Genomic DNA, 72,089 nt, shown 5'->3' with positions numbered 1-72,089 from the left:
AATAAAATTGGTAAAAAATTGGTCAAAGCTAACCTAACACTGAGATATCATGGTCCTATGCCAAACCGTTTCGACTTATGGAAATATTTGAACTACAGACTGACCGACGGACCATCCAACCGACCCACCCGCCTACCAACATTTTCAAACCTATATGCCTAATGGCTTCTTCACGGGGGCATGAATATATTTTGAATAACAAATAAATGTTTATTGGAACGTGGTCATGTGATTTTGATCATTATTATGAACTATGCGTCACGGTAGAAATTACTATACGGCAAAGGGTAGTTATCGATGCGTATGTAAATATATTTCAAATTTATTCTGGTAGAAAAAATCATCTGACGTACAAAATACATCCAAAGTATGAAATTATCAGTCCCGATTCGGGAACCAGTCTAAAATAATATATATATTAAAGTCGTTTTGTTTTCATTTATATAACATTATGTCTACCTGAAATGAAATGGCCGCATAAGCAACGATTTGTCTTAACAAAAAACTTGCTCTATTCAAAATTATCGACATGTAACTCTTTATATGCATACGATACATGTTGAGCAATTATTATTGTTTATCTAAAATCATATAACACAACTAAATTTCAACTAAAGAAAAAAAAGATAGCGAGTAAAAAGGTTAATATAAAATAATAATAATAATATATAATAAATAAATATCTTAAGTAATTTTAGCTAAAAATTTGATCATAAAAGAAAAATGGTCATGACGAGGGCAACATTCATAATTTTAAACTTTTCAAACCATCCTCGTATGGATGGATGGGTCAATGACTGTCTAGTGTCAACATTATTAATCATCATCGATGTACTTAAAAGGTTATCTGATTTAAACATTGGTGACTAATTGATATATTTGTAGCCATGATGTCTGACTGTATTTTGCAAAACTTATTTAGTCCCCTCGTATTTGTCCCAAATGTCTTCAGATAAATTCGAAGCCAAAATACTATAATGCTATATGGCACCAACCATATAACCCCGAGTGGTATCAAGTTGTTTAATTTTGATCCATGCATACAATGAGAATGTCTCTTTTGTACCCATACATGAAAGTGTTCCTTACGCGGCTCGTGTAATACTTATCTCCATCAAATTGTGAGAAAATGAATAAGCACTAGCGAATCTAGGGGTCGGGGAGCGCACACCGGTTTCAACATAAGCAATTTTTTTAAATAAGCCAATTTTTCTTGGGGAAGAAGACCCAATTTTGCCATATTTAGGTGAAGGGGTCGCGCGCACAAAGGTACGTCCCTTAAGTGCGCCCCCTCTTACGTCAAACATGGATCCCCCTGATATCAGTACTAGTATAGCTTACTCACCCCTCACCCCCCCCCCCCCCCCACCCGCCAACGCCTAATACAGAGAGTTATTGTGTACGAAAGACGAAAGTTCATTGACCGATAGCAAACTTTTCTTTCCGCATTGTATCACGTTTCAAAGTTGGTCTCTTTAATCTTATACGCTCATTATGTGAAATAGTTTCATTTAAGCTGTTATGCTGTGCTATGAGAATAATTATATTATGGTTGTAGACAATAACTGAAATTTATACTGTTTATACCAGAATGAGGTAGAATATGGTTTTGGAACTTGCATTACTTGCATAAAAACAAGTGAGAAGTAATTTTTCTTATGAAATGTTTGGTTATACATAACTAACACTACCCGTCAGAAGATATTCAAAAATGAATAAATAATAAAGCGCAATACGATACAAACAGGCGTCTAAATGACCGAATTCAAGCTACTTTGTCATTGTGTGATACGACTACTGTTTAAAATGAATTGTCAGAAGACAAAGTCAGATCAGTAGGTGAGGGTTCAGAAAATAATAACAACCGACATTTTTTTTTCAAATGGGATATAATTATCATGCTCACTCGGTCTATTCTACACGGGTGAACAAGTTTGTAACCGCATTTTGTGGCCGAATTATGAAATTATTAATACGCGTAACCCTACTCGTGTCAGTAAGCCAGCGACCCACTTTAATCATTGTCAAACAGTAAAGCTAAAATAGTTGTAATATAGAAAGGTCGAATTGTACTCTTGATAAAAAATGACATAGTTTTCTTGATCCTAGATGTGTTTGTATAATCAAGCTACCTGTCCAATGATGTTTTAAAGCTGCACTCTCACAGATTGAACGTTTGACAACTTATTTATTTTTTATCTTGGAACGAGTCAAATTTTGCGAAAATCCATTGAATCCAGTTAAATTATACTGCTGACAAAAATAGATCGCAGATTTTTATATTTAAGTTAAAAAATTGATGTTTTGTGCATTTTTCTTAAACCGTTAGTACATTAATTTTCGAAAGGAAATATGAAAATCTACGATCTGATTTTTAGTCAGCAACCTTAAATCATTCGTTTGTAGATATTTACGCAAAAATATGCCCATTCCAAGACAAAAAAAATAAAAAAAAGTTGTAAAAATGGTAGATCTGTGAGAGTGCAGCTTTTAAGACTCATTTTATATAAAAAAAATATATCAATCATATTTCGGTAAATAATCTAATCTTAAGCCCTACTCTAACTGACCCGGACAGTACCTGATTGCAATTTGGCCGATTCAAAATCCGATTCGTGTTTGATCCGTTTTGTGTCCGGGACAACCCTGGACAGTTATTTCCTGTAAAAAAAAACATTTAAAACTAGTGACTTGAATAGTTTAGCTTTGCCTTCATGGTTATACAATGGCCATGAAAGAGATTCATCTGTATAAACCAGTTCATCTTCATTTCTCCCAGAGCGCTGGCGCCATGACAAAAACGGTGCCAAAATGTTTCTGAAACTGTTCATTGTTTTATGACGTAAAAAGAACGTGCTAGTCAATATAATAAGTCTGTGATGTTCAAAACAATTAAACATTGTGGTTTGTTATCCCATTTAGCAAAGTATTGTCATATTTGAGAAAGTTCACAGAAAAATATTTTTCATGCATTGTATGCATTAGTTTATAAGATCTGATGTAACCAGATTATGAGTACTTACAGTACATAATAATAGTGAATGCAAGCATAGTTATTTTGTTAATGAAGTATCATTTTTAAAGGAAGACCTTTATCAAACGAAACAGCTAAATATAATTCGAACATTTTGATGAGTTATACGAAACTCGCACATGTCTTAATTTGTCATGCTTATATTTTACATGATTACGTTTCATTTTTTTTGTCTCCATTCAATAATCATGCATTTGATTATTGATTTTCCCGTGGTAAGTGTTACTGGAGTACATGCCTTTTTATGTAATTTAAAACTCAAATGCATTGTATTTGAATTCTTTAATCTGTATGAATTGATGTAAAAAATCAGGTTAATATGCACCAGTCACTTGTAACCACGGACTCCCCAGGTTCGGTGAATAGCGGTGACTTTGACTTTCGGTCCAGCCAAGCCCGGGTAATATTACCGCCCTGCGGGCACCGCACCCCAGGACCCTAGGTAATGTCCATTTCCCGTTGTGTTTGACGTGAGGACAAAACCACCGCATTCACTCGTCACTGCGGGGCTATCCGAAAGGTATAACACGGCCAACTTCACCGGCTATCCCCGGTCTACCCCCGGACCGGGGGGTGGGGGGCGTGGTTACAATTGACTGGTGTAATATACTACAACAGTCCTATATATAATGGAATACAGTAATCAGTGAGCGTTTATTGTCTGCCTTTAGTTGTTAATATATATATTACAGAGTTCATTACACTATTTTTATTCATTCCTTATAGAGGATACGTATTTTATATACGAATATGATACGAGACTCAAAATTCTCGTGAAGCATAACAAATATGTACACCACGTTTCAAAATAGGGTGATTAGTCTACCTTATGTACTCTTCAATACTTTTGTTCAATGTTATCCATACTCCATTTATAGTATCATACTTACATTTATTTTACAGAATGCATAATCCATGCTCTATTTATAGTATCATGCTTACATTTATTTTACAGAATGCATTATCCATGCTCTATTTATAGTATCATACTTACATTTATTTTACAGAATGCATTATCCATGCTCTATTTATAGTATCATGCTTACATTTATTTTACAGAATGCATTATCCATGCTCTATTTATAGTATCATGCTTACATTTATTTTACAGAATGCATTATCCATGCTCTATTTATAGTATCATGCTTACATTTATTTTACAGAATGCATTATCCATGCTCTATTTATAGTATCATACTTACATTTATTTTACAGAATGCATTATCCATGCTCTATTTATAGTATCATGCTTACATTTATTTTACAGAATGCATTATCCATGCTCTATTCATAGTATCATACTTACATTTATTTTACAGAATGCATAATCCATGCTCTATTTATAGTATCATGCTTACATTTATTTTACAGAATGCATTATCCATGCTCTATGTATAGTATCATACTTACATATAGTTTACAGAGTTCAAAACCCATGCTCTATTTATAGTATCATACTTACTTATATTTTACAGAGTTCATTAGCCAAACTTCATTTATAGTCTCATACTAACATATGTACTTATTTACATGGTCGGTGAATTCTGAGATAATTAAATATCTATTTAAACACAACTGACATACACCCCAAAATCGTTATGTTGTGGACAATATTTCGGAATAAAGAACATTATGTTGCCCTGGCGTCGGCTTATGAGCCTACATACTCCATTTACAGTTTTGAAGTCAGAAGAGGTTTGACCTCTGGACTGATTCTCAAACCAACAAGTGTGAACAACAATGCAAACTGATACAGACTTCTAAACTGGCTTACAATGGTCTGTGAAGGAATCACGTGCATATCTAAAAATAGGCACATAGAAGACTGTACACCCTAGTCCATATAACCTTACTAGCATGAACCCATGGTTACGATGTATTTCGCGTACGTTCTCATGTGCCATAAAAACGTCGGTCGTTAGATTGAAAACGTTGGCGTTTTATATATTTAGACTTTGACCACCTCCTTCAAGTGTATGACAAGATTAATATAAATATGAAAACAAAGACAAATATTAATTTCTAGCATATGTTTCTAAATATGAGAGCGAAAAAAGGAAGATACTTGATGAACGAGGTAACTATACATTTTTGAACGAGGTAACTATACATTTTTGAACGAGGTAACTATACATTTTTGAACGAGGTTACTATACATTTTTGAACGAGGTAACTATACATTTTTGAACGAGGTAACTATACAATTTTGAACGAGGTAACTATACATTTTAGAACGAGGTAACTATACACTTTTGAACGAGGTTACTATACATTTTTGAACGAGGTTACTATACACTTTTGAACGAGGTAACTATACATTTTTGAACGAGGTAACTATACATTTTTGAACGAGGTAACTATACATTTTTGAACGAGGTAACTATACATTTTTGAACGAGGTTACTATACATTTTTGAACGAGGTAACTATACATTTTTGAACGAGGTAACTATACATTTTTGAACGAGGTAACTATACATTTTTGAACGAGGTTACTATACATTTTTGAACGAGGTAACTATACATTTTTGAACGAGGTTACTATACATTTTTGAACGAGGTTACTATACATTTTTGAACGAGGTAACTATACATTTTTGAACGAGGTTACTATACATTTTTGAACGAGGTTACTATACATTTTTGAACGAGGTTACTATACATTTTTGAACGAGGTAACTATACATTTTTGAACGAGGTAACTATACATTTTTGAACGAGGTAACTATACATTTTTGAACGAGGTTACTATACATTTTTGAACGAGATTACTATACATTTTTGAACGAGGTAACTATACATTTTTGAACGAGGTAACTATACATTTTTGAACGAGGTTACTATACATTTTTGAACGAGGTAACTATACATTTTTGAACGAGGTAACTATACATTTTTGAACGAGGTAACTATACATTTTTGAACGAGGTAACTATACATTTTTGAACGAGGTAACTATACATTTTTGAACGAGGTTACTATACATTTTTGAACGAGGTTACTATACATTTTTGAACGAGGTAACTATACATTTTTGAACGAGGTAACTATACATTTTTGAACGAGGTTACTATACATTTTTGAACGAGGTAATTATACATTTTTGAACGAGGTAACTAAACATTTTTGAACGAGGTAACTATACATTTTTGAACGTGGTAACTATATGGTCAATGTATTTTGTGAAAAAGGAAAAGGGTTATAGACTTTTTCAAAAAGAGATTAAGCTATATGGTCATTAAAATAGAACGAAGGGTAGATCGCTCCCGGAAGAGAGCGGACCAAGTAAACAAGAATCTGAAAGGTTTGATCTTTCAAAAGCTTTGGCTTTGAATGATACAGTTGTAGTCGGTACGTGGTCAGAGTCAGAACGGCTAAAAAGTTATACATGGAAAGAAATTGAGGCTGTCAGACGGGTAATGGCAAGTCAAGTGGACATAATAAGGGATAAAACTGTAAAAGTTTATTCAGATAATAAGAACGTACAGTCTATTTTGCAAAATGGTAGCAAAAAAGAGGATTTACATTTAATCGCATCTGATATTTTTTTCATTTTTGTGAGAAAAATTATGTTTCGATAAAACCAGAATGGATTCCAAGGAATGATAATTGTCAAGCAGATTTTTTAAGCAGATGTGGAGACTGTGACGATTGTTTTTTTTTTATATCAAAAACGAAGTAGATAGATTTGCTTCTTCCTACATTAAACAATGTAAGCGAATCAATTTAAGATGGTGGGTTCCTGGAACAGAAGGTATTGATGCTTTCAGTCAAACTTGGAAAGGATATAACAACTGGCTTGTGCCTCCACCAAGGTTGGTCGTAAAATGTATTTCAAAGATTGAAAAAGAGAATGCGGAATGTACGCTTGTGGTGCCGCTTTGGGTGTCGGCACCATTTTGGCCTTGTCTTATACAAAAAGAAGGTATATTTAAAGGTTATATACGAGAATACGAAGTTTTACCAAAACATGGAGTGATAAGCATCGGAAAGGGTAATAACGGAAGTTTCAGTAAGAAACCGGTACCTTTTCATATGATAGCTCTAAAGACAAAGTTTGTAGAAGATAGATGTTCATACATTGATTATTTTGAAAGGTCCTGGTCTAAGAGCAACAATTCAGCAACAGATAAAAGAGGTTGGCATAGACATTAACAAATCGGATGATTTCGCTGGAAAGATGGCACGCTATGTTTTACAATCGAGGGCGCCGTCTACAACGGAGAAGTATAGAGGTTGTTTCAAAAGTTTTGTGATTCAATGCATCTGTCATGCCGACCAGCGAATGCTATGTCAATGACAATGTACATTTCAATGTACAGTGTCATTTCTTCGGCAATTTATGCCATTAAATAGATTCATTATATACACGGATTGGCAGATCCTACGGATAGCGGTTTTGTGAAACATTCATGTGATGCCGCAAAGAACTACGTTCTAAACCTAAGAATAAGAAAGATGTTGTAGATTCCACAATGCTCATAGATTTTTGTACTTCAATGGAGAAAAACATGTCACTTACAAATGTAAGAGATTTAGCTATGATATTACTGTGCATGCAGGATTTTTGCGTTATAACGAAATGAGCAACCTCCGTTGTTCGGACGTGAATTTTCAAACTGATCATTTAGTGCTCAAGAAAAGATTAAGTAAAACTGACATTTATAGGGAGGGAAGGGAGGTTTTGATTGCTAAAGGTAGCACAATCGCTTGTCCATATATCATGTTACAACGTTATATGAATTTGGCACGACTTATTGAAACTCAGACGAATTTTTATTCAAACCCGTCTTAAAATCAAAGGGTTCATTTCGATTAATAACTAAAAACCAAAAGATCAGTTACACTAGGGCCAGGGAATGTATTGTATCAAAATTATCAATGGCAGCACCAAATCTCAAGCTGAGTACGCATACTTTACGAGCTAGCGGTGCTACATCCGCAGCAAACGCGGATGGTATATCTGATAGATGTATAAAGAGGCACGGTAGATGGAAAACTGACCAGGCAAAGGACGGTTATATAAAGGATTCGTTAGACAAGAAATTATTGATAACAAAATCATTAAAGTTACTAAATGGTAATAATGCGTAATGGGGAATCACGAAAATATAAAATACTCGTCTAAATTTGCTAATAGATATATATAGCTCCCTGGCTTTTGGCTCCAGCTCAACCCAGAAAAAGATTATAAACATGCTTATTCTGGTAAACAGGCGGTCATTTTTATTCCCGACAAAATAAAAGCACTCGATAATACTAGTTTTATCTTAAATGTGAGCTTCTTGTCAATGAGTAAAAATCAGCTGAAAATTGGTGAAAGTGTTCTACTTTCGTTTGTAAACATGCATTTGTTTGATGGGAGAATCGGTTTTATAACTCCATAAACAATATGTTTACAAAATAAACGAAATACGTGTGAAAATTAAACATATTTATATGGCACTGCATTCCCCGATTTCACAAATAGGCCCTCATAGTTATGATATTAGATAAAATAACGAGTCATACTAACGTTTTATGATGTTATCCTTTCGTTTGCTCTAGCTCGGAAGTGCCATTGGCTATTTTTTATACACAGCACCTAAAAGAGCTGGAGCCACTGTTTCGCAGGCGTGTCTTGGTAGAATAATAAATCACTTTCGATAATAGTGAAACTAACTAGTGTTTACCCTCCTACTGACAAAGTCTATTTGGGAATGCTACTTGAGAGTATTATCAATATAAATCCCATGTTGCTTGTTAGCATTTACAAATTCTAATAAAGTTTCAACTGTTTAAAGACTGTTCTAATAAAAATGCATTTTGATTTAACTGGATCTAATGACATACTATTTTCGTTGCACCATTGTTCTATGCAGTTTAGATTTATTTATAACAAACACTTGTCCGCCTCATGCAAAGTCGAATAATCTGCAAACAGAATTATATTCATTTTATCATTGCATAAAGAAATGTCATTGATATAGATTATTAATAATAAATTAATAATGGACCCAGTATGGAACCTTGAGGTACACCAGAAATAACAGATGGTAATTCATTTTTTTTTATTCTCGACTTTAACTATCTGTTTTCTGAAAGTTCAGTATGACAAAAGACAAATGCACAGTTTCAAATTGTGCAAACGGATTTTGTGATCCACTAAATCAAATGCTTTCCTGAGAAGTAAATGGCGTGCAAGTATGGGAGATAAACCACTCGAATTTTTAGTCTTGTTTTGGGAAGGTGCAACATTGTTTAATCATTATATCAAAGTCGTTTCTTTTTATTGTATGTTACGTGTTTTTATTATAACCTTAATAATATATTTATATATTTTCATTTGTTAATTACTGATATTTCAATCACTATGCATTTTATGAACCGCAATGATGGGCCATTTTTACCTAATTCATTCAGTTTATGCCATGTGTTTTATAAAAAATAAACGTCTGTTCTGTTCTGATCCATGTTATTTATACCAAAACTATATGGCATAAAACGCAATGTTATGATCTAACAAAATAGTTCCTCGCCAAGTAACTCCCTGACCCACCTCATATGTTGTTAAACATCTCTCTGCACGGAAGCAAATATTTCGTCTTTCTCACTTTTACTATGAAGACGTTTTTGTTTTTTTCTAAATTTCTTCTCGAATATATTATTTCTTTTCCAATAAAATTTCAAGGAAACATAATTATTTATAAGAGTTTTTGAATAAGTTCAGATTTTTATTGGTTTTTTTCCATGCAAAGTTTAATAATAAAATGCCATGAATCATTATCAATGCGCTTACTATGTTCTATCTAAGTCTAAGGGATCCTGAGAGAAAATAAATCATTTTTAAACCCTTCGCAATAAATCTGACTTAATACCATGATTCCAGCCACTTTAGATAATATTTGAAGGATACTCAATTTTTATCGCCAAAAAACCTACATTTTCCAGTATATAAACCATACACTATTTATGTTAAATCCTAACTGAATGCAACAAAGGCAAAACTATTTTATTAAGACCCCACGTTGATTTTTTTTAAATATTTCAAAACCAGTTGGACAAAACAATCCAACTGATAAAACCTTATTTGATTCAAATACCTTCCGTCATTATTGGTAACTTCAAAAATCATACATATATATACAAAATATCAGCAAAAAACAAATTAGTTCTTGCGTTTATAAGGGACAAAATAAACAACCTGACAATGGACTCTGATTCCGTAAGATCTGTGTCGAAAGGCTGCAAATGGAGCTACTGAGTGGAACTGCAACTCTAGGGGTGAATGCGAAAAAGTTCTAAGTGACATTAAACAAAGAAAATAAAACCATTCCGCTTTCACCCCTCGAAATTCAATCCACTATGTCACGACCACGTACATGACACACGATACTGTCATTTGACATGCATCGAACATCATGTATTCACTGTCTGTTCACACTCAGTTCAATCCGGTTCATATTAAATATAGACAGAAAAAATTAGCCTTTTTGAATCAAGAGATGTTTGTCGTAGCAGAGCACCCTTATTTTTTGGTTATCTTTATAGTTATTGACACAGTGAGGTATAGTTAATACCAGTATCCACAGATTTACTCACTTTTAAAGAAGAGATTACTGTTGTCTTTGAGCTGACTTCTGAAATCCCTCTAATCCCTTATCATATTTAACTTTTAAAGCGATGAGAGGCATCATCCCTTTGAAATGTCTGAAACATGGGTTGATCATGAAGACTAGAAATGTACCGTCAACCATCAATCAATTGAGTGCTCTTAAAGGGACTCGCTCACATATTTTTCTTGGGCGATTTTCGTTTTCATATGTGTTGAAGAAATGATTTTAATAAATTATTTAAAAACAAACAAACATGCACGCACACACGCACGCGCGCCTTACTGGCGCGGTTCTTCAACAAAACATGTTTCGCCGTGTGCCGTTCATATTTTTAAATTTTCCATCGTTACATTACCTGTCCACACGAGCAAATGAATGTTTGATGTCTTGTTCTGTGTGAAACAGTCTCTTAAATGGCATGCAATTTCTATCATGTTGACATTAAGTGATAACATGCATTTGGCATGATTTTTGATACTTTTGAATTCCGAGTTTTGAACGTCTGTCCTTATACTTAATGAGTTAATCTTTAAAAAGAAACTATCCCAAGTGCTACATTATTTAATTTCACTTACGACATTCTCGCTTTCATTCTTCAAAATGCCCACTGAAGGTTAGGAAACGACAACGACAGATCATCAATATGACCAAAGTCCGTAGACACTTTGACGCCATGGACTTTGAGCTCGATTGACAATATTGGTGGAACCTTCAGATCGTCTTCTTAACTGAATGGCATTTACTGGTATCGCTAGGTAGAAACAAAGTGTTTTCATAGTTTGTAGACTGTTATTCTGAAATTCTGAAAAGGCACGGACTATTCAAAGCAACGATGAATTTTGCTCATTGTATTTTTGCAATATTATTGAACGCTGCTAGTGTAACTATGGTAACGTTCTTTTTGTCTTTTGAGGTTTGTAGCAATAGAAGATTGAATAATTTAGAAAATTACTTCTTAACTGAATGGCATTTACTGGTATCGCTAGGTAGAAACAAAGTGTTTTCATAGTTTGTAGACTGTTATTCTGAAATTCTGTAAAGGCACGGACTATTCAAAGCAACGATGAATTTTGCTCATTGTATTTTTGCAATATTATTGAACGCTGCTAGTGTAACTATGGTAACGTTTTTTTTTGTCTTTTAAGGTTTGTAGCAATAGAAGATTGAATAATTTAGAAAATTACTTCTTGTCTTAAAACTTAAACAAACAAAAAACTATTAGTGAATCGATAACAGTATCATCCGTTTGTGTTCGTTTTTTTATCCGATTTTACGTGGATTAAATAAAATAATGTAAAAACATATATTTAAACGGGGAAACATTAATGGTGTCCTGTAATATAAATTTCAAAATATGTGCAGACGGAAACAGGGCCCACTTTCTCGAACAAGTTGTAAGTCCCTTATAATAGGATAAATCAAATATCACTATTTAATTTGGTATAATTTGTGTAAATTCTTATATTAAAGAGTTCTAAGACTTTTAGAGAAAATTGTTTTGATTTTCATGATAAACTATTTTTTTATTTTGTAAAATAAACTTCAAAAAGTATTTCACCTGAATGAAATAAGAGATTTACGCTCGTTACATTTAAACTATTTCGAGAAAGTGGACACAGATGACCAAACGGTCGGGTCAAACATGATGCATATATTATAATGCTTTGTTTTTATACCTGGTGTCCCCATGCAGTTTTGATATTGCTTATTACCAGTATATTAATTAAATTACCAAAACTACATTATACATGAAAGTATTGATGTTTGTATTATTGTTAGAATTTTGAGGTGAAGTGATCTATATAGCAATTTTCAAGGCCCCAAAAAAACTTGTTTGGTTTATCATTTTCTGAAAAAAATATATTTTTCTTTTTATTCACTGGGGTAGTGATACCAAAAAAATACGGGGTCGACAGGTATCCATAAATTCCCTTATTTGCTGGCCGGATATCATCAATATAATATCTAAAAACAAAAAAGTTCTTTCTTTCCAAAAACATCTCAATTTTTTAGGGTAGGTAGGCATTATTTTTTTCTATTATGATTTTTTTTATTGCGAATCGGGATTCTGTACCAAACCGACCTTTACCAGGGTATATCACTATTTAAAAAATAAATAAAAAAATGGTCAAATCATAACATGCTCACTCACAAAAGGCACATTTTTAGGAAATTACGGGAAAACAATATTAACACTTCCGCCAAAAAAGGGAAGGGTCGGGAGGCAAAAAATGAATCGGTTGGGTCAGCGGAGCGAAGAATTTTTTTACGCCTTCATATAGCGTGAGAATGATCCTGATATTATTTGAACACGATTCTTCCAATTAACATCCCATTGTCGTGTTATTTAAGCAACCTATTTTAAAAAAGTTGTTCTGTAAGTCGGCTATGTTTGTGACTGGGTCTCTCCCGAAATATTCCTGTAAGTTATCTCGGATCCAGGCAAACAATATATGGCTAAATAAAGCAATTGCATAAAGTCGTACACGTAACAAATATACCTCTTCTGCAGAAAGACATTTTTTGGGTGCAGCTGTGTTTTTGGACATCTGCATGCGCTTAAAAAAATCTTGAATACTGTTATCATAACAACAAAAATAGTTTCACAATTTTCCCATCTGCTTTTGAAGCATTTTTCGTGCAAACATACATTTTTAGAAGGCCCGCCCCTGTATTTTATACATCACAACACTCCTGTAAATATATTTGACGATCGTGCTAATGGGACAATCTGTTCATTTCCTTTACTGTTGTACTGAGATGTCCAAATTGCAATCATTTTTGGAAATATTTTAAGGAATTTTGATGACATTGAACAAATAGAATAGGGGGAGAAGTCGTTTAATAATGCAATTGTTGCAGACGAAAGACCGCGCACAATCATCACGACAATACAGCTTCAGTGAATTAAAACTTAATTAAGCCTATTCTGTTTTACGCATTGCAGGTAGCTTTGCATCATCAATGTCATGATAGAACGTGTGAAACTGACGCTCTTTGTGCAGTACCGTCACAGGGTCTCATGTGTTCATGCAAACAGGTATGTCACGTGACCTGTTGTGATTTTGTTGCATGTGTTGTCCGTCTGTGTTGTTTTCAGTTGTGTGTCTCTCGTCCAGTGTATGCAAGGCCTTAGCTCTGTGCCTTTAAACACGGTTGTTGGAAATATGTTGGCTACTGGTCGTGTACCTGTATATTCCGTTGTACAATTAATGCATTTACGAAAAATATATCCACAATTTTTAAAGGAATGTGTCATTATTTTAATACAAATGATATTCAAATTTATAAGTTTGGCTAACGCCTGTCAAACCTAATCTGACTACATATCGTTGATCATCTTTGTCCTAAGATTTTTGGAATAACTATTCACCTGAAAGTGGAGTTTGATAGCAGATTTGTTGACTGAAATTATGTCGCCATATTTTCTCCTTTAATTCAAAATTAAATTGTGGATCTATTTAAGAACTAATTTCTCTTTTTATTGCCATTGCTTTCATGTTCTGTTTTTATTGTTCTCCGGTTGCCAGGGTTATGTGTTTCTGGACGAGACGGAGGATGTTTGCGTAGACATGGACGAATGCGCGCGCCACATGCATGACCCTTGCAGCCATAGAGGAAGATGTGTCAACACTGTCGGTGGCTACAGGTTGTTTCTTTATTAATAATTGAATAAAGAAATGCAAGCCAAATTTATAGTTAGATAAAGCTTAGTGGCGCCAGGACTAGTACCCTAATGGCAAACAATTGCGGATCATACGTGCATGCCACAAAGGATTGTGTCTACGCGTGCGGGGGCTACAGGTTGTTCCTTGTTAATAATGCGGAAGAAACTACCTAGCAAAGATCTACATGGACAAGGACTAAAAGCTGCAATGCGCGTGTCACGTGTATAATCATTGCAGTTACATTTATATTTGGTTTGTGATTGGATGTGGCTGAAGGAGGGGACCAGAAAGTCATAGAACTTATAAGGACAATACTGATAGCCGAAAATCTACCATGAGATTGTCTTATAGCACATTGATTAATTACAACAAATCAAAATACAATCTACATCAATGGAAAGGAAATCATATGTATACAAATTGTGGTTGCAGCCTTTGGACGTGTAATGAAATAATAAATTATATGCGAAAGAAATTTATATTTATATGCATGGGTGGTTTTTATGTGTTGTTTTGTACGTTGTGGTCTCTCATAAAGGAGTAGCCTCCTGTCATTAAACAGGGTATCCGTTTGTTTTGTTTGTTTTATGACTTGTGGGCTTGTCCCTGTAGATTCCATCATATTGTTAGAATTAATGTAACTCTCCTTCCACTTGAAAGTGTAAAGTCATGGAATAGAAATTACTCCATTCCTTGCATTATTAACGCGTAGGAATCATTGGATAATTATCAACCAACGGTCTATGAGTCATAATGTAAAGTAATTTCAGTATGTTGCTGTGTTGGAGATAAACGGAGCTTTGAATGTCTTTCGTTAAACTTTGCGATTTTTTTGTATGTATACATAGTTAATGTAAATTTTAAACTTGCTCTTCTTAATTTATTTTAAGAGGGTTTTCTTGTTCATGAATATGATGACATGATCACCCTTTCCTGCATTACCAATCCAGGTGCGAATGCTTGCATGGCTGGGACTTGGAACATGAACACTGCAAAAAGAAAACATCGCAAGACGCGAAATGCATGCCGGGTTACACGGGGGATCATTGCCAGGAAAGTGAGTGTGGAGCACATGGTTATGCCGTAGGTGTTGACAACACAGATGAATTCAAGTAAGCGTTTCAGAAATGCATAACTTTTTCTAATACATGAAGGAAGATTTTACGTCTGTAGTTCAGGGTAAGAGTAATCATAATATTATATTAAAGGATTCATCTTAGAATGCCACGAGTTAAATACATAATGGACACGTCCTGTATGTGTGTGGTACTTGAGTATATAAAAACAAGAACAAGTGAATGCGTGTATACAATTAATAAATGTTGTTTCTGTCATACTCTGTCTGTGCGTTCACAGTTGTGAGTGCGACGAAGGCTGGACTAAAACAAATCCCAGCGATCCGAAGGGAAAGTGTGACGCTGATGTGAACGAATGCCTCAAACCAGATCTTTGTCACCATGGAGCAATCTGCACAAATACTATTGGTATAGCATATTAGAATTGTTATTTAGAAAATACGCTGCTCTGATAATATCGCCCCATACAAAGGACAAAGATTACTTTTTTTTATTTCACTATAGGATTTTTTAAAATACGCCCAAAATGCCCCTAAGTTACGCCCCCTCTAAAGTCAAATCCTCGAATCGCCCCTGAGTGTGGCACTTTGGTGGCTTAGACATGGGTATACTTTATTTATGTTGGTGGAAATGTTCAAAACATGTTTCACTTTCTGTTGTGTTGACTCATTGATTTGGAATTGGCGGTATAACATAACTTGATACATTTTCAGGGAGATATAGTATTGGAATTGGCGGTAAAGCATAATTTGATACCTTTTCAGGGAACTATTTTTGGAAATGGTAGTTAAGCATAAGACGGTACTTTGTCAGGAAATTATTTTTGGACTGGGTTGTAAAGCATAACATGGTTTGTTTTCAGGGAGCTATTTGTGTACCTGCGCTTACCCATGGATGGGCAAACTTTGTTCAGAATTCAACTGTTCCTTAAGCAATTGTGAAAATGGCGGCACATGTACGCAACATGGATGCATGTGTACCACACCATGGACCGGGTTTGTCTGCTCAATTAAGATGCTTTCATCAACGTCGACTCACTCTCCAATTACAGTAACGACAGCACTTACAGACTCATTTACACACTCTATTAACCATCCTGAAACACAACCGAATTATTCATACAATGCAAGTACGTATGTTATCGCTTTGAATACAGAAAAAAAAGAAATAACAGTATCAAGCGCTTTTCATTTTCATATATTTATTTAATTAAATGTGAAAACGGTCTTTGTTAAAAAATGTCCATGAAAATAAGTCATTTCATTGCCCCCGTTACCCTTTCATGTCGCCCTAGGTGATGGCAATCTGTACAAAGAGCTGTTCTATGGCTCTCTGACTGTCGCTGCCTTGTTGGTGGTGTTTCTCGCAATCACAATGTGCACGCTGAATAAATATAAAAGGTACTTTCTCTCGTATAGGTATGACGTCACCATTGCGTCATAAGTACTTCCGTTGTGTGGAAAATTCTCAATAAAAAAATAATGTTTTTTATGACTGGTAGACATGTTTTCACATGCTCAATACACTGTAAATCAAAAATATCATTATTCCTGAAACTTTTATACCTTGAGTATATATTATTAATTGATTTATCATTTAGAATTGAGATTAAAGCATAAACTGCTGCCCTATAGTTGAAAGGTCATTTTGAAAGAACTGTCATGGCGGACTGTGCAATTTTTAGAGTTTATTTTTCAAGTGGAGAGATTTATCTTAGGAATAACTTGACCCCCCTTCTTTATTGGCTTAAAAGGTTATTTAAAGCTTGTACTTTAAGAATATATATGTTTATCATAGTCTGCATTCGCTCGAAATGCCTTTAAATGTTGTCTAAAAATAATCATTTCACATTGAATTATAGAGGAAATGACAATGGTGGTGTGTAACCTATATGTTTATTGTTGCATTGTTTAATTGTAAGTTGTAAGGCAGCGCATGGAAATAATACCACTTATTTGTCGTTATATGCGTTTAAATATAGAAAAATATATAATCAAATCGTTTTTAAATTGTTTTCTTATGGCATATAGGAATTAATCAGCTTTGTAGTTCATATTTCGTATAGGACATAAGTGGATGTCTATATTTTTTCAGAAATTCCAGGAAGATAAGAAGTAAACAGCGTGGACACGAACGAAAAGAAGCGAGTGCGAATAAAGACATCAGCACTGTTGATGTAGAACCAGCTCGAGAAACATATGGCCACAATGAAGTATTTCATCAAACGAACGAAAGGGGTGGTGTTCAAATCAAAGAGAGTGATTTGTATTACTATTTTAAATCATGACACCCACTGTGATATTTCAAATATGTTGATATAAACTACATTTTTTATAGTGCTTGAAGCTGTATGTATTAAAAGAAAAGATGGAAACATATTGTCTTAAACAGTCTTTAAGGATACATTTTCCGACCACTTGGTTTAAGACTGGACAATTCTGAGCATTGCCATGGAAAACTGGAAGGACAAGCCGAGTAAAGACATGAATTTAAAGTGACACTCTTATTCAAAATCTATACAAACACATGTAAAACAAACATAAATTTTGAGTGATACACCCTCAACTACTTACTAAATAATCGCGGCATTTATGGAAAGTGTTAACTACTAACAATATTATAACTGTGTATTTAATAGCTGAAAACTCAAAAATATTAAATGATTGGTGAATGCTAAAATATTAACTGCAATCTACTATGGTCTCATAAGGTTGAAATACCGTGTTTTCTGCTCATTTTTTTTAAATAGACCTCGATTTCCTTCATAAATATCATTGTTTTCCACGTGTGTTTATCCTTTTTGGTATATTAAAACGGCAATTGTTTTAAATGTTATTTTGGAGTAAAAATGCATCAAAGACCTAGTTTAAAACCTAATAGACTCTGAACGAGAGACACACATCTAACAAACAACACATTCATCAATTGCATATAAGGGTGTGTGTGATAATGGGGGTGGGGGGATATCTAGTTTGTGACAACTCCACCTCACCCTTGATCATCAAAATGTCTAAGATCACAAGGAAACAAACGATGAAGTCAGAAACAAGAATCACCTAATAAACATTGATACAATGGGTTAAATGCGTAGGAATATATATATATATATTGGAGTGTATTCTGATTGTTTGCGATGTACGGTTTAGTGTATTTCATGTACACAGACGCCTCATTGCGGGATTGGTCCGCGTGGGGGACACAGAGAAGTCGGCTTGTCCTATAGTACGGCAAAAAAGGTGAGAAACGGGAAACATAAAAAATACAGGACGTGGATAAGTACGTAATTGGACGGCGTACTATTCTGAACTACGTAAAACTGCGGCTAGCAACTTGCCCAGCGCGTGGACGGGTCTACGGTGAAAAACGTTTAAGTACTGGCATCCCCGGGTAACTAACTACGTTCAACTACGGATCAATACCTATTATTACGGATAGTTACGTTTCAGTATGGATAATTACGTTTAAGTACGTTGGACAATGATTGAAAATTGTTCAACCAAGTGAATACTTTCTAATAAAATATGAAATCTGGGCATTCTTTGTTTTCCGTGTACAGTCTGAGGTATCCTTTCTCTCCATTCGAAAATGCATGTTTGTTTCTGGATCTTTTTGACAGAGTGGCAGTTTGTTCCAGTCAATAATAGCTTGATAATTAAAAGGAGAATTGGTAAAACTAATTTCCGGAGGCACATGAATGTTACAATCTGAGCCCCTATAGTAGTAAGCATATATGCATGTCAGACACCTGGGTGAGAATACTATACATTACTACATGTACGTTGATGTACGGCTCAGATACGAATCGATACAGAATATTACGTTCCTATTTGTATCTAGATGAAGCTATCCGCGCCGTGTGTGTGACTGGTACGTAAGGGCACTGCCAGGGAACCTTACAAAAAAATAGTTTGGTGTAACCTTTGTTTCAGTTCATATTTGGGTTAAATTTTTTCCGCATGCGCAGTTGATCCAAAATTTGTGAGGGAAACAAAAATGGCGGAGGAACAGGTGATTGCCTTTTGAACTGAATTATGCATGTTTTAATGTCCCGTCATAAATGACAACAATCTTTAAAACCAGATACACATTTTTTGTATAGATAAAAGTGCATGCACATACATCCAGGCTCATACATCATGAAGAAGTGGTATCATTTCAGCTCCAATATTTTGCCAATTCTGTTGTTTTGCTTTTTGGAAGTTGCAAATCTAATGAGTCAATAAAGGTTCAGCATTTCTTTTTGTTAAGCCGTACACCTGACACATGATGTGTTTAAATAACAGACCTGGCTAACAAAACTTGCCATTTTAACGTCTGATTTGAATAATGTCCGTAATCAATTCTTAAAAAAAATAAAATGAGAACGTAAACCTGGGCTGGGAGGAAAATTGTGCCCTTCGCGGGCCTTAAACTCATGACTGCTAGAACACTAGCACAGTACTTTAACCTGGTTCTTACCCACGTTGAACACTCCTCCCCCTTTAACTTGTTTTTGAGCCGATCCAGACACTCCTGCCTGTAGTCTAAAATAATAGACATGTTATACAGGATTTTTCCAATCCCTAACGTGTAAACGGGAATGTGCAAAAAACGGGGGTGTTTTAAAAATATTGAAATTGTTTTAAGTGAAGTATTTTATGGTTGAAATTGATCATAAAGAGTTATATTCATATTTTACCATGTAAGTGAAATGTTATTTTGCACTAAACAAGCATTTAATGCATTAAAACAAGTTGTTTACCTTTCCAATAAAACGAAAGTTGACTGACACAGAAAACAATTATGTGAAGGGGAACAACTTGATACAATCGTAATAACTCGGCCTCCTCCGACAAAGCTTCGAGATAGACATCGTTGCACAATCGTAACAACTCTGCCATGGCCGAAATGTTCCGAGCGATTTAAAACTGTGCCCTGAAGCCTTGCAGGTGCCCTTCATGTATATATCGTTATGTTTTGACAGAATGAAATGAAGAAAATCCGTCAAACTCATAATTATAAGTTGGATATTTATTTTTTTGTGTACGGAACTATGTAAAATAACATTATCTGGTAATATTTCTTGTTTTTATGATATTTTATAGATGCTATATGCTTTAACCCAGAATCATGATCGGAACAACTACCCACTTTTGATACTAAACAATTTGTACGTGAAGGATTTGCCATATCAAAAATCTAAAAAAATCCGTCAACGTACAATTATTTGGACTATCCTGCCTGTTACTTCTGACACTAAGTTAAACAAGGAAAAAAGTGCTCCCGGTGCAGGGCTTGAACACAGGACAGCTGGAAGACTAGTATGGTGCTCTAACCAAATGAGCTCGAGTCGATAAAAACAATATTGGTTCGGGTAACCCGACCCTTACTACGAAGTAGATGCCAACCATTTTATAGTTTATTAATTTTTTTTATATTAGTGCATGTTTAATACGTAGGTTACAAACTTAAAAGCTGTATGAGAAAAAGAAGATGACTTTCACACTATTCACCAATGAATGATGACAATACATACCCTTCCAGTTTTTCAACAAGATGTAACTCTAACCAAACCAATTTTTGGGGGGGCCTTACTTGAAAGCCAGTTATTACACACACACATACTTAGTACAATAACTCTTATAAGATGTGTAATTTCTGTTGTTGTTTTTTAAAGAAAGAGCAACGGAATTGTTAAAGACAATTACTTTTACCAAACATTATCATCTATGGCCATCAGCTTATACTTTGTTTTGGCAAATCAGTGTCGCTAATGTAATTTAAGAAGTCAATCCTATGGAAAATGAAAATTGATTTTGCAGAATTGAAAAGTTATCACATATATGATTTGAAGCAATTGGAACCAAAGACAATTGTCAGCAGGAACTCTGAAAAACTAGTAGCTTTTTATGCTAGAAAATAATCCAAATTACAAGCTTGATTGAGTACAGGAATTACAATATAACTTACTTTCACTTTATGTACGTATTTTTCAGAAATCCTTTGACCTAGGACTTGTTCAGAAAACTAGTGCACATCATTCTCTATAGACCTATGAAATAATTAATATTCTGTTGTTCTACCTTGTACCTCAGGAGTTGCTTCAGCTTGAAAATCTGTGTAAGCAGCTGTATGAGACAGCAGACACAAGTCTCCGGTCAGATGCTGAGAAAGCCCTGGTTGCCTTTGCCAACACTCCAGACTGCCTCAACAAATGTCAGCTCCTTCTTGAGCGTGGAAATGTGAGTTTTGTTTCTTGTTTTAAATTGTTTATTAGTTTTTGAAAGAACAATTTTGAAAACAAAATTGTAAAAGAATCTTTTGAAAACAACACTATTGTACAATGTATAAAGATGCATGATAATAAATTATATTAAAACCAGCAACAATAACTAATAGCTATTTAATTAAAAAAATATGTATTTCTTGATTAATGGTTCAGCAAATCATAATTGTACATTGAAAATAATTGTTATCTTTGAAAATGATTCATGTATTATTGACATTGATAATACTGTTTGCAAATGAACTTAGCATTACCTTGTGAATAAGTGAAACAAATCATTTGTTCCTTCCGGGTATATCATTTTGAATTGAAGAGAAAATCAATTTGTACTAGCTTTAAAGACTGTTCGGACAGTCTTTTAATTCTTTAAAGAGTTTGTAAGCAGTTCTTGCGAGTGTTATTTAAAGCTTCAATATAATTGGCCAATTTAATTGAAACAAATGCAAACCTTATGTGTGGATACTTTGTGGGGTAATGTTATCTTTATGATATGTTCAAAACTTTGCCAAATCCCTGACAGTAGTAGTTGCTTTGATATGTTTATTGACTGACCATGTTGCACTAGATTCAAAATTCACTTGGTGTTTTTTTGGCAGAGCAAAAGCTGCAATTATTCAACGTTTTAAAACCTTGAAATGCAAAGTTAAATGCAAACAGTATTATTTAAAGCTACAAGGCAATTGTTGTTAAATGTTGTAAGGTATTTTTCAGTCCCCATATGCGCAGTTGTTGGCAGCCACAACCCTTACAAAGTTGGTCAGCAGAATCACCATTACACTGCCCCTTGAACAGAGAATTGATATCAGTACGCTGGTTAAATAAATAACTCTTAAACTGATCTGTTTAAACGTAGGATGTCAAATTACCATATTTATATAGTGGGGTGAAACTATGAATGACTTTTGTTTAGATTTTGCCTTGATATGATCATCATTGTTAAAGAATTGGGCAAGTTTTTCATTTTCTAAAATCTAACCAGCATCAACTTGACAACATGTAGCACCTGTTAGTGATATAATGTTTCAAACTAATAAGGTGAATAAGTCTGTTATTTTGATGTTTGCGCCAGTGAATCAGTTTTAAACTTTTTAAGTTTTCACTTTCATATTAAACATTGTTTTCATGGCAGTCGTTCATGTAGTTGGACAAACATGGGCATTTCATCGTTTCAGGAAACTACATACTAAACTACCTGGGAACCAGGCCAAAGTTGGTGCATTATGTTTTGCAAGCATTAGTGCAGGTATGTGACTTCACAAGGTCAGAACATTTTTTACTTTTTAGTCAAATTAAATCGAGGAGCTTTAAAACTTTATTCATTTTGTATTATTAATGTTATATTGATTGTTAATCTGTTTATAGAATATTTTTATGCCTCTTAATAATTTAATTCTTAAGAAGTGATACAATTTCATAGTTATTCATATAGTTCTTGTTGGTATACGTTTTGATAGTATTTCCTGAACTTCCAGTTATTCTCCCGCATAACCAAGCTTGGCTGGTACGATGTGTTGAAGGATGAGTATGTGTTCCGCAACGTGGTCACAGATGTGGGCAAGTTCATACAGAGTGGCTCCACACAGCACATCATGATCGGGGTACAGCTGCTCTCACAGCTGGTATGTGAGATGAACAGAGTCAGCGAGGTAAGCAGATGCGTCTTTCCCTCCAAATATTACTTTAATTACTTAATATTGACAGAGACAGAATGTTAACTGCATACAACTGCTATCGCAGCTAGTGTGTAAGATAAACAGCGAGGTATTGTGGTTGTGATCAATCTTTCTAAGCGCATTTGCCATGTAAATACAATAAATGGAAAGTCATTGTTATCACTCACCAAGTTTATTTTATGCATTTAAGACATTTTTGAAAAAAAGTCTAAGACTCTTTTGTTTAAGATTCTTGTTTACTTGTTGAATTTTGAAAGAATTCACTCTCCAGTTTAAATTTTATTTCATTTTATCTAATAGGGAATAACTTTTAAGCTAAATTTTCCAAATCAGGAATAAAAGTATTTATTTCTTGCAGGCAGAGATAAGCCGTTCTCTGACAAAACACCGTAAGATAGCTTCATCTTTCCGGGACACACAGTTGTTTGAGATTTTCCAGCTAGCTTGCTCACTTCTCCGAACAGCAGCTGGCAATATCAAAACCCTTGACTTCACAGATGAGAATCAGGTACATAGCTTTCATGGTTATCTTTTTATGCCCCCGAAGGTGGGCATATTAAAATCGCACCGTCCGTCAGGCTCTGTAACTTTCCCTTGTATGGACAGATTTTAAAATAACTTGCCACATGTGTTCCACATACCAAGACGATGTGTGGCGTGCAAGACTCGTGTCCCTACCTCAAAGGTCAAGGTCACACTTAGTGTTTATTCACAATGGAGTGCTGCATATAAGGACATAGAGTATAGGTTGTCGTGTCCTGGCTGTAACTTTCTCTTGTATGGACAGATTTTAAAATAAAGCGATCACGTGACTTACGTGACTTACCATGGTCACGTGATTAAAGCACTCTATATAACCACCTGTAAAACCCATATCGTCAGTTTTATTTCGGCGTAAAAATACACAACGATAATTTCTTATGGACGCGTAAGTTGTTTAAAGTATAACGACGTATCGACTTTGAAATTTGAATGGAATATGGGATGTTTTCCGTGTTTTAATTTTGTGTTTTTACTCATTTTGTCACTTTCTTTGAACTTACCTTCATGCTCGTTTGTCGGTAAAATGTGTGAAAAATTTATCAATTAAAAGCTATCATTCATAAGACCAAACAAATCCATATGAAAACAATGAATTTGTATACAAGAACTCTCCTCGACTCGTTAAGCACAACAATAGGCCAATAGATCAATTATCGGGTGATTGACGATGACCTCGATGACTCACGTACCTATTAACGAATTAGTGTCAACATGTCCTGTGTTTTTCGACCAGTGTCCCGGTCAGGCAAAATAGCTGACTTACATTGGTAAAATTAAGATAATCGATTCCGAGATTGATTTTTTTTTCGTTTTTTTTATGACTCTCCGAGAAAAACATGCACCCTCCGTGACTCCGTGACAGAGATACGATTTCCGGGACAATCCCGGACGTCCGGGACGTTATCACATGTATGGCTATATTCAGTCACAAATATATTAATCTTATATATATGCATAAATCTTTGGTTGTGCAATAAACTTAATCATTTTAAAAATTCTCGGATTATGATGACATATCAAAATAATTAATGGAAGGCATCACATGAAATGCTGTGCCGTCAGACACATTGTTACAATTTTTGTATTGACTGCTCCAGTTTTTTGTATTCCTTACTTGCACATTCACTAATTTAACCGAACACAATATCCCATATTGCATCCATTTCAGCATGGCCTGTTGTTACATTCCCTCCGTCTGGCTCACAACTGCTTGACGTTTGACTTCATTGGCACATCAACGGATGAATCATCAGATGATCTCTGTACTGTGCAAATACCTACGAGCTGGCGAACAGGTCAGTGGTTTCTGCCACAAGGAAAATGGCCTGGAAAAACAGTGCATTTCATGTCATAGGGAGAGCTTTGCTCACGAAACTGTTAATATTTGGTGTTCACGAGATAAAATATCTCATTGAAACGAACAATGGTCTTTTATTTTATGCCTGGTCCCCAATTCAATTTAAATCAAGCTTTGTTCATGCAGATGTTTCAGTGTTTGTTTTGGGAAGCAAAACGTGCCAATATTTCTGGTGATATATAGAATGTTGATTCGTTACTTGAAAGCAGTGAGAATTCAATTATATCGATATGCCAAATTGTCAAAGTAACATTGACACCAGGTTTTGATATTTTGAAATTCCAAGCCTGCAACTTTGAAGTTTTTTTTAAAAAGTTTAGCAACATTTTGTACTTCCAAGGCATCAATTTTGGAAGTTCTAGCCCATTACTAGAAAGAAATATACTTCCAAACAAAAGCCCTGTGCCAGTGTATCTCTAAGTCTCTGACATTTGTCACAATGACCTCTGAGGGGCCAAACCTCTTCTATTAAAGGCCAATTATAACATATGGAATACAAGGATTTCAATGTACAAGAAAAGTAATCTTGCGGTATACATGTATTTCAGCATTCCTGGATTTTTCCACCCTTGAGCTTTTCTTCAACCTTTACTCCGGCTTGCCGTCCTCTTTGTCACCAATGGTAAGAATCAGAAAACTTACACTTAACAAAAAAACAAAGCTGTATTTGTCCACAGGGCATTTTTTGGCTACCAGTATGTTATAGGCTGAGAACATAGTAAGATGCACAAAAGGAACATATTAATTACGCATTATTGTGCTGACCTCATTTGACTTTATGATCAAAACAAATAAAACTGTATGATTTGTGTTCAGATAAAAAAATATAAGCCTTTGTAAATGGGGTTTTCAATTCATGCATACATGACTACCAATTCCCGAGTTTAAAAAAGTGTCAAAATACCCTTGAAACATTGTGCAAGTTTTTGTTAATTAGCGGTCATGTGATGAGCTTAAAATGTCCTAGCATGCAGTGCGATAATTTTTACTACAAAGGGAAGTAACCTCTGTGATGAGTATGTGTTTAACTACATCCCTTATTCCTTTTTTTAATGGCATGCTGTGCAATTACCTTGCAAATTATTCTCTTCTCAAGAGTCCCAAGGCCTCTTCCCCATATTAAGATTTAAAAAAAATAGCTGAAAAATAAATATAATGACATGCACCTAACTGGGATATAAACATTGACTGTACACTTGAATTTGCAGGCTTTATCCTGTCTAGTTCAAATAGCATCAGTTAGAAGATCATTATTCAACAACGCAGAGCGTGCCAAGTTCCTTAACCACATAGTGACAGGTGTCAAAGACATCCTGGAGAACCCGCAAGTTCAGGGCCTGTCAGACCCCAGCAACTACCATGAGTTCTGTCGCTTGCTGGCGCGATTGAAGTCCAACTACCAGCTTGGGGAGCTAGTAAAAGTGGATGAATATCCTCAAGTTATAAAACTCATCGCAGAATTTACAGTGACTAGTCTACAGGTATGTCTGTTTCAGGGCTTTTTCAAAGCTGTTACTCAGCTATAAATAGTATTAAGTAATAATGATTAATTGATCACAATATTTGTCACTTTTTTACCTTTACTTTGTTTGCTGTGATTTCTGACAATTTCCCAATATCTAATATCTACATACGTAAAACTCCCAATTTGTCATGTATGAGTCATCTTCCCAAAATAGGAAATAAACAAGCATGGGATAACTAGCACTTGAGACATATTCTTATTAATGTATTGAAGGAACAGAAGAATAAAATGAACTTGAAATAAATGATATTGTGTCCAAACTTGCCTATGCATATACATGTATATTATTATAGTTAACGTAATTCTCCATGTATGAAATCGGTTGGTTGAAAAAGATATGCTGTTGTAACAAAAATCAGAAACTGAGTTTTTCATAAGTCTGTTCTTGGTTTGGGCTTGCAGACTTGTGCTGATGTTGAACTCTGGCATATAACTTTCATGTTTTAGATGTGGCAGTTTGCGCCCAACAGTGTTCATTACCTGCTCAGCCTTTGGCAGCGGATGGTGGCGTCAGTGCCATACGTTAAGGCGTCAGAACCACACATGTTGGAGACTTACACACCAGAGGTCACCAATGCATACATCACATCCAGACTGGAGTCTGTACATGTAGTAGTCAGGTATTGTGCATATGTATTGACTTCTTCTGAATATTAGAAGAAATGGCTATTCATGAAATTGTTAATTTTTGGCCCGGCCCCAGTGAGTCCAGTAAACTGTGGGCTATTTTATCAAAAATCCAATGTACTTTTTTATACCTACATGTATGTAAGACATTTCACTGGTACAAAAACCAAACACATCGAAAGGAGTCTTCAATCTCAATGAAACGGCTCCCCTTGCATTTAATTATACATCCAATGAAATCACTCTGATTAAAATTCGGGATGCATATGAGCAAGAATTCACTGTCCAGCACATTCCTGTTACATCCCAAACAAACCGAATTTACTCCTTTCATTTGTTTTATTAAATGTTATTTATATTAATGGTTAAAAAGATCATTTATGTGGGAGACAGTCTCGAGTTTTTCATTTATTTCCTTGAATTTGATAAATATTTAAAATGAAGAACAAGTCCGATTTTTGTGGACAATTGCCAGGCACTTTTTCATGTAGGCCTTTTTCACCCAGCAACAAAGAACGCATGTATTCTAAAAACATCAAACAGGAGCAAGAAACTAATCTGAGATGGTCCATTCTACAATACAAAGGTGTCTAGAAATAATTATTTGGTCGTTTTAAATAAAAAATAAATAAATTTCAAGCAGAAATTAATGACGTAACATTTCGTGTCAATTTTGGTTACGTCTTTCCAGGACGAAGTTACCAAGCAGTTGTGCCTAAAAGGTTAATTTTATTGAAATAATATCAAAACATAGGTCTTGTTATAAACAGGAAACATATTTGTTGTGGTTTTTTTTAACAAAGGTATATCCTTATTTTTATTCCGAAATCGGCAGGCGCGTTTTCCATCAAAATGTAGCGTAACTGAACTTTCACTGTAAAGGCTTAGATTTAGCAGGTGCGCGCAAATGGGGGATTCCCAGTGTTGTTATTCTATTTATATATATGACATCCGCGTCATTAATCGAGGCACTTTGAGACTTACGCTATTTTTGGAAACAAATGGAGGACTGTCAAAACAAACATGTGTGAGTATTTTTCATCATGTTACGTCTCGAACGCATCAATTGAGTGTTAAAAAGGTTGATTTATGAGACGAACTATTACACCATTCCGATACAATTGGTGTTCTAGAGAAAAAGAGTGGGGATACTGGACTTACCGAAATATGATTATTTACCGAAAGACAGATAAAATTACGGAAATACGCATGAATGTTACCGAAAGACGTCACCGAAAGACGCCTTTTAATGCATTTATTTTTTCATAATCTTGTATGTATAATGATTATACGCATTGTAGCCAAAAAATATAAAAAAATTTTTAGAAATAATGCAGGCGATACGTTACGTATCGATACAACTACATGCCGATACGATATTTTCGATACGATACAGATACGTAAACACAAGTTAACTTATGAACAAAATAATAATCTCGCCAATATGAAATTGAATGTCATTCACAAAGTTATTTGAACTTATTTCCTCCTTAATGAATCCTTCCTGGAGCCAATGAACAGAGTCACATATTATATTTTAAAAACAAAAGGGTGTCCACCAAGTCTGGTGCTAAGCGGCTTCATGTTGCTGTAACTATGTCCCCAGCAACACTGAAGACTCTCACTGGGAACTGATGTGGCTGGGATATGCAGAACTTCTTTAGCTAGCCTACTCAGACGAGGAAATTCCTGATGTTGCAGGCCTTTTTCTATAGTACCCACGGGTCCGACTATCGGACCCATTCCCGAAGCAAAATATAAGATATTTTTCCCAATCTTCAGAAAAAAATCCCAATCTAAAAAAAAAAAAAATTTTTTTTTTTTTTTTTTTTTTAGAAATTCTTTTTACCTGTACTGGTTCATTTACAACATCCTAATAAATTATGTGATGTGAAGTTTTTTTTGGTAATTGAACTCAGAAATCATTGATTTTCATCACATTCAGAGATATGAAATATTATCTGTCATGATTTATTGCAATAGATATTTACACCCCAAGGATTGATATTTCAGCCATTGTGGGTCTTTTAAAGGGAAAATAAACTAATATTAAATCATTTCCTAATTCACAGGAGACTAGACAGCTTTTTCTTTTCACTGTAAAATTTCCCAATTTCCGCATTTTCATGACGCAAAATTTCCCAAAATGTCTAGGGTCTTTTTCCCAAAATGGGTAGAAAAAGCCCTGTGTTGTCTCCACCAGTCCTGCAAAGTAGAAAACATATGCAACACCTGGCAACAATTCATAAAGAACCATTGTTAACTGATTAAACTCTACAATGCCTTTGCTAATTAATTAATTAATAAAACTCAAACTTATTTAACAAAGCAACACAGTGCAATAATTTAGTCATTATATTTCCCTGAAATTTAAGTAACTGCATACATCTGAAATGAATTAATATCCTTTTGGTACATATAACAATATATTGTTTAAATCCTACTAGACCTGTACCTGTGGAACAGATTTTAATAGAGCTGCCTTTCTTGAATGATATTTCTCGACCCTGTTCAGACGCACTGACAGCAGGGTCGGTGTTGGTAATGTATACATCTCCCAATAATTCCTTCATCACACTTTTAGCCTTTTTCTTCACCGGCTCACACAAAACTGGAAAATAATTTCAAATAAAGCCATTGGTCACTTCAATAAACTTTCTGAATTGTTTTTTTATTTATATTTAAGTAAAATAAATTTTTATTTGAATAAACAAGTGTGTTTATCTGCAATATATTTCCATTATCTTATTTTGCATACTGCATTCAATATGATGAAAAACTTGAGTGTTCAAAAGTTCAAAACCAAACTGAAATAAAATTAATTATTTTGGTTCCCTTGCAGTTTTTTACGAGTTTGTTGCACAACCTACATACTGCATTCTCACGCTCGACTACCCTCTTACCATCTCTTAGATACACTGGGTTCCCAAAGAAATCCCAGATGCGGGATGAGGTATTTTTCGGCTTGCTCAATTCTACAAAATCTCCTTCGTCCGCCATACTGATGATTATGCCGAGCGCTTCCCTAACAACGCATACTATTGGCTACTCCTAACCAATCAACCAATGAGACGGCGTATTACAAAAGGATAAAATTTACACCGAATAATACAAATTGCACCGATTAAGGAACGGTATAAAACAGTTTCGTCACAGAAATTCGACCAAGTCGTATCGATATGGCGGGCTTGTGTATCGATACATATCGGCAACAGCATATATCGATACAGTATCGATATTCACTGTATCGTCTCATCCCTAATGGATATGGTTAAACTGGAGTAAAAATGATAGAAAGTTACCGAAAGACGGCTGCTATTGTATTTATTTTTTAATAGTCATATATATTTGATGATTTTACACATTGTAGCCAAAAATTAAAAAACAATATCTAGAAATAATGAGTTTATTGACAAAAGAATTTCCTTTATTAGGCAATAAGAGTATTCTCCCGTTCTCAACCAAATACTTAATTTTATTATTCATCATTTCTTTACATACATGACATATACATTTGAATAACATCAAATATGGAAGGCTGCATAAAATATAAGTCATAGACATAATAAAATTACATGAAATTTTGAACGCTGCAAATACAAAATAAAATGATTAACTTACAATATGTAATTAAAACATTGACAAAGACTTATACATATAGGTTGTTTCTATCTGAGTTCATATGTGCATGGCAAAAATGTTGCCCAAATCAAATTATGTTTCATTATTATGTGCAATAATTATTGCTAACTATGTAGATATCTTCATCGTTATAGATGCAGCTCTATACAGGCAGCTGCCATCGCCAACAGTTTTTTATACGCCCATCTTACGATGGCCGTATTATGGGAACACCCATGGCGGGCGGGCGGCTCCACAATGTTGTCCGCTCTCTAACTTGAACATTTCTCATCCAATTTCCACCAAACTTCATGAAAGTGTTTGTTGGTGAAATATCTAGATCAAGTTCGATAACCAGCCAAATCGCTTTAGGCACTCCAGAGTTATGGCCCCCTGAATTTGTCAAAATTGGCCATTTTAGCTTTGTCCGCTCTCTAACTTGATCATTTCTCATCCAATTTCCACCAAACGTCATGAAAGTGTTTGTTGGTGAAATATCTCGGTCAAGTTCAATAACCAGCCAAATCGCTTTAGGCACTCCAGAGTTATGGCCCCCTGAATTTGTCAAAATTGTCCATTTTAGCTTTGTCCGCTCTCTAACTTGAACATTTCTCATCCAATTTCCACCAAACTTCATGAAAGTGTTTGTTGGTGAAATATCTAGGTCAAGTTCGATAACCAACCAAATCGCTTTAGGCACTCCAGAGTTATGGCCCCCTGAATTTATCAAAATTGGCCATTTTAGCTTTGTCTACTCTCATACTTGAACAGTTTTTATCCGAATTTCACCAAACTTGCTACTATAAATGTTTGTTGGTATATATTCTTGGCAAAGTTCTATAACCAGCCAGGCTCTTCAGGATTATGGCCCTTGAATTGGTCAAAATTTGCCATTTTTGCTTTGTCCACTGTCTAATTTGAACAGTTATCATCTGATCTTCACCAAACTTGCTGAAAATATTTGTTGGTAAAATAAATCGGTCAAGTATGATAATCAGCCAAATGCCCCGAAGCACTTCAGGATTACTGCCCTTGCCATTTAAGCTTTGTCTACTCTCTAACTTGAACAATTCTCATCTGACCTTCACCAAACTTGCTGAAAATGTTTGTAGCTATAAAATCTTTACCAAGAATGTTTGCGGGTATAAATGCTTTGCCAAGTACACACTGATTGTCTCTTGGGTACGATTAAGGATGAATCATCTCTTGGAGACGATTTTTACATGAATGTTGTTTTTCAAATCCCGAACACGTTGATCGTCTTTGGGCATGATTTGGATTAATCGTTTTTTTCTACTGTTAATGCCATATTGTGCCAAATCATTTGCTTCTTGAAAAGCTTGCTTCTCAAAGGGCCAATGTGACAGTAAGTTGTCTTAGAATCCAAGAAATTATTGATGGGCGTATTTTGTGAGTGTCACTCTTGTATGGGCTTGTATTTGGTCAAAATAACTGGATTGAGATGTGTGAGTATGTCACAAGAACTATTATCAATGCTTGCCGTTGTGTGACCTATAAGGGCATCAAGTTGTATCGCTACATCGTAAGTATCGAGCAACATACGCTCAGACTAGCCCTGGTTTGTAAGACTTAACGACTTTCCGGACATAGCATGTTGGAGTCTGTAAGTAACTTTAGAATAATTCCGTAACATAATCCGCAGGTAAATAGTTTAAAAGAAAATGATTTTAGCGACATTTTCGACCTATTTCAAAGGCAAAGTTTCAAATATATTCCTTAATTCTTTCAAATTCTGTTTATTGATCTAACATTTCCATAAGAATATACATAGCTATTATTTGAATCAAAATTCATAATCATTTTCATAATACAACAACTAATAAGTTAATTTTACCTGCGTTAAATCGTCTTTCGGTTGGCGAAGGGAGACAACTATTTCACTGACATATTGTCTTTATTCAATTGACCAATAAGTAAATATTTTCATTAACTTTTTCATTTTTATGAGTGTGTTTTAGTTATATGAACATTATGAGATCATCATTAATTGGAATAATTGTTTATTTTGGAAGCTTTTATCTGTCTTTCGGTTGGCGAGTCGGCACGCGCAATTCGATCTCGAAAATTGAAATTTCAACTGCCTATATCATCATTATATTTTAATATTTTTCTCTAAAATTTGGTTTGGTAATGTATTTGTATAATATTAATATAAAAACAATAAAAAATAAATGCATTAGAAGGCGTCTTTCGGTAACTTTCATGCGTATTTCGGTAATTTTATCCGTCTTTCGGTAAATAATCGTATTTCGGTAAGTCCAGTATCCGAAAAGAGTGCATTTTAGGACATTTCTCACCCGTCTACATGCTCATGTAATTATTTGAGTTCGTGTTATTGTTGAAGAAAGTTGGACAGCCCATTTTCCCTATTGTGTCTTATTATCACTTGAAATGAAAACAAAAGAAATGTTCATAAAAAATCTTAGATTGATTAAAGACGTAACGTTGACGGAAAAGACTTAACATTGACGATAAATAAAGAATATCCAAATATAAATGTTATGTAATTATTTTTAATGTCCATCAGGGTAATCGGCTCAGAGTGTCAGTGAAGTCCTTCGGACTCCACTTGACATCAGCACATAAAAGCAGATAGTGCCATCTTTCTGTCATATTGTCCTTGTTACATCACAAACAAAGTGAAATTTCTAAACGGCTGTTTTTACTTTCCATGTGGTGTTTTTATATTGTCCTTTCATTATCCTGAAGCTTATGTGCCATATTTCATTAATAGAACATAAGATATGCAAAAATTACATCTTGAAAAACTCATAAATGTTGGACACCAAGCCATTAGTGATGTAATGAAAAATGTGCTGGACAGAAAATTCTTGCTCATATTGCAAATAGCATTAGAACATAATACTTTTTGTTCAGATTTTGTTCCTCTCTTTACAGGGATGGTTTAGAAGATCCATTAGAGGACCATGGTCTTATATCACAACAGCTAGAACAGGTGAATATGCAGATAAATGCTGTTTCTTCTTTTATACTCAGATTCTTTGTTCTTGTACAATGATCGCAATTTTACACATAAAAAAATACAAGAATTAACTCTTATGATTAAAAATTCAGAAACAATATTTTTCTTACAGATTACCTGTTTAGTTTAGATAAATGTTTGATGTTTAATATGTGAATTAATTGATAAGACTTCATTCAAACTGATAAGAATTCATTCAACAAATGAACGGAAAATGCCATTTTATTTCTTCAATTTGGATAGAACATCAATGTTCATATTTGCAAATGCCTAAAATCAGAAGTATTCTGTATCTTAATTTCAGTTGTCAACAATAGGCAGATGTGAATATGACAAGACTTGTGCATTACTGGTTCGGTTGTTTGATGAATCAGCACAGCGTTATCAGGAATTGGTGAATGCAGGCGGAGGAAATAGTCCAGAGTTAACCATACAGCAAGGTTAGATCACTTATATATCTGACTGTTTAGATTAAAGGTAGATTATACATACCATTGTTAGATCTTGCCTTAATTTGTCTGTTTTTCGGGTGGAACAGTTCAGGTATTGTTATAGCATTGGTGTCTTCATCATGCACAGGAAAAAAACATTAACAACAAAAAAAAAGACTAATGTTGGCATTCGCTCAGCAGCACCTGTGTTTAAGGTTAATGTTGTCTCAAAACTGTATTCCAAGGAAAACAAGAAATGATCTTGCAAATTCAAAAAAATGTACAGTAACGTCCCTTTAAGCATGAAGAAAGGGAATTTTCGTGTTTGGCTGTTAATTTAAGCTACTGAAGTAAAACAAGAGATTTTGTGTCATTGTATATTGATGTGTTTTATATTGTGTTCTTGATCTTGGGGTACATTCGTATTTGTAAGGGTGTTTGCCTCTCACCAGGGAGGTTTGTGGGTTGGGCTCCAGCAAAAAATTATCTTGGCTTCTCAAAATAGACTACTGTAATAGTTTCTACCCAGAAAACAGGCCCCAGAGTAACACATATCCAGCTTTCTTAACTATCAAGCTAAACTACATTAGTATGAAGTCAGAACTAAACTCCTGATTGAACTGCATTCACTTCACAGCTTGTACATTAGAGAATATGTTCTGAGAGTGACTGTGAATCAGACCCCAATTTCTCTAAACTTCTTAAGTCCCTTATAATAGGATTAAGCTAAGCTCACTATTTTTGTTTTCCAATAATTTTCATAATATTACCTCTTAAAGAGTTTTTATTGGGGCATGGACAATATGTTCAAAGTTTCTTATTTGCTGTGTTGATACCTTCATCTTACTATTTTGCAGGTCGCCTGACATGGCTTGTGTACATTATTGGATCTGTGATAGGTGGTCGGGTGGCTTTTGCTAGCACCGATGAACATGACGCTATGGATGGTGAACTGGTCTGCAGGCAAGACTGTTTGACCCATTCTTTTGTAAATTATACTCTCTCTAAAATGTATTAACTTAAGGCAGGTGTCCTAAGTTGAGGAGTAATCCTGAAATCAGGATTGAGTGATTTTAACTTCAGACTATTGTACAGTTGTGAAGATTGGGGGTGTGTGCTTGGGCATTTGTTTAAAAGCAGTTTGAATTACCTTTAAACAAATTTAAATGACTTTGGAAACAATTTCAAAAGGACCCTATGAATGATGCCAGTTTACCCATTTCATTTAGTCCCCAACTAATATTTCAGGATTGACAATTATCAGCTCTTAGAACCCCTTATTTAGAGGAAAACACATGTTAGTGTTTGCCTCAGATTTTCTGCAGAGCGCAGATGTATATTACCATTTTCAGTCTGCATGATTATATGGAAAATTATCACTTTCTTGGAAAGAGGGTGTTTATTCTAGGCAATTTCATGATTTCTACCATGTATCATAGCTGCTTTTGATAGAGATATTTTATTTCGTTTATTTCTGCTAGCTCATTAAATGTTGGATGTTGAACTCTGCAGGGTTTTGCAGCTAATGAACCTGACAGATTCGAGGTTATCACAGAATGGTTGTGAAAAGCTAGACCTTGCCATCCTCAGCTTCTTTGAACAGTTCAGAAAGATTTATGTGGGGGATCAAGTACAGAAATCATCAAAGGTATGCATGTTCTGTTCGATGTGGCCCCAATTTCTTAATCTTAAGTCCCTTATAACATGGTCAAGCGAAGCATAATACATGTTCAGGCTAGGCATACTGTTTTTTGTTTTGGTATTATATTCTTATTTTGAAGAATTCTGACTGACTTTTAAAGGAAATCTTCATCTTCAGTATCACAATTAACTAGTTTTTACTTTGTTATACAAGTTTAATTAAGTTGGCTAAATAGAATGAGATGCTTATGATTATTATTGCTAATGATATGTTGTGAAATTGGGGCCAGTTCTTTAACTATGGTTTTAAGTATGTTATCTAAGACAAAGGATCAAATTTGTTTTACTCAATAATCTATTTCTTAACAACACAATAGCTCTAATAGACTATCACTTTAAAATCATTTGTTGTCAAAGTATTAGTTTTTTGCACATATAATGCTAAAACTGAATGTAAGCAATGCGTATGAACACTTGAACTATTTTATTTTTGTATTGTAGCTTTTTATGCATGTGTACATTGTATTTTTAGGTGTACAGAAGATTGTCAGAAGTCCTTGGTCTAAGTGATGAATCTATGGTCCTTAGTGTGTTCATTGGTAAAATGTAAGTTCTCATAATAAATATGACCTTCAAATAATTGTTACAAAGGATCTCTTAATCTCCTACACAGTGAATGCCCCTGACAAGCAGAATAGATCTCTGCCACCATGAGTGAGTATAGCTGGATTTTAGCTCTATAAACGTTTGTAAAAAAAAATCTCTCTTTCCTGGATATTTTTTTATCAATTTCCAATTATTCAAGGTGAATTGAAGGTTAAAATGGATTTTTTATGCCCCCCTTCGAAGAAGAGGGGTATATTGCTTTGCACAGGCATGTCGGTCGGTCCGTCGGTAGACCAAAGCTTGTCCGAGTGATAACTCAACAATTCCTGGACGTATGGTCATCAAACTTCACATGAAGGTTGGGCCTGACCAGTAGATGACCCGTATTGATTTTGGGGTCATCGGGTCAAAGGTCAAGGTCACAGTGACCTTTAATGGTAAAATATTTTTAAAGCTTGTCCGAGTGATAACTCAACAATGCCTGCACCCATGGCCCTCAAACTTGACATGGAGGTTGGGTCTGACCAGTAGATGACCCCTATTGTTTTGGGGGGTCATCAGGCCAAAGGTCAAGGTCACAGTGACCTTGAATGGTAAAAGGTCGTCCGAGTGATAACTTGACAATGCCTGCACCCATGGCCCTTAAACTTGACTTGGAGGTTGGGCCTGACCAGTAGCTGACCCCTTTTGTTTTTGGGGCTCATCGGGTCAAGTTCACAGTGACCTTGAATGGTAAAAGGTTGTCCGAGTGATAACTTGACAATGCCTGCACCCATGGCCCTCATAATTGAATTGGAGGTTGGCCCTGACCAGTAGATGACCCCTATTGTTTTTGGGGGTCATCAGGCCAAACGTCAAGGTCACAGTGACCTTGAATGGTAAAAGGTTGTCCGAGTGATAACTCGACAATGCCTGCACCCATCAGGCCCTCAAACTTGACTTGGAGAATTGGCCTGACCAGCAGATGACCCCTATGGTTTTTGGGGGTCATCTGGCCAAAGGTCAAGGTCACAGTGACCTGGAATGGTAAAAGGTTGTCCGAGTGATAATTGACAATGCCTGCACCCATGGCCCTCAAACTTGACTTGGAGGTTGGGCCTGGCCAGAAGATGGTCCCTATTGATTTTAGGGGTCATTGGGCTAAAGGTCAAGGTCACAGTGACCTGGAATGGTAAAAGGTTATCCGAGTGATAACTCGACAATGCCTGCACCCATGGCCCTCAAACTTGACTTGGAGGTTGGGCCTGGCCAGAAGATGGTCCCTATTGATTTTAGGGGTCATTGGGCCGAAGGTCAAGGTTACAGTGACCTTGAATGATAAAAGGTTGTCCGAGTGATAACTCAACAATGCCTGCACCCATGGCCCTCAAACTTGACATGGAGGTTGGGACTGACCAGTAGATGACACCTATTGATTTTAGAGGTCAAAGGTCAAGGTCACAGTGACCTTGAAAGCGAACTCGACAATTCCTGGACCTATGGTCATCAAACTTGACATGAAGGTTGGGCCTGCCCAGTAGATGACCTTTATCAACTTTGGGGGTCATCAGGCCAAGGTCAATGTCACAGTAACCTTTAACACAAAAAAGTTAACAAATCTTCTCCCACTGATATCTCAACAATGCCTGAACCTATGATCATTAAACTTGACATGGATGTTAAGCCTGACCAGTAGATCACCCTTATTGATTTTAGGATTCATAGAGCCAAAGTTCAAGGTCACATTGATCTTGAATGGTAAAAGGTTGTCCGAGTGATAACTCAACAATGCCTGAACCCATGGCCTTCAAACTTGACTTGGAGTTGCATCTGACTTGTAGATGACCCCTTATGATTTAAGGGGTCATTGGGTCAAAGGTCAAGGTCACAGTGACCTTGAACGAAAAAAACTTGTCTGTGTGATAACTTGACAATGCCTGCACCCATGGCCCTCGAACTTGACATTTAGGTTTCTGGTGACCAGCTGATGACTCTGGATTTTGAGTTCATAAAGTCAAAGGTCATGGTCATAACACACTCTATCCTCACACTTTAATGGTCATAATCTTAAAACTGCCTTAACGGCAACAAATCAGCTGTCATTTCGGTTCATGCATATTTCATTCAATTGTCCATAAAATCCTGACAACATGGCGCTCAGGGGGGGCATAATGTTTGACAAACATCTCTTGTTTTTTAAATCAAAGATATTTGCAATCTTTACCAAAATGGTATCTTAAGTATCTATTGTCATGTGATTTGCATGGTGGCAGTGATTGCTGTACTGTTAGGAAAGTAGCACACATCGAGTTTAAGGATCTCTTTTAATAAGATGTCTGTTTTGATGTGGCCATCAGGTGGGACATACAACATTTATGTAAGAAAAATCTTAAATGAAAAACTGGTACTAATATGTTTAAAATTTCATCACAAGCAATGAAAAATGGAATTATTTCCCAATTCTTTATATAAATGTTATCATGTAATAGTTTTTAGTTCTGTGAAATATAAACTAGAAATTTTAATATTCTTCATTGTTTTGCAGTATAACAAATCTGAAGTTTTGGGGTCGAAGCGAACAGATAATCTCCAAGACGCTGCAGCTGCTCAGCGACTTGTCTGTGGGGTACAGCAGTGTAAGGAAACTGGTGAAGCTAGAGGCCGTTCAGTTCATGCTCAACAATCATACTGTAAGGGGCTTGTAATGTTTACATATCATATGTACTATGAGTTAAAAGCTCACATGTAAACTGTAACCCCTGGTAATGCTTATGGCTGTACAGATCATACTATTTGAGATTTTTGTAAAAAAAACATCGATACTAAATACACATATATGCATATGGTGCTTTCAATTGCCTTTTTTTACTCCTGTAAGAAAGTGTCAATTTTAATGTCCACACAAAAATGGGGGGGGGGGCATATAACTTTGCCCTTAATGGTCTGTGCGTGTTTCCCTCCGTCCCTCTGTGATTCCGAATTGTAATGCAAACTTATGTCGCTCAGAACTCCAAAACTATGTTATTACCTATAGTCACGAAACATTAGGGGAATGTTAATGGGGTGATAGAGTTGTGCACCTAGTGTTTTGTTTCCCTATGCACTTAACAAAATCAGAGTTAAGGCCCTTGGAATATTTAATCAATTTCTTTAAAAGAAAGACCATCTCTAATACAGTAAAGAGCATGTATAAAAAGCCCATGGAAATTTGCTATCATAACATGTTTTGGCAGAATTTTGTATTTTACCAGTCCTATAGCTGACAGTTGATATCTGGCATTGTTCAACATGGAATTAGTATAGATAAGCGACAACTTTGATCTGTTAAACCTATGTTTTCAGAGTGATCATTTCCCGTTCCTTGGGATAAACGCAGGAAACAGTCCCATGGCTGACATGCGATGTCGGACATTATTCTACACAGCACTAGGTCGGCTTCTTATGGTCGACCTCGGGGAAGATGAGGAGAGATTTGAGCAGTTTATGATGCCTCTAGAAGGTATGTAATAAAAAAAGAACTTTGTTCATATATTGATTGTAAAATGATGCTATTTTTGTGATTTGGGCACCAATGGTGATCGCCGAAATGGTGATATACCTAGTGTCAGAGAGACTAAGTTTTTGCACTTAGTCTTCGTATATATTTAAAATTTATGTCCTACTCATAGCATACATGTAAATATGTTTTAAATTCAAATTTACTCTGTATACCAAAGTAGAGGAAGAGTTATGCTGCTCTTAAAAATAGAAACATCATTCACTGTTGTTTTTTGTCTGTTTCAGTGTTTGACAAAGTGAACAACATGTTAGCCAATGCAGACACTCCTATCAAAGTAGAAGAAGCAAAGGTTGGTTTAGAGTGTTTGAGATATTCTAAAGATACATTGATGTTAATAAGAACAATTTATTCTTTAAGTAATGATTTTATCAGTATATATTTGGATATTTTCTGAAATTTAATAAGTAAAATTTCAGGAAGATGTAAGGAGATCTCTTGACATTTTTCCTAAATGTAAAAAGTAAAGTCCCTGTTTCCCGTTTGAAGATTTGTTGTTTTTTGTTTGTTAAAAGAATTCTAAAAACAATTCAACCCCAAGAAAATTTTTACATGGAAGTATTGATGTTTTCCTAAAAAAAAAAAAATCATCACTGTTGCAGGCCTTCCAGCGTTCCTACTTTTTCCTACTTTTTTAACAGTTTCCTACTTTTTTCTAAAAAAAATCCTACTTTTTTGAAAATAAATTCCGCAAAATGTTAAAGTTTGATCATTGTGCTAGTTTTATTTGCAGAAAATGATCAAAAGATGTCAAACTGGCTGGTTTCTGTTGTTGAAAGGTGTGGCAACATGTTCCACTTTGACATGCATCATCTTTCATAATAAAGGCTGAGGGATGATGACTACACAGTTCAGCAACAGAAACTGACCAAGCATCATTCACTAAAATATTCAATGTGGCATATAGAATGGTATGATTTTGCATTAAAAACATCTCCTCTAGGTAAGTTAATAGCTATTAATAAATACATATTTAGCCAAAAATATTCCTTCTTTTCCTACTTTTTTGTAAAATGTATTCCTACTATTTCCTTCTTTTTTGTCAGAAAACCTCCTACTTTTTTCCTACTTTTTTGTAAGTGGCTGCTGGAAGGCCTGCAGTTGTTCAATTTCTGCCTTTTTGATTAAAGCATTCTTTCCAGACAAAATTGTAATTCCCAATTACAGTAAAAGTAAAACATTTTTCTAATACAGAGCCCTTGACCCAAATAGTTGGAAAACCCCAGTTCATAATCCCTTACAAACATCTTTTGCCAATGTAGTAAATCAAATATCTATACATTTTGTCCTGTAGCGATCTCTAGTTGGTCTGGCGCGGGATTTGAGGGGTGTAGCCTTTGCCTTTAACACAAAGACGAGCTACATGATGCTGTTTGATTGGCTGTACCCCAACTACACCCCCGTCCTACACCGTGCAATCGAAATCTGGTACAGTGAACCCAGTGTCACAACCCCAGTGCTTAAACTGATGGCCGAACTTGCTCAAAACAGGTACATGTAATATAAAATCTTTTGCAATTGTAAATTGAAGGGTTTTATTAGTGATAAAATTATCTTAAACCCCATCTGATACATGTACGCAGCTTGATAATCTTATGCAAGGAATAAGAGTGTGAAATGAAAGTGAGCTTTTATATTGAAGTGTCATATGTATTTTTAAATATTGTCCAACTATTGAAAGTGTTAAAACAAGGTAATATATGGTTAAAGTAAAATCTGCTCATAAGAATCATCACCAGTACATGTTTCATCAATGCACATTTTATTTGATCACTTCCAAAATAATACATCTGAATAGTTATACCCTCTATTTCGAAAATAAAACGTTTGTTAGGTCAGTTTAGGCAAAGTGTGTATGTGTTTGCAAGTGAAACTTTGAATTTGAATTCTCTCACTGAATAAATATTGAACTGGTATACCAGAGTCCCTATTGATTCTCTGGATTTGCTCCTGAACTGAATGAGGTTGTCCTGACCAATTCTAATTGTTTGAATACTCCTGTTGAAGTTGCTCTATCTCTATTTCAGATCTCAAAGATTACAGTTTGATGTTTCATCTCCTAATGGTATATTATTATTCAGGGAAGTTAGTAAGCTCATGGTTAGCTATGGTAAGTGCACTTTTGAGTTCCAAGTATTGCTTGTACCCATAATTTATATAAGAAAACAGTGTTAATTATCCGGATATGTCTTTATGCAATAGCATTAAGCATTACAATTGATTAAGTGTTGTACATGTATTTCGCTGAAATACATTTTACTCTTAGTAAAAAAAAAATGCTTTTGCTAGGTCCTTGTAATTATTGAGATGTCAGATGTTAAAAAACATGGACATGACAATCATTTGCTTGTCAGATTTGCGAAGAGGTATCATCAAAGCCTAAATCATTAATGTCATTGCAGGGCTTTTTCTATTGTACCCACGGGTCCGACTATCGGACCCATTCCCAAAGCAAAATATAAGATATTTTTCCCAATCTTCAGAAAAAAATCCCAATCCCTAAAATAAAAAAAATATTTTTTTTTTTTTTTTTAGAAGTTCTTTTTACCTCATTTTCATTTTCAACATCCTAATAAATTATGTGATTGTAAGTTTTTTTGGTAATTGAACTCAGAAATCATTGATTTTCATTACATTCAGACATATGAACTATTATGTCATGATTTATTGCAATAGATATTTACACCCCAAGGATTGATATTTCAGCCATTGTGGGTCTTTTAAAGGGAAAATAAACTAATATTAAATCATTTCCTTATTCACAGGAGACTAGACAGCTTTTTCTTTTCACTGTAAAATTTCCCAATTTCCGCATTTTCACGACGCAAAATTTCCCAAAATGTCTAGGGTCTTTTTCCCAAAATGGGCAGAAAAAAGCCCTGCATTGTCAGCATGCAAAAACATAAACCTTGGCCATATTTTAAAAACTGTCAGAGATATTCACATGTAACTTGGTACATATCTTACCAGTAACAATATGCACATGTATATGAATGCCTATTACCTGGGCAGTAATAATACAGACGATAGATAGATTCTGCTTTGTGTTATGCACACAAATATGTGTCACATTTATTGGAAGAACTTCAGTATGTGTATCATAAATAAATATTAAATCTACTTCTTAATTTTGTTTCAGGTTCTAGAATATTAACGATAGGCGATATCCCTAAAGATCAGACTTATCCAATGAAATATCCTTTACCAATTCCTTGCTGTAAAATGAAGTTAATTGAATGATGTTAAAAAAAGGTATTAAAAAAACATTCACATTTTGATTATGAATGTGTCAAAATGATTTATCTGTATCACATGTGTGGGCAGATTTCTGGGCAACTAATTGTATTCCTTAACTAGAATTCACATTGAAAGGTATATCAATAAGTTTCTCCATGCTGCGAATGGCGTTATGTGGTAACTATGTGAACTTTGGTGTATTCCGTCTCTATGGTGATGATGCCCTTGACAACGCTCTCTCCATGTTCGTTAAGCTTCTTCTGTCCATCTCCCAGAGTGACCTTTTGGTAAGTTCATATTCTTCATTTGGTAAATTAATACATCACTTCTGACAATCTGACAAGATGCAAAGACTCAAGATTGTTTTAGAAATCAGGCATTCTTGAGTACAGTTTTCTCTTTCATGATTGAAAGCTTTCAGGTTTTTCATGAGTCCAAGTTGTTTGCGCAAGTCATATGTATCTTTGACAACTATGATTTTTTTTTTTTTTTTTTTTTTTTTTAAATAATCCAAATTTGTTGCAAAAAAAACATAACTGTTAGACTATTGTATCCTAGAACACTTATAAATGGCCACTTGTACTTCAGGATTACCCTAAGCTAAGCCAGAACTACTACGGCCTCCTGGAGTGCCTGGCGCAGGATCACATGACATTCATCTCCAACCTGGAGCCCCAAGTGTTCCTCTACATACTTTCGACAATCTCAGAGGGGCTCACTGCACTAGGTGAGTGGACTTGAATGATTGGTGTACATTTTTGATTTTTGTGTGCAAAAACCTTAAACTTACTAGTGACAAAAGTCATCACCAACAAAATATTGGTTATGTCCATTAGTCAAGAGAGAAATTTGGATTCTCCATGGTATCAGCGTTTGGTGCTCATGTTGGCCATTGCTGTTAAGAATGAAATATTAAGCAGATAAGAATGCTGATCTTATTGTCATACACTTTTATCGATACATGGCAGTATTGATCAGGAATGGTGAAAAAAAAACAGAGATAAAATACATGTTAGTTTGTACTAAAGTTTTAAAAACTTTATTTGCAGTCAGTGGATAACAATTTTCAATATGGTCCATTGGAATATATATTATATTGGTATTAACTGTTTAGAGAAAGGTTTTCATGTGCGGTAATCCAAATAAATGAAGGCCTTTGGAAAAAACAAATCACCATCTCTGAACTGACCCTTCCATCTATGCTATCATCATGGTCTGTTTCAGACACCATGGTATGCACCGGGTGTTGCGCAACCCTGGACAATATCATCACTTACCTGTTCAGAAGACTGACAAGCAAGAAGAAGAAAAACCATCCTAGTGCACCACAGGACAGCGAAGCATTTCTCAGAATCCTGGAGCTTCATCCAGAAATACTGCAACAGGTAGGAGGTTAACTGGCTTGCACACTTCTGGCCAAAATATAAGTTTGTCTAACTAGATTAAACAACAAGATCTGATAGATTATAAACAGTTTAGAAAATATGTTTGTCTTTTGTGTTACATTCAAATACATGTCAGATACTTGACTGAATTCTAGGGTTTCATCGAAAGATTTATGGAAAGGTTTTTTGTAGCCAAATTCTAACATCACATAGAGCAGTATATGCCATCTCCTGCCTTCTAAAAATTAAATGTTTATGATAATCAGACATTCAAATTTAACATATTTGGCAGTTGATACCTTATATTACTTTAATAAAACACTTCCTAAACATTTTCTGTTAAATTCATATTGTTAAAATTCTTCATAGCCCAATGAAAGGTGCCCTTTTCTCCCTTAGGACCCTGTTACCCTTCTGTAGCACCCTGAACCTTTTTAAAACCTGGTTATAAGTCTATATTCTATTACTTAACATTGATGTGAACATCTGACACTTGTGTTTAACATGCAGATGCTACAGACAGTGTTGAACATCATCATGTTCGAGGATTGCCGGAACCAGTGGTCCATGTCCAGGCCCCTTCTTGGCCTTATCCTGCTAAACGAGGAGGTAAGAGTTATGTTACATCACAACGATTATCAAGTACCATGAGCTCTCCGGGCTTATGAGCCGTTTTGCCTTCTTTGATGATAACATGTATTACGGTAACCTTGGACAAAAACTCTAAATAGGTATCGAACTCCTGATACTCAGATCTATAGGCCGATGAGCTGAACACTCTGCTATAACCACCGATAAGCAATTAATACCATTGTTTGCTTGTTGGTTTTGAAATTGTATGGAGGTTGACACATTAATTCAAAACCAACTTGACACAGTTCCGTTAATATACAATGTAATAAGCTACCTGGTAGTTGAGTTGCAATACACACCAATGTGGAAGTTCCGTCAGTATGACTGAATGATGATTTATTATGTTCTCATTTGGAGAAGTAGATTTGTCTGTCCGATAGTCTGTCTGCACAATATCTTGAGAATGGTTTGACATAGGACCATGAAACTTCAGTGGTATGTTGCCCTTGACAAATGATGATTAAACTGTAAAACAACTTCACTAAGTTGAACTTGACCAGTAAATGACCCTTCTCATGTTTATTGTCATTACTTCAAAGTACAAGATCACAGCAAATGTTGTTTGTCTGCACATTAACTCTAAAATTCTGCTAAACTTAAGATCTTACAACTTTACAGATAGGTTTAAGCTTTTGGATCAATTGGTCAAAGTCAACGATAACAGTTATTTTTAATGTATGTCTTCTAAAATAAAAGCTGGATGCAGACTAGCAAATGTTTCTGCCAAAGCAGCACTCAGTTGGCATCTTTCTTTACAAAGATTTGTTGATCAGTAATTATGAAAACATCATACTCAGTTCTCTGAAATTCTCTTGTTTATTGAAACCTAAGTATTGTATACTTCATCAACAGCTTAAATATAACTATAATATCTTGTCTGCTGTTTCAGTACTTCAACAAGTTGCGTGCAAGTATAATATCGAGTCAGCCCCAGGACAAGCAGCAGACAATGGCTCAGTGCTTTGAGAGCCTCATGGAAGGGATTGAGCGCTCCCTTCTCACCAAAAACAGGGACAGGTATAGATCTACTACTGTACCATGTTGTTGTTATAGTTTTTTGGTGGTATGAATTGTTCATTGTTGTATAACAATAGTTAAATAAAAGCCTAATCCTCAGAATTGCAAGTTATCCTAATCCAGTGACAAGAATATTCCGCCTTGAAACAATGAATTTCTATGCTTTTCGCAAAATTCATTTTTTTGTGTTTCGTGGAGATGAAAAAAGAACTTTATTTGTTAACAATTATGCATTCATTATTATATAGTGCAAACAGTAGTATTTTCATCCCCCGCCAAAGCGAATGTTTTGGGAGGTGGATATTGTTTTGGCATTGTCCATCTGTCCGTCTGACACACCTTCCTTTAACATTTCTTGGTAGGGATTGGTCAGATAATGTTCAGGCTTAATCAGATTGATCCACTTGATGAGTTCTTGACTCCTTGGGGTCCAAAACTAGGTTACTAGATCAAATCTAAGGATACTCTTTGGAACACACTTCAGACATCATATTTGGTCCAATATTCATGAAAAATCACCAGAATTCACCAGAATGTTTCACTCTATGAACTCTCAGACACATTTATGTTATCAAAAAATAGGTCACTAGGTCAAATCAATCTTTTTGGTATGGAATCATATCATAGGGAAGCATTTCTTGGTAGGATTTGTTAGATTATGTTCAAACTTGATCAGTCTTGATGGCATGTTAAGTGGGTCACAAAGGGTCCAAAACCACTACTAGATCACAAGGTCAAATATTAGAAAAATCTGTGGAACACACTAGAGGCATTATATTTGGTCCACAATTCTAATTTCATCTAACTTAATCAGAATATTTTCACCTTGATGAACTCTTGAACAATTCAAAACTTGATCACATGTAACCAAAGATTTTGTCACAAGGACAAATCTTAGATATTTTTGTCTGGAACCATATTTTGGTCATGATTGGTGAGATTATGTTCAAACTTTATGGATTAGTTCGAAACTGAGTCACATGAGTCAGAAAGTAAGTCACTAGGTAAAATATTTGGAAATCATGTCTGGAACTAAATATAGGTATGGACGGGTCAGACTTTGTTTAAAATTGTGGTCGGAATGTTCCCCTTGGTGTAATCTTTGTAGTCCTTGAAGTGGGTCACATTGGGTCAGATTATTTGCCTTAATGATTTTTTTTGATTTTTTTTAATTTCAAACAGCTGCTAGCAAGCTCATACTCATATCCAATGTTCTTAAGAACCTGTCACTCTGCAGCCGTATTGCATGTTTTGGTTGAAATAATTCACCAACACGTGACTTCCATGCCATCTTCCTAATTTCTGCCATTCTCATTTCAGATTCACCCAGAATCTTTCACTGTTCAGGCGAGATGTCAACGACTCATTAAAGGCCACCGGCTCAGGCAGTCCCTCCACATCGACAAACTCATTGGACATGATGAACTTGTAGCCCCACCCACTGACTAGAAGCGTGCATTAAGCAGGCCTGTTGTTGAACTTGTGTAGCTTGAGCTGCGAATCACCAGTAGCTAGAGTGCCCTATCAGCAGCTGACAATTCAGCAAGGCTGTTGTTAAAGATGTAGCCCAGCCCGAAGACAATTTACAAGGCTGTTAAAGAAATTAAAGCTTTGCCCATTATTATGGCTGGCCAATCAGCAGGACTTTTGCCGAATGTTAACCCACCTTTTGTAAACCGACCAATCAGAATGGTTAGTTAAGGAAATTGCTGCCAATGGTAGAAGCTGGCTGCTTGTGGAGTGCTTGTTAAAAATTGGATAATATGTTTGGGCATCAAGAGGATAGCTTGTGGACACAATCAAACACCTGATGTCCAGTGTTGTGATGTTAGAACCCTGGCAATACCAATGACAAAGTGCTTTCATTGTCTATGTGAAATCGTTCATTCTTATCTGTTCATTTCCACATGTTGTTCTCGAAACCATGTTTAAGATCGAATCTTAAATATTATGTTCATTTTATCACCCTTGTTACATGTATGTCTCATCAATTTATCATGTCACTATATCATGTATTTATAATGACTTAGTGTGACAATTCATTTTTACAAAGTATTGTTTATCTAGGAAACATACTCAGTCTTCTCAATAAAAGTTGCTTGAATTTGAAAAATAGCTACAGAAATAAAATCCAATTTGTCGTGCTTATTATCCAGAGAGAGGGACAAATTTCATAAATCTAAACTGGTTGAAATTCATCTATTAGGAGGGAAATGTTGGCCAGAGGCCACTTCTTATTGCGAACACTTGATATTAAATGGCATTTTGTTGCAATGATATATGGGCTGGTGCTTAAAATTCATAATTTGTGAGGTGATTTGCTACACAATAGGTAGAGGGATTTAAGGGCTATGATTTCTGATGAACAAAGCTCACATAATGAGATTTTAATCATAACAAAATTCGGTCATTTTTAGGTCATCTGTTTTTCGAGGCATGGTCATAGCTGGAGTCATTGTTGTGCTAAAACCTCAACCTTGGCGATAACTCAAAAACCGCTCGTAGGTATACAAATGAGACTTGGTACACATGTTGTCCATGCCCAGTCAGTGGCATAAATGTATATACAAAAATGTGTGTTGGAGTTCTCAGTGGCGCTCTTTTCTTGTTTTTGGATCATTTTAATGAATGAAATGAAACTAAATTTTGTGGGTAGTTTTGTTTTCGGATAAGGTTATTTTGATAAATTAAAAGGATTTATTTTATTTACAAGTTTTTGCATGATAATGTTTTTGGCATTTTGAGCATGTACCGGTACTTTTTATTGACAAGCAAAATTAACTTTAGTAAAGATTTATGGCTTTAATTGTTTTTCTCCTGTTATTTAGATAAAGCTGGTTGTTATAAACCAGTTTGTTTGTTAAACGTTAGAAATGAGTTTTATCATCAAAGTGCTACATTGTAAATGTGCTTCTGACATCATGTGGAAATAAGATTTCCATCTGTATGGTACTAACTGTATTACACTGTGATATTTATTCCTTGAATCCCCTAATTTGCAGCTACAGGTACTTCACATTTTGAGGGCTCAATGCTTGACCGATATTGCGCCTATTTTTATATGGAGTTACCGGGACAGATGATAAGCGCTGAGCCTCAGATGTAGATACAGGGTTGGTATTTGTGACTCATCATGAAACCATATGCATGAACTGTTTTTTTTTCACAGTTATTACAATTTAACATTACAATTTGAACAGTGCATAGTACATCAGGTTGTAAACAATATATGGAGTCATTTTTCAATGCTACAAGTTTGTTTTAAACAAGGTTTATTTCTTAAAAAGTTCAATTGACAATGTATATTTTAATACAAAAATTTAGGAATTTGATCGGAAGCTGAAAGCTTATAATGATCATCTGTTTTTTGCATCAAACAGTTATGAATTTGATACAATGTGTCTGCTCGAAAAAAGCTTCAAGTGTCTAACAAAAGAGCATATGATGTGTGAGAGCTAATAAAATGTTTGAATACTAAAGTTGAGAGGATGCCAGTTAATTTGAGTTCTAATTATACATATGGCTTTTGGTGTATTATATAAATTTGTCTACTTAGAAATGGGTAGAATATTTGTAATGTTATGTATAAAATATTGAAAATAAAGTTAAAAAATTGTCAAGTGTTGAGATAATTTCCACTTCTTTATATAATAATACAATTTTATTTACAACCAAGGTACGGTTTCAGGATGGCCAAGGTATGAAATTGATCACTTATGCTATCTCCACAATATCGGGATTTTTGCTTCAATGCAAACGGACTAAAAATTGCTCAGGTTTCGGCTAGAGTGACCTCAGAGGGATTTTATTAGTGTAGTGAACATTTGTACCAAGATGGATTGAAATCCTTAAAGGGGTTGAGAGGATCTGGAGAAGACCTGAACAATTGCTATACTTTTATAACCTTTTACTCCTAAGTGATGTCTTTACCATGCAGTCTGCATATACTCCATGTGGTGAACCTGTGCCTTCCTTTCATTAACAGGAAACTGGCTGAATCATCTTTTTGTGAACATTTGCGCCACATTTCCAAATACTCAACTCTGAGTACTCAAAGTGTTATCAAGTGTAAATGATACATGGTCAGAAACCTTGACTAAGAACACATGCGACTGAAACATGCATATTTGTGCAGTTATTTTGAAATTATTTACCGCTTAACTGAGAGTTACAGTAATGATAGATAATTTTACCTATTTTCCTTACATGGCCTTGACTTTAAAGTTATGTGGTCTAAAAATTCACTCTACACATTTGCCTGATGTACCCTAGTCCTTTATGTTGGAAACCTTCAGGAGCAAAAATCTGACCTTTGACCCCAAAAATTGACCTTGAAGGTATGTGAATGAAGACTACCTTCTAATGATTATAATTTCATGTTTGTCTTTGCTTGAGAGTCTACGTCTAAACTGTAAAAGCTAAACTGATAGAACTAGTTAGTAGCCAAGAAGTGATAATAGTTATTTTACAATAATAATCTGTTTCCAACAGTTAGCCTTTTAAAATTCTAGAGGCCACATTTTCTACATCATCATTTTGAAACTTGTCAGAATCTTTATTAAATGTAAGTCAAAATTTATTGCAATATTGGTCAGGTCCAGCCACTGTCAAAGGTGAAAACCACTTTCTACTATATTAATAAAACCTTTTTTCTTAATATACAACGAAAAAACAAAAACCAGGTATGTTTTGTTGATATATTTTCGTTTTATTTAAAGCATTTAAGAAACCAATTTTTTTTATACAACAGATGTCCGTAAAAGATGCGTTCACACTTCTTTTCTTTGACAATAGTTAGAATAAAAGACATTTTGTTTAAAATAAAAACTTTAAAATACCGGTAAGACCTTTGGACTGTTTTATCAACAAGCACATAGAAGAGACTTCTAATTAGATATATATTGAAACAAATAGACTGGATTATAACTCCAAGCTTATTTAGATTTATGAACTTAAATTGCATTTCTATTTCGGAAATTCACAATATATTCAATTTAAATTTGTTTTCTTATGAGATTTTGTCATATGCTCATTGATTATATGCCCCATTATTCTTTAAAAAATCTTATTTCAAGATGCATCCATTCGACAGCATTGTTTGAACACTCCAGTCTATCTCATCACCATAACCAGCTTGACTCTATCTCCCACAATTTTAACTGTTTGAACAGTCCATTCTATCTGTCCACGGTAACCAGCTTGACTCGATCCCCCATAATTTTCACAGCATGGTTCCTCTTGAGTTTCTTTTCAAACGTGGCCCAGAGTTTTTCCTCAGACTTTGCTGTACATCCCTGAGAAAGGTACTCGGCAAGAACCTGAAAGTTGTCAAATAAATTCCCATCGTTATTTCACATACAGGGACCGGTATAATTATGTTTATTTTTACATAAATTACAGTACTTAGTGAGACAGTCAGCCACAGAAATTGCCATTATTTTGGTTAAAAGTTAAACGATGAAGGCTTGGAAGTCAAATTAAAATGAACTGTTTTAATACATTTGGGAAATTGGCATGTTTTAGTTAAAAATTATTTCATTTGGTATCAAAATAGTTATTCAGTGAGATAGAAATTCTTTTGAGTTACAGGAACTTGAACATCCATGTTTCAGAGAAATCTTCTAAATTTATGACTAGAAAGTTCATACAATATACTTTTAGTTTCAAATTCTTAACGAAGACCCTGGAGGGTGCTTGCAAGATTGAAGTAACTACGTGAAATAATAAATGACCTACTAGTCCTACAATTGCTACCACTTTTCATTATTGAGTACCTTTTTCCGCAGCTTCTTAATCTTTATTTCCGGACCTTTGGACTCCAGTACTTCCTGCACAATCTCTGCCCAGTTGAACTTGGTCTTGAACTTCTTTTTGACTGGTTCACTTGATTCCTCCTCCTCCTCAGCACCTCCATCTTCAACAGCAACCAGTCTGCTGTCATCCTGCTCCGGGGAGGCCTCTGCATCATCTATGATTTGATATTAGACATTCAAAATAATTTTACCTCAGTATCAATGCTCCTGATATTTCCTTCTTCAAGATAAATACTTATGGTCTTCATTAGTTACAAGCATGTGTGTATGATATTTAATGTATTAGAAAAACCCTAGTTCATTATCACAACATCTGATTCTGCAGTATTACAGTAATAAAACATCTGATTTTGCAGTATTACAGTAATAAAATAGTCTTCATGGTTCTCAACAAAACCAAGAAAACCACTCTATTCAAAGTCATCAATAATCAAATTTGAACCAACGGGATATGAGTCATTCATCTAACATTTTAATTTAATAAGGATGAGGCTGTTTATGGTTCTTATAATGTAAGCTTGAGATCTGCAAGCATACTGCAAATGCTGGCCCGAATATCACAAACATACTTACAAATGTAAGTCAATTCTTAAACTTGACTCATTTCACCACAGAACCACTTCACATGGTTAAAAATTGTTTATGTTCCACACTTTATAAAAGTGCATAGATTACAGTACTGGTACATTGGTAAAAATATTTAGTAAACATTTTATAGAAAAAAAAACAAATTCTAGAGCAAAAATTGTACTTGAGGCCAAGTTATTATTTTTGAGTTATTATGCAAGTACCATACATTTTGAGCTCAAGAAACAACTTCTTTAGAATATTGAGCAATGACGTTTATCAACATAATGCACCAGAGAATGCCCTTATAAGAAGAGTCAAACACTAGTAGTATGGAACAATTTCATGCTGTAATTTTGAGAAATGATTTAAGCTTGAGATTGAATGGAATTTTCGGGATATTTAAGCCTGGTCTTATTCTCATTATTTCCACCCATGAGTGGTCATCAAGTTACATATTTAACTCATATTCAAACATTGACAATGAACACAAGCGATATACACATTATTTACATATGGTACAACTAGGTACAACTGTCAGTTAGAACATACGTAACAGTGTTGAAAGAGATAAGTATAAAATTAATGACAAAATTTTGATATAAATCATGAATACTACACTACTGACCAGCAAATATGATACAACAAGCAATATTTTTCAAAAGGCAATCAAAATAGTAGTAGTACACACATATAGTATAAGGAAATTTGGAGCACACTCTACAAGCATGTTACAAGTGGTGGGGCTGATTTCTCGAAACTTTTTAAGTCTGTTATAACATGATTAATCTAAGATCACTATTTTTGTTCCTCTATCTAAATTGTGACATATTTACTATTTTGGAAGTATTTGGTCTGATTATTGAAGTTATCTGTCTGATAATCAAGGAAAAATATTATTTTTATCAAAATCAGGTGAAAGTAAAAAATATTGATAAACAAAATAAGCTACTAAAGTCTGTTTAGCTTAAAAAGTTTCGAGAAATCAGGGCCTCGTCTTGCTGGCTTGTGTAAATATTAACCTCTGTAGCCATACAGATAAACATTTGAATTAACAATTACCATTGTCCACTGAATCAACTCGTTTCCTCTTCTTCTTTCTACTCTTTTTTTCTTCAGCAACCTCCTCTTGTTTATCTTTTTTCTCATTCTTGTGGGCCTTTTTTCTCCGCTCTTCTTTTTTCTCTCTTTTGCTAGTTTTCTTAGCCTCTGTTTCGGTAACCTGGCTCACAGCATGTTGGTCAGATGAGTCTTGTGTTAGATTGTTTGTTGTATTTTCACTGTTGCCTTCTGAAGCTTTAATGTCAGCAGATCCATTGCCGTGTTGTGAACTACTTGGCTGAAATTAATTAAAATAACAGAACATTCAATATACACATATCAATATAAATCAATACTAATATGATACAAATACTTGAATGTAATTTGTTATATTAAGCTTTAAGTTTTAAAGTGGTAGTAATTTTTACAGTAAGATTTGTTCAAGAATTTAAAGAAACCCTATCAAATATATGTACAATTTAATTCAAAATTATTAAGCTATGGCTGTCCTAATGAAATTCTTTGTTTGCATTTTTTTTTTTTAGAAGAGCCATTCAACAACTATTCAGCCCTATTCACAATACAAACAAGAGAGAAGTAACAGCCCGGACACAACAACCTATACTCTATGTCCTTATATATGCAGCATTCCATTGTGAATAACACTAAGTATGACCTTGACCTTAGAGGTAGGGACACGGGTCTTGCAAGCGACACATCGTCTTGATATGTCGAACACATGTAGCAAGTAATATTAAAATATGTCCATACAAGGGAAAGTTACAGCCCGGACACGACAACCTATACTCTATATACTTATATGCAGCATTCCATTGTGAATAAACACTAAGTGTGACCTTGACCTTAGAGATAGGGACACGGGTCTTGCACACAACATGTCGTTTGTATGTCGAACACATGTGGCAAGTTATTTTAAAATTTGTCCATACAAGAGAAAGTTACAGCCCGGGCACGAGTTATTGAGCCGGACACACAGACGGACGGACGGATGAACAGACGGATGGACAGTGTGATTTTAATATGCCCACCTTCGGGCGCATAAAAAGTATACTTTTATCACAAAAAATAGACTCAAAATTCACATTCCCCCCCCAAGAAATTCAACCCTAAAGAAGTCCACTAGTACAATTATGTTTAAATGTACTCCTAATCTCTTAAAATTCTGTATACCTTTAAGAGCCTGTGCTATGTTTCCTTGTTTAAAATCTACTTTCAAATATTCACAATTTTACGCATTTTATAGCTATTTTCACAATATCTTAGTGCTCTGACCTCATTCCAAAAGAGGTGGAAAAACATTGGTATGAATTCTGAAGTGAAGGGTACAAAGAGGTTACCGGTGCTGGTCTTTCCACATTTTCCATCAGCACCTTCCATGCCTCAGAACAGGTCTTAGGGTTACGACATCTCACACTGTTGCCGAGGAAGTTCTGAAAAAGTAAAGGTATGGTTATCATTTGAAATAAATCTTTACAGCAAACACAGCTGGGTATAAACTTATTTAATCCCTTGTTTACACAACCTTTAAAGAATCTATATTCATGCATCTTGTTCTTTCACAGAATCATTATTATCGACCATAACAACATATATGTGATACGCACAGTGATTTTAAAACATCTTTTTCTATTTAAATCATTCAACTATACTGGCCACTTATTTTGCAATGACAACAAACATTTTTTTGATACTTCTTCAAGATTTTAAGTTCATGTAATTTTAAGTTAATATTAATGTAGAACAAGAGCTGTCATAGAGACAGCGCGCTCGACTATTCCGCCGCTTTTCAGTGTAAGGATTGAAAAGTTTTTGCGAAACATGCATGGATCACTGTAAAATTAGATTAGAATGATGCCTGCAAAGATTTGTGTAAATTTCAAAAACATTTAACCTTTAATGAAATACGGACTTGATGGAAATAGCATGCAATACATTTGTATACAATAATATTTTAAGTCCAATAATAAAGGGCCATTGTTTGCAAAATACAGCTATCGAACTTGGTTATTCAAGTAGGTTGGGTGGTTGAGTACCATTGTATAAAGTCTCAATGCAATACATCAAGTAGTTGCTGAGATATTAACCGATGTGTGCTTACATGCAAAACCTTAACCAGAATTTCTAATAAAGGCCCATTTTTTGCATTCTATTCAAATAATTGTTATCTAACTTCATTAATTTAGTAGGTTTGATAGGTGGGAATACATATCAAAGTTTCAATGCAATAAATGATGTATTTACTGAGATGATGACTTAAAGGTGCTTACATGCAAAACCTTAACCAAGGTGTGACCCCAACGACGACGCGTGAGTGTGAGTAGTATAGCTCTCCTTATCCTTTGAATAGTCAAGCTAAAAATGATATTAAATGACAGTTTAGACTTGCAAATGCTTTGTTTTTTTCGTAGTGTCATTGCTATGAATTACCTTTAAAAACAGAATTGCTAACCCCACACACAGACTTGACTTTGTGAATTAAAGGTGATACAAATGCAGACTCACAATGAACTTGTTCTGTTTTCTTGGAATGTTGGGGAAATCTTTCAGCTTCACCAGCAGTTCTCTTAGTTGTGGATTTGCTTTGGCTTTGTCTATAGCCAGCTGAACTTGCTGAAATACATCCAAAGAACAAACTGAACAAATATATTTACTCAAGGCATAGTATACATGTACAAAAAACGAAATGTGCAACTGATACATTTTGTAGCTTTTGAAGACCTAATTTTCAGATGCGACTACAATAATGAATAAAAGTCTTAAAAATCCCAACTTAAATGAACATGGATAAGCAATGTTGTATCATCATACCTGGAGCCACTGCTGTTGCTTGATTTCATTCTTGTTTGCATTAGGCTTTGCTACATAGTTCTTTCCTGAATACTTCTCTTCCTCAGACACACACTTTGTGTGCTGCTCATATTCATTACCACTGAAGAAAACAAATCATATTTTGCATAAATACCAGTGCCTAAGTTTGCACCCCAAGTTTAGGATATAGGTTTATTAAATGACATAAACACCATGGTAAATCAAAATCAGTCTGTGCGAAAGTGTAAAACCCATTGTCTCTACATGAAGAAGGTAATTGAATGCATGTCTTCTATTGAATACATGAATTACACAAATAATTTCAGATGCAAACATGATATCTAAGACATACCAGAAATCTTTGCCGCAGTCTAGACAGGAGAGGACATTGCAGCTCCGACATTTCGTGTAGTAGTGCTTCTCCACTTGATTCTTCTTCAAGGACTCGCCACAGGCATTACATGCAAACACCACCATTCCGCAACCTGTCAATGTTCTAATCTGAAATACTTTAGAATGCGCAAGAAACTTGTCAGAAAGTATACACACACAGGGGCGGATCCAGGAATCAACGTTAGAGGGGGCGTAGCTTAGGGGCGCAACCTTTTGACATGCACCCCTCCCTCTGAACCGAAAGTGTATGGCATAAACTGTTTGCATATGGATTGGGGGTTAAGCAATCAAGAAAAATTAACAATTTGTAGTTGGAAATGATGCATTATGGGCGTATTTTATTATTTGTTATCTCCTAAATTGACATAAAAAGTAAACTTTGACGATTTTAGAGGGGGCGCGCGCCGGATGCGCCCCCCTCTAAATCCGCTAGTGACACATAACAACTGTGACATCTGTTCTATCGAAAGAAGCATGAACACAAGTTCTTAATGTTACTAATATTGTCACTGTCCAAATAACTGGTTTAAAAAAGGGGATTTGCTTTAAAGGTGTTTAAATAACACCCTTTTTAGGATTTTTTTCACATATATGAAACAAAGAAGCTGACTATAAGTTAACCCTTTATTCTAGATTTCGGCGACAAATGTGTCAGATGACAATAAGAATCTTAAATTCATTTTCATATAAATAATATAAAATTTCATAAAACGTGAAAAGTTAACATTAACAAGATTGCCAAAAGCTTTTTAACTTTCCCTAAACTTGTTCCAGAAATGTTTATGAGATCTTATAAATAGGTTCTACATCACAGAAAACAAGTGATAGTAAAAAAAAAGAGATGATGTCAATGAAGTGGGGGGTTTTCTCACTGTTTTGTGATTTGGACCAGGGCATTTTGAATGGTTTGAAAGTGTTACTAAATTGTGAAAAGGTCAGATTTTTAAAACAAGGGACATAGCTAGTAGAAATGGGGCTTATTACATTGCACACTGTTTTCTATGCTGAATTACATCTCTGGAATTAAGTCCATTTATCAGCAAAACAAAGGAGATAGATTATAGAAAAAATACAGATTTATGAATTTTGCTTCACCATGTGTGAATAAGTAGTCTTTTTGAGTTCTCATTATAAAGGGACTCGCTCATGATTTGTAGTGCACTTTTTTATGATAAAATAAAGTATGGCAAATCATTAGGATTGTAAAAACTAAGATTCTAACGGCTAGAAACCTTCAACAAATGTTGATATAGTCTCAAATATTGTCTTTGAAGTACACAATTTTGAATAGCGTTATTTTCAACAAAATGCTTCAAGGTTAAGTTATCCCTCAGATTACGTAAGAGTTCTTGAGGGCAAACGGTTTTGTTGTCAGTTTTCTATCTTTTTCTCGAATGTACCAGCCTGAGTTCGCTCCCCACTAAAACCATTTGTTTTTTATACTTAAATGTTGTTTTTTTCTGCAATATCAAAGACGATATTAAAATATTAGTGTCTTTTTTAGTAGGAATGCTTCAGTCGCTAGGTGGCGCTATGAAAACTGTTTTTAGCAAATGGAAAAACGTGACCCGAAATAGACATCAGATGGGGTACTTATAAAACTGCTAAAATACCCTATTCAATCAATGTAAAAGTGAGCCAGTTGTGTTTATCAAAGAAAGGTAACTTTGATAGGTTTGGAAATAAGTTTTTAATACAAGAAATTCAACTTATTTTCCTTCTACCAATAAATGAAGATTTGTAACAATTTTTGTTTGGCAACGATGCCAAATATGCAGGGATTTTTTACTTTAACATATTCAGAATATGATTTTGTAATTAAATGAGGCTTGTTTCTAAAGTGTTAACCATCAGAAATGTATTTATATTAAAACAGTATTTAACTCCTAAGGGCTCCTTATCTTTAATAGTTTCTGTATTTGTGACCTAAATATCGTTCATGTGATTCAATGTTTTGATGTATAATTTTCTAAGTTTAATTGTTGATTCAGATTGCAGAATATTTATGAATTGCACACTCTTTGTTACCGATGGCTTAATTTCCAAGGAATCTGTATGTTAACCAAGATTGAATGAATTTATGTCTGCATAATTCGGATATGTCTGCATTTAATTTTGTTGATTTATTCATAATGCCATAATGGATGATGTGTTTTTTAAAATGTTTGATACAAAAATATCACCTATAATGTTATATGGTGCTGAAATTTGGGGAAGGTAAGGTATTTAAATGTATCTTCTAAAGCTTGTAATGATGCTGTTTTAGGTGATCTAGGTCGTTTACCATTACATATATATGCTTCGAAACGTTGTCTTAAATATTGGTTAAAACTTTTAAAACTTCCTGATGATAGATATGTAAAGTTGTGTTACAATATGTTAAAACTGTATGATAGTCTAGGTCATGAAAATTGGGTTAGTGTATTGCGTATGAATCTGTCTAGGAATGGTTTTGGATATATTTGGGAGTCACAGCAAGTAGTAAATGAAAGTTTCTTTCTTGAAGAATATGTAACGAGATTAAAAGATCAACATCTACAATTATGGAGTCAAACTTGTTCTGAGAATATGAAACTTAATAAATTTTACATGTATATAAAATCATGTTTAAAGACAGAATTATATGTGAACTGTGTTACAGTTGATAAATTTCGTAAATGCTTAGCAAATTTTAGATTTTCATCACATCGCCTTGCTATCGAAACAGGCAGGCATACCGGAATTGATAGGGACCATAGATTTTGTTTATATTGTAAAAATGTTGTTGAGGATGAATATCATTTTGTTATCAAATGTCCATTGTATAGAGATATAAGAAAAGTGTATATACCATCTAAGTATTATGTTTACCCTAGTCTTCACAAGTTCTTTCTATTAATAGCTACACAAAATGATGAAATTTTGCAAAAATTAGCTATGTATTTGTATTATGCAGAAAAAATTAAAGACAGTGTATCAATAGTTGATTAACATGTATGATGCCATACTAACAACTAATATTTTGTGAATTCTATGCTTGGTCAACTCCACGTTGTTTATATGTTTCTATGTATGCATATCTGTATATGGGCCGGAGGCCTTCATACAATAAATATTTGAATTTGAATATATTAACGGATGAAAGAACTTTAATTGTGTAAAGTTAAATATTAAATTATTAAAAACAATAGCTGTCACAGTATGTGACGAATGCCCCCGAATGTGACATTGACCTACGAACAAGGTCAGTACATGAAAAGTTGATCTTGCCTTTACGTGTCAAATACATATGGCAAGTTATTTTAAATTGCCTCTGAACATAAAAAAATACCACCCATACTTGACAACCTACACTGTTATGTCCTTATATTCAGAATTCCCTTGTGAATAAACACTTAGTGTATCTTTCACCTTAGAGGTAGGGACATGGGTCTTGCACACAACACGTCGTCTTCGTATGTGGAACACATGTAGCAAGTTATTTTAAAATCTGTCCATACAAGAGAAAGTTACAGCCCGGACACGACAACCTATACCCTTGTATGCAGCACTCCATTGTGAATAAACACTAAGTGTGACCTTGACCTTTGAGGTAGGGACACGGGTCTTGCACGCGACACGTCGTCTTGGTATGTGAAACACATGTGGCAAGTTATTTTAAAATCTGTCCATACAAGGGAAAGTTACAGCCCGGACACGACAACCTATACTCTATGTCCTTATATGCAGCATTCCATTGTGAATAAACACTATGTGTGACCTTGACCTTTGAGGCAGGGACACAGGTCTTGCACACGACACGTCATCTTGGTATGTGGAAAACATGTGGCAAGTTATTTTAAAATCTGTCCATACAAGAGAAAGTTACAGCCCGGACACGACAACCTATACTCTATGTCTTTATATGCAGCACTCCATTGTGAATAAACACTAAGTGTGACCTTGACCTTTGAGGTAGGGACACGGGTTTTGCACGCGACACGTTGCCTTGGTATGTGGAACACATTTGGCAAGTTATTTTAAAATCTGTCCATACAAGGGAAAGTTACAGCCCGGACATGACAACCTATACTCTATGTCCTTATATGCAGCACTCCATTGTGAATAAACACTAAGTGTGACCTTGACCTTTGAGGTAGGGACACAAGATACAAGAGAAAGTTACAGCTCGGACACGACAACCTATACTCTATGTCCTTATATGCAGCACTCCATTGTGAATAAACCTTGACCTTTGAGGTAGGGACACGAGTCTTGCACGCCACACGTTATCTTGGTATGTGGAACACATGTCGCAAGTTATTTTAAAATCTGTCCATACAAGGGAAAGTTACAGAGCCGGACAGACGGACGGACGGACGGAAGGTGCGATTTTAATATGCCCACCTTTGTGGGCATAATAAATTACTATTATTGGTCATCAACTTCAATGTGCAATGGTTACCCCAAAACCATTGAAGTCAAAATTGGGCATTGGGCTATGAAATATATATTCCTATAGTATGGATGGCTATCATTATAAATAATACTTGGTATAAGTTCAGTATTGAACAAGTTCGCCTGAGTAAAATAAAGTCTAGCCTCATTTGATGGCATTTTATTAGTTAACATCCTACACGGCTCATTATGATTTATTATTATATTTTTATGTGTTTAAACGTGTATGTGGACAGAAATGTTAACAACTAATCTAATGATGCATTCAGTTTACTAAGATTTAAACATATAAAATACAAAATTAATGTCTGTCGTCATTAAAAAGACAACAAAAACTGAACATTTCAGATAAACAGATAAAATATTTATTTAAATGCACAACATGATGTAGAAGTAGTTAAATACAGATACATTGTATTCATATTAGTGATATTTTCCATATTATGACAAATTTCACAAGTTGAAACTCCAGGCTATAAGTCAATAATTAAAAATTGCTGCATTTTTGTTTACTCTGAATAGCGAAACTTCAAACATGTGTAACATTGTTATTTCAAGGCTTATTGTGAAACAGTTTCCAGTTTTGTGCCCAGAAGATATAAGATATAAAACCAGATAAATATTAAAAAATGCTTTAAAAATCATGAAGAATTTTTATTTTCAGATAATTTGCAATGAAAAAAAGGTTGAGTCCAAAAACATGAGCAAGTCCCTATAAGGTAGGGAAAAAATACTGTATCCAAACCTAATGATTGTCAAATGCCGCTGTTCAATTCAATTACATCAAAACAGATTACTGATTTTAATATATAAAACAAAACATAGATCAAAGTGGGACTCTGTCGCGAAAACACATGATATTAGAGGTTTGAGAACATTTTCAAGCGAAATTTCGGGATGACTTTAGTAATTTAACGGGCAATTAGGTTATATTTTTTTTTTAGATTTTAATTTTTACTTTTTTGATGTACAATACGTGTCCGATTTAAAAATTACAAACCTTATGCTATGGATAATGCTCTTTATCACTAAACGCTTGAAGACACTAAAAAGCTTGCAAAAAGGTTACACAACACTATTTGAAGTGCGCATCATGATAGAGAAATCATGATTCCATGTCCGTTTAGCACGGGACCCCCAATTTTGTAACTAAACGTTGTGTGGCCTTGAAGAGGGCTCGTCGTGCTTTTTACTCCACCGGTCCTACCTCTCAAGGTAACATTTTGTTCAGTATTTCATGTGATTGAGAGGACCGTAACCGATGCTGGTAAAACTCGTGACCAAATCCCCCCAGGTTTGCATGTTTGATTTCAAATATTGTGTTTTAAAATGTACTTTGCATTGATATTCTCAAGGTAATTTGTTTTCATCTGATAGTAGGATTCCCAGTTTTCCGACACAATAACAATTATATATAAATTATTATATTATTAAAGTTATTAACACGAAAAGAAAAGGATACTTAAATGCATTATAAAAAAAATGCCGGATACTTCAGATCACCAGGAATGAATGGGTTGATTTATCAGAAAATTTGAAATGTCATTTTGTAGACTCTAATGAATGACATTTTTTTTTAATTTCATAATTGTTAGCGATTATCTTTTTTTTTAAATAAAAGCGATTATTAGTGACTTTATATGGAAATGATCACTTTTTGGCAATATTCGACCATCCGGTTGATTCCGGCAAGTTTTTGACATGGTTTTTTTTTTTCCAAAAAAAAATACATCAAAGCCATAGAGATATGACAAAAATGCCTGAAAAATGTTCTTTTTTGTATGAAAAGTTTAATAGTTTAATGCGGATGCACCCTAGTTTCCTACTTTTCATATAATAAATGAATAACATGACAAAGATTAAATAACAAAAACAGCATGAACTAGCATGCGAATAAAAATGGAGCACTTCCCATGGTTTTAATGAATCATACACCTCGCGCAAAACTCACAAGTTATACGAACAAAAATAGTTATCGCTGTTTGACTGGATTGACTATATCCGCATAATCCTTTCTGTTGGACAGCCATGTCAAATATTCGACAATATGCCCCTTACCATTCTGTCACTGTTTTAATCAACTTAACTTTATCACTAGAGTGTGCACACCACACAATTATTCTGTCTTGTTTTGGAAGGACAAGTAGAACGTGTATTAATCCCAAGTAGTGTTCGTTAAAAGGGTATAGTTATAAAGTCGGTTATAAGCTTCGGACAACGTAACCGTCGATAGTTAATGCGTAGCAAAAATCTCTTTCATTTTTTCTTTTTCAAAATGTGATGAAGTATCTAAATTGATAGAGAAGCGTTTAAAGCTGCACTCTCACAGAGTTACCGTTTTGACAACCTTTATTTTTATTTTATTTTTTGTCTTGGAATGAGCCAATTTTCGCGTAAATAACAAACAACCAGTGATATAAGATTGCTGACAAAAAATCAGATCGCAGGTGTTCATAAATATGTCCATTTTTTAATTTTCTATGCATTTTTTAAAGCATTAGTAACACCTTCAGCCATAAAACATAAGTTTTCGAACGGAAATATGAAAAAAAATTATCTGATTTTTTTGTCAGCAGTCTTATATCACTGGTTGTTAGATATTTACGTAAAAAATGGCTCATTCTAAGACAAAAACAAATTAAAAAAAGGTGTCAAAACGATTACTCTGTGAGAGTGCAGCGTTAAGTGTCTCGTTTGCATCCGTTTACGAAGAGGTAAAACGTTCCATAATTATAATTATTATATGCTTAATTTGAGGTTTGTGATTTGTCGCTCTAACATAAAATTCATAGATTAACTACCTTATGAAAATCGTATTATGCGTTTCGTTTTATCTGTTCATGAATGTGATCAAATACCACAATAAATCGCATAATACAATAAATTCCACACAAATGCTAAATAATTCTCGCCTGAAACATAAGTGTTTACATTTGAACTATTAGGCGCACGGAATTCGCAATCCAATTTCATCCTAATAGCTCCCGATGATTTGTAAATATTTAGTCCCCAGCCCCTTAAAATCTCTCATACGTTAGAATCGGTTTATTTCAATGATAATAAATTAAAAGAGAATATTTTAAGTATGTTATCAATTTTATGACTCAGGATAAAACACAATTAGATATTGATAGTAAATTTATATTTTTTGCCGAGCAGTTTGATATCCATTACCCTTAGATTTGAAAAAAATGAAAACCATTAGCGTATGTGGTTATAGAATTTGATGTAAATACTAGTCATGTATATACTCTCAAGTGGACAATAACACGCTTATTTTTTTATGACTTAGGATAAAACACAATTAGTTATTGCTAGTAAATTTATATTTTTGCCGAACAGTTTTTAAATGCTTGAAATCAATTACCCTTAGATTTGAAAAAAAGAAAAAAAAAACATTAGCGTATGTGATTATAGAATTTGATGTTAATACTAATCATGTTCCAAATTCCAAATAGGATTAAGCGCAACATTTTAGTTTGGTATTTTTTGTGCATTTTTAAAGAGTTTTAATTTTTACTTTAAAATTAAATTATCTTTATGCCGGTAAACTATTTTGTTTGTTTTATAAAATCAGTATTAAAGCTGCACTCTCACAGATTGACAGTTTTTACTTTTATTTTTTTTTGTCTCAGAATCAGCTGATTTTTACATCAATGCCTTCAATTCAGTCATGTAAGATAAATCACAATGTAATGGATCTCAATTGTTTGGGAAACTGCCGAAAAACTCATTTTTCTTAAAGCGTTAGTACCGCTTTTAGCCATAAAACATCAGTTTTTGAATTAAAGATGAAAAACTGCGATCTGATCTTTTCACAAGACAAAATATAAAAAAAGAGTCAAAACTGACAATCTTTGAGAGTGCAGCTTAATTTAAGCCCAAACAATATAAAGAATAGTTGTTGTTTTTTCGTTCCAAACTTGGAGCACTTTCACCAATGCTAGGTATCATACTTTTTATTTGTTACAACGTATTTCACCCACTTGGTAGATGATTCCAATCATTTGGACGTGGTTGGAGTCCAATCTGTTTAATAGGTTCGTGAGGAAATGGTACTTCTCAGACCATTTTATCAACTTCTTTTAATATATTGATAGCTCAGTCGGAAAACACGATCAATTGGGATATTCTCCAGAAATTGGATTCCCTTCAGCGTTTAAACAACCGCTAAAACGGGCTTCCTCAAACCACGGCGAATTCACAAAGGGGCTGGCGTGCAGAGCGTATGTCGGCAATTAGTAAATGCCGCATATGTTGATATTTCAAAGAAATCAATCAATTTAGGATATTAAGGTAATTTATAAAGATTATGACACGGCTAATGATCCTATAACTCACGCACACATTTAATCAACTTAAGATCGCTTTGAGAAACTTTAATCCTAATAACATTACATTTCTTCCGGTTATTTTCTGAACTAATTACTAATAAAGAATCAACAAAAAAGAACCGTTTCAGAGAGTTTTCTTATTGGTTAATATACAGGGTAGGATATTGGATGCTATTCAAAGGACAACAACCACGGAAGCAGGTGCTTCTTATTTGCATGAATTGATATTTAGTTGAGTCTCTCGAAATTTGCCGTTCAACGACGGATTGGGTGCAATCATTCACAATTTGTCAACTGTAACTTTGATCTGGTGTTATTTTTGCCTGTAATGTGGCATCTAGTGATATTACTGCATGCTATGTGGTATCTAGAGATATTCTTGCTTGTAATATGGTATCTAGTGTTGTATCTAGTGATATTATTGCCTGTAGTGTTGTATCTTGAGATATTCTTGCTTGTAATATGGTATCTAGTGTTGTATCTAGTGATATTATTGCCTGTAGTGTTGTATCTAGTGATATTATTGCCTGTAGTGTTGTATCTAGAGATATTTTGCCTGTAATGTGGCATCTAGTGATATTACTGCATGCTATGTGGTATCTAGAGATATTCTTGCTTGTAATATGGTATCTAGTGTTGTATCTAGTGATATTATTGCCTGTAGTGTTGTATCTAGAGATATTTTTGCCTGTAGTGTTGTATCTAGAGATATTATTGCCTGTAGTGTTGTATCTAGAGATATTTTTGCCTGTAATGTGGCATCTAGTGATATTATTGCATGCTATGTGGTATCTAGAGATATTCTTGCTTGTAATATGGTATCTAGTGTTGTATCTAGAGATATTATTGCCTGTAGTGTTGTATCTAGATATATTTTTGCCTGCAGTGTTGTATCTAGAGATATTATTACCTGTAATGTTGTATCTAGAGATATTTTTGCCTGTAGTGTTGTATCTTGTGATATTATTGCCTGTAGTGTTGTATCTAGAGATATTATTGCCTGTAGTGTTGTATCTAGTGATATTATTGCCTGTAGTGTTGTATCTAGAGATATTTTTGCCTGTAGTGTTGTATCTTGTGATATTATTGCCTGTAGTGTTGTATCTAGAGATATTATTGCCTGTAGTGTTGTATCTAGTGATATTCTTGCCTGTAATGTGGTGTTTAGTGATATTCTTGCCTATAGTGTTGTATCTAGTGATATTCTTGCCTGTAATGTGGTATCTTTAAAAGTGATATTCTTGCCTGTAATGTGGTGTCCAGTGATATTCTTGCCTGTAATGTGGTGTCTAGTGATATATTCTTGCATGTAATGTGGTATCTAGTGATATTCTTGCCTGTAATGTAGTATCTTAAAAAGCGATATTCTTGCCTGTAATGTGGTATCTAGAGTTATTCTTGCCTGTTATGTGGTGTCTAGTGATATTCTTGCCTGTAATGTGGTATCTAGTGTTATTCTTGCCTGTAATATGGTACCTAGTGATAGTTTTGCCTGTAATGTGGTATCTAGTGATATTTTACTTGTAATGTTATTCAAAGTGTAAGCCTTGCAATAACTGATGGGTATATATGCTTACTTATGTAGCGGCATGCCAGTAATATGCTATCTGGTGTAATAATTGGCTATCCAGAACTATATACTGGCATTGTTGTCTTTGATATGCGGCTTATTATAATTCTTTCTTGCTATATGATGAAATTTGATGTAATGTGCTTGCTATTGTAATTCCGTCATGTAAAGTGCTCTTTAGTGCACTTAATTCCAGTTATGCTGTTAAGTGTATTTTTTTCTTGTAATGTTCTTACTAGTGTACATAATTCTTGAATGTCGTGTGCTTACTATAGTGTGATTCCTGTCTGCAATGTTCTATTTAGTTGATCTTGTAATATGCTGCCTATTATAACTCTAGTATATAGTTCGAATGTGCAAGCTACTTGGAAGGTTCTGTCCTGTAATGAGATATTGTCTTGATGCCTACACACTAGATTTATATTATGTTTATTTTTTCTAGTTCTATCATTTCCTATCAAATTACGACCAAACACCGCAAAGCTGAGAACCCCTATACATGATATGTCATGTGTTTCAAAGAGCCTGCAGACAGATCGGTGAATTTGTTTGTGTGTTGAGATTTTTAAAACAAGTATTGGAATTAGGAAAACCTCCTGTAAGCGGAAAACCTACCACAGACCTTTAACAATTCTCTTTCATCTGGAGTATTCCAAAATGAGTGTTTACGTTTCTGGTTATAAAGTCCCGAAGCTGAACATATTTTGGAAATATTTATTTCTGCAGAATGAAAATAATCAGTGATTCCACTTCAGGCCACAATAGCCAGGAAGTTTAGCGTTTCTTTAATTACAAATCGTATACTTAAGGGGAATTCACATATTTCATCGCAATATAAATAAAGGTGTACTTTCATTAAGATTTTTCCGAAAGCAACCCGATAGAAAACTGTAATAAACACCATGATATTTCTTGAAGTTCCTTGAATAAACATTGTATACGTTTGTCCCTTGATGTTTGAGATGTTTGTTATTTATTAATACGTATTGATTGCTTTAGCTTTATTGATAATAATCTAGAGTATATTGAATACAATAACAAACTTGTTTAACAAGAGAGTCGTCCATGACTTAATTTAACAGTACGTCTGAGATCATTTAAAATTGTAATTAAGCCATTTCCACTATATTTTATCCAAGTTGACTTGAGTTTTGTGCTTTGATAAATCGATATTTCTGGCTGTGTTCTGTGGGCCAAGGTTGTCTATGGCCGGCCTACCACCTGTGAAATTGCCTGACTCTGCAAATCGTTTACACTCGTGTTTGTCCCTGCCCCCTTCAGCCTCATTGTGGCTTCTAACAGCGTTTCCCTTAAATCTGCATTTGAAAGATGATTGCTGAATGAAAATGGTTCATGTTTGCTTCTACTTCCATTCGACAACGCTGGTAGATAATTTGTAGTTTAGCGTTGTCCAGTGTCCAGGTACCGTATTTAACAGCACTGATCGATGGCAGTTCAATCTGGCGCTGTTTTAAGTGGTTTGGAAATGCTATCAGCGAAGTTTTTACATCTTTCTGACCATTCGTATGGAGAGCGAGAGGCAGAAATTATACACAATGATGCCAATGACTGGTTGCTGAATGCATAAATACAAGAAGCTCTGTCAGCCTGTATGTTTCGAAGGGATTCTACACTGGCAGTGTTGCAAACGTACATGGAAGAAGAACAAAGCTCTTCGAGTCTGATTCGCAGAAATGTGAGCGGTCGTCAACAGGTAAAAAAACGACAAATGACGCTTTGTAGGTGCACCAATGTTGTCTTCACTGCTTGAATGGTCAGTTGAGCAATTAGCATCCGACTTATCAGACCTTCAATCCATTGTGAAAACGTAGAAGCGTCGCTGTATTGGTTTATGGCTGTCGTATTCAGGCTCTCTAAATGTCGTATCTGGTTCTTTTCGTTTCTTTAAGATTTCTTTCTCTTCAATAAACATGTTTTAGTTTGGGTTTTCCAAACATTGAGATTGGAGGTTGCCTTCCTTCCCTGCTCCCTTACAGCTCGTTCCTCTGCAAAAGATGCAATGATTATATTTGCCCTTTTTTTAAAAAACTTATCTTTACAGTACTACTTCATTCAATTTAGATAAATCTGCATGTACTTTCATGCTATTTACATCTTTTCTTAAATGCTACGGATATGAATTACATGTAGATATACGGCATTTGCCAATTATCATGTAAATGCTCTGTCATTTCTTAACCTCTGTTACCTCTTCACGCTCTGAATCCTGAGCAAGTAATGTGCTACGTAGCTCCATGTCTTCTCCGTGCCTCTCGGGCCTCTCGTGGTGATTGCTTGCCTCTATAGTAAACATTCTGCCCTCAGCGCGCTGTGTAGTTTGTGGTTGAGTCTGATTTCTGTGTAATATTAGTTAGTTAACATGGCACCAATGATGATCCTGGTCTTCATGTACCTTCTTAATCCTCTGGCAGGGCTGTCCTCTTTGTGCATTGCTGTCCTCTTTGTGCATTGCTTTTTATAACACTAGCTGAAATATTGTCAACCCAGGTAAGAAAAAATGCAACTTATGATATTAACATCCAAGAAAACATCTTAAATTAACTCAGTTCGCAGATGACACAACTATATTTTTTTAAGAATCATAAATTAAATACCAATTGTTCTCGATATTATTGAAGAATCTGGAATATATTCAGCACTTAAACTAAATAAAGGCAACAGCACAAGGTCTCTGGATTGGCAAATGCAAAAGAAATGAAATCAATATCAAGATCACCTCAAACAACGTTAAATCACTTGGTGTAAATTATGGAAACAATAAAAAATGAATGTATGAATTTAAGCTGAAAGACTAGGGAAAAAGTAAACAATTGATAAATAATTGGAATAAACGAAAACTTACCTTCTTTGGCAAGATTACGGTTATATATTTTATTTTACTTTTCCAAAACTTGTATACCTGGCTCAAAACATTGTGACGCCTTATTCAATAGTAAATATTTTAAAGCCATGATTTTAAAGTTTGTTTGGAGGGGTTAAAGAGATAGAATTAAACGCTCATATTTTATATGAACTAAGGCAGTATTATATCTATACCGATCTATACAAACAAAAAACTTTATTCTATAAATATTTGTTAATTCTATGTATTCAGTTTAAACACCTGTCCGTTAATCAAACTAAAATATCCGAGACACTACAATATTAGAAAATATATAATATGGATTGATACATTTATAAAAGTTAAACATAATTTTTAAGTATTCTATTTAAGAACTGGATTGAATGTAACATACTTTATCTAAATGATGTTATATCGAATTCGCTCAATATCGACACAAATACATGTACGTTGTACATGTAAGCTAAAAAATAAAAACAATTGGATAGCAGAAGTAAACTTATTAATAAAAGGCCATTCCTAACTATTGGACAGAAATTCTAAGATGATAGACATGTATAAAGACTAAAGTCAATACAAAAACATATATAAGTTTCCAAAACAAACCACTCAAGAAAATGACAAACAATCGTCTCGATAGATGATTCTAGTTGCTCTTTTTTGTGTTGTCTTGTTTTCTTCACTTGGTTTATCCCCACTTGATTGCAGGTGTTCTCCCTGTTCATTTAAAGTCTGATAGACCTGTGCCATTGGTGGAATGTTAGACATTGCTGAAGGTGAAGGTCCACGGTGGAGGTAAGTAAGTCGGTCTGAGGCTGTCATAGCATCTTTATGGGATTGGGGAACTTCCAATTCAAGATGTTCAGATTTATCCATTGTCACATTCTTTAATTCATCGATCAGATTTTTAAACGTTTTTATTCTCATTTAGAACTTTTTCTAGGCGCTCCATATCATTCATGCAGAAGATAAATTCTCTCATTTCGACTGACCAACAAGCATATCTTCTTTGCATACGTTTGTTCCTTGTTCGGCGATAACGTTACTTATATCCGCATGCATTGCAAGAGAGTTGTCTATGGTCTGTGGTAATTCGTCGGAGGTGCGTGTGCTTCAAACATGTTTTCCTTTGTTGTGTCAGGTCGCGTTATGCTATATCAAGACTAGGGTTTTCAGCTTCGTTTTCGCCAAAAGTTGAACATTTCTCACTTGAATCACTTGATGTTTCAGTGATCTTGGTTTCATTCACTTTTTAAATATTTTTTTTTATGTTTCTGTGATAATTTCTATCAGTACAATATTCATTTTTATCGGTCATATTCTCTTTACACTTACTTAATTCGGATTCTTGCTCTTCCATCATCATCATCATCATCATCATCATCATCATCATCATCATCATCATCATCAACAACAACAACAACAACAACAACAACAACAACAACATCATCATCATCATCATCATCATCAACAACAACAAAAAACAAGAAGTTATAACGATGCTGGGCTTACACGAACATGTGTATATACGAGGAAATGTCGGAAATAGCAAACTAATATTCTTTGACCGGTAGGAGATATCCACATTTATAACAATATGTGTAAATATACATCATCATCACCACCACCACCTCCACCACCACCACAACAACAACAGCACCACCACAGATTTACAATTATATAGACTGGTGTTCACCCAGCCGCAGTAGGACTGTAACGATGTAACGCGGCGATGTTCGTTCCCTGAGAAACTACGCTACACGACACTTGATTTGTTTCGATGACCGAGT

General features: G+C 34.7%; 2 protein-coding genes across 2 annotated transcripts; one reads left to right on the top strand and one right to left on the bottom strand.

Annotated features, from left to right (window-relative positions):
• The first annotated feature begins 19,332 nt into the window (after positions 1-19,332).
• Positions 19,333-50,088, top strand: LOC128211396 (exportin-7-like). Its single transcript, XM_052916136.1, has 27 exons — positions 19,333-19,381; positions 21,448-21,594; positions 22,350-22,443; positions 22,811-22,881; positions 23,111-23,284; positions 23,670-23,819; positions 25,023-25,149; positions 25,760-25,833; positions 26,420-26,692; positions 27,184-27,356; positions 33,904-33,961; positions 34,293-34,428; positions 35,277-35,382; positions 35,932-36,067; positions 36,593-36,666; positions 39,191-39,335; positions 39,988-40,144; positions 40,429-40,493; positions 41,496-41,692; positions 42,229-42,311; positions 43,341-43,397; positions 43,568-43,725; positions 44,027-44,165; positions 44,663-44,823; positions 45,334-45,432; positions 46,346-46,473; positions 47,794-50,088. The coding sequence occupies exons 1-27, from the start codon at positions 19,367-19,369 to the stop codon at positions 47,903-47,905; spliced, it is 3,309 nt and encodes a 1,102-aa protein (XP_052772096.1). The 5' UTR covers positions 19,333-19,366; the 3' UTR covers positions 47,906-50,088.
• Positions 50,089-51,352: 1,264 nt separating this feature from the next.
• On the bottom strand, positions 51,353-62,585 carry LOC128211397 (cell growth-regulating nucleolar protein-like). The gene is made up of 8 exons (XM_052916137.1): positions 62,533-62,585; positions 57,076-57,232; positions 56,724-56,844; positions 56,418-56,525; positions 55,253-55,345; positions 53,916-54,192; positions 52,248-52,441; positions 51,353-51,791 (listed from the first exon to the last, which is right to left on the bottom strand). The coding sequence occupies exons 2-8, from the start codon at positions 57,198-57,200 to the stop codon at positions 51,651-51,653; spliced, it is 1,059 nt and encodes a 352-aa protein (XP_052772097.1). The 5' UTR covers positions 57,201-57,232; positions 62,533-62,585; the 3' UTR covers positions 51,353-51,650.
• Positions 62,586-72,089: the final 9,504 nt, after the last annotated feature.

Source organism: Mya arenaria, chromosome 12 (genome assembly GCF_026914265.1).
Source record: "Mya arenaria isolate MELC-2E11 chromosome 12, ASM2691426v1".
Taxonomy (NCBI): Eukaryota; Metazoa; Mollusca; class Bivalvia; order Myida; family Myidae; genus Mya; species Mya arenaria.
The sequence above is the reverse complement of the archived record's forward strand: the minus strand, read 5'-3'. Positions and strand labels throughout refer to the sequence as shown.

Coding starts and splice junctions, on each gene's coding strand:
- LOC128211397 (XM_052916137.1), bottom strand. CDS start 57,200: ATGGTGGTGTTTGCATGTAATGCCTGTGGCGAGTCCTTGAAGAAGAAT. Junction 56,845..57,075: donor GACTGCGGCAAAGATTTCTG/GTATGTCTTAGA, acceptor TGTTTTCTTCAG/TGGTAATGAATATGAGCAGC. Junction 51,792..52,247: donor TTAAGAAGCTGCGGAAAAAG/GTACTCAATAAT, acceptor GACAACTTTCAG/GTTCTTGCCGAGTACCTTTC.
- LOC128211396 (XM_052916136.1), top strand. Junction 23,285..23,669: donor AGATGAACAGAGTCAGCGAG/GTAAGCAGATGC, acceptor TATTTCTTGCAG/GCAGAGATAAGCCGTTCTCT. Junction 23,820..25,022: donor ACTTCACAGATGAGAATCAG/GTACATAGCTTT, acceptor CATCCATTTCAG/CATGGCCTGTTGTTACATTC.